The sequence below is a fragment of the Salvia splendens genome, chromosome 14, assembly GCF_004379255.2.
Source record: "Salvia splendens isolate huo1 chromosome 14, SspV2, whole genome shotgun sequence".
Taxonomy (NCBI): domain Eukaryota; kingdom Viridiplantae; phylum Streptophyta; class Magnoliopsida; order Lamiales; family Lamiaceae; genus Salvia; species Salvia splendens.
The window spans coordinates 18,538,329-18,599,276 of NC_056045.1; the positions used below are offsets into that span (position 1 = coordinate 18,538,329).

Consider the following 60,948-nt stretch of genomic DNA (forward strand, 5'->3'; position numbering starts at 1 on the left):
AGAGATGAAGGCCCTCAGAGGGAGTATAACCGACCTGGTAGGGAAGTCGTCCGTGCAGAGTGATTGCATGGCGGAAGCTGTTAAGATAATGATGATGATGACCAATTGGCTAGAGAAAAGTTGCCCTCTTGACCCAGTAGCGTGCCCATGCAGCTAGGGCAAGGAAGCTCATCTCTTCAGCAACCCCTACCAGCGTGTAAGCCCTCGTTAGCCCCATCTGCATCCAAGCCCCTGACTGTGAAGAAGCCCGTATCAAAGTAACCTAAGACTGAGGAAGAGAAGCCGGCGTCGCCGGCTAGAAAGAAAGTGAAAGTGAACCGCCCCAACGTACCACCCCAGTCTGGCTCCCGCGGGGGCCAGACTCAGAATTGATACAACCCGATGACCAAGTAAATTTTACTTTTCAGTTTTTTTCATTTTCTTTTCATCTGTTTATATGTTTGTTTTTCTGAGTCTGTGATTTTGTGTTCGTTGCTCAAGCATGCCACGTTATGTTTATATGTGTATATGTTTTCTCCCACTTAGCCCAATCTTTGGTCTGAGTATGAGAAGTTTGTGTTCTTTTGGGCATGTTTTGGTTTCTGTTTTGTTTTAGTTTCTCACACTTAGCCCAATCTTATAGTAACAAAATATCACCTGTCAAATGTTTTAATTTTTTGTTTTGCTTATACATGTTTGGTGTTTTGTGTGCTGTTTTTTATGTTTATGTTCCATTTTTTTAACTGCCCTGTTTCCCCTCTTCACTGGATGGCTTGGGGACAAGCTTGAGTGAAGTGGGAGGGGGAGGGAGTTAGTATAGTCTGTGTCTAACGTGAATAGGAGTCTTTAGGTCTAGGTTTTGTGTGTGTCGTATGAACTAGTGAATATAGTAAGGCAAGATTCCCTTAGTGAGAGCAATTGAAGATAGGATACATGTCAACTTTGAGGCCTCTTTCTTTAATAAGCTGAAATCGGTTTGGATGAAGTGAGAACGATAGAGGATGCCTTAACTGACCTAGTTGTGAAACCCCACTATATAAGTGAGTTATAAGCCTAAACACTGTGAGCTAACATGTACAAAGAGGGCTGCCACTGGATGTTTAGGGAGAAGAGTCTGAAGGAGAAAAATATTGGGAAAAGGGTTCTGAAGGTATAAGCTGGACGAAGTCCAGGGGAGAAATAAAAGAAATATAAAATATATATATATATATATATATATATATATATATATATATATATATATATATATATATATATATAGGGGAGCCTTATTCTCCTTTTCCTCTCTTACATCATTTTTCCTTCTTAATATTAACCCTTAGATCTAGGGAATCGACGGATCATATTATTTCTAGGAATCTAATTTCGTGTTGCATTATAGTAGGTCGCAGTATGCATTACAGGGGTAATATAGACATTTCAGGTGTAATTTGAACCGCCATATTTTGGAAAGAGAGACTTTTACGGGATTTGAAACAATCTACTCTGCTTATTTCATCATTCCATACGCACACCACCCAAACAATTCACCCCACTCTCTCCACCACTTAAAACCCTAGCTCTCCCTCTCCCCATCGCTGATTCAGACGATTGAGCAGCAGGGGACTGAAATTCCGGCGAAAATCAGCAACTGGCGACAACATCTACGCATAAACACCGACTCATTTCTCATAGGTATGTTTAAACAGCGATGGAGGCATCTTTTTTCGTGCTTTTGCAGACGCATAGTGTTAAAATCGCGTCTTTATAGTTTGCCTGGGCGCAGACAGGCGTGAAATAAGTTGGTTTTTGTTTTTGGATTTCTTTGAATTTTAAGTGATTTTGGGTTCAGATAAATAGGTGTCGATTGCGGCTTCATGATACGTTTTTTTGGTTGCAGGCAGATCGATAATGACTAAGAGAGGACGACCGTTTTCTCAAGTATCAGAGGCTGCAGGTAAATTTTCCGTCGGACTGATTCAAGTCAGTATCTTTTTTGTAGATTGTGTGAAAGGGTATTAGCAACCTTCTAGAATCCGAATTATCCATGTTTTGTGGTCAATTGGTTCGTAATAATCTTGTCTGTGTTTTCACCTTTTATGAATATGAATAGCATTATTTAGATGTCTAGTTTCATTACTTGCAGTAAAGCTAGCATTTTAGGGGTATTTAGATGTGCAGTGCTCAAGAGTATATACATTTATTGTTTGTTCGGATTACTGCATTATGTATATGTTTGGAGATTCATTGAGGGTTTTAAATTGTGCGTGTGCTGCATAATACAATATGTAAGAATTCCGTGTGCATTTTTTAGGCCAGACAGTGCATTATGGGTAGGTTTGTATTCATTATTTGTTCATTATGGGTAGGCCAGACAGTACCTCCACAATGTTCATTATTTCTTTATTTTCTGCATTATGGGTAGGTTTGTATTCATTATTTGTTCCTACTGCATCATGTTTGTCTTGCTGTAAGTAATTATCCCGACTTATTACTTTTGATGTTGTCTTGTTTAATATGTAGTGCATTATCTAAAAGAATAATAGCATACCTTTCAGTATATGGTGCATTTTAGAGGTGTGTGCAGTGTATTGTGTGTTATGCAATTTATTTTGAAGACATATAGTTATATGCATTATTGAACGTAGCCTGTGCATTACGTACCAAGATGTATGCATTATAGTATTAATATTAAGCATTATAGTATTAATATTAAGCATTATGTATGTGTTTGGAGATTAGTGCATTATTTATGTGCTTGGAGATTCATTGTGTGTTTTACATTGTGCATAATGTAGAGTAGATAGTGTGCTCCAGAATACAGTATGTAAGAATTCTGTGTGCATTTTTTATGCCAGACAGTGCATTATGTATCATTATGCATGCATTATGTTGCTTTTAACATTGGTCATTGGTTTTATTGGTTTGTTGCCTCAGATTTTTACAGAGGAATCTGATTGATGATTTGTTACTTTTATATATTATATGGTTTGATTAGTGCATTATGTCTATACTGAAACCGTCATTATGTGCATAAAAGTATGCAATATGTATGGTGTTGTGTGTTTTAGTGACTACAATAAGTAAATAGTACATATGTGCATTTTTTAGTTTGTACTGTGCATTATTGAACATGATTTATGCATTATGTTTATTAAATTATGCATTACTAAGCGTATTGGGTGTGTACTAGTATTTACTCAGTCAGGATGAGTGGTATTCATTATGTGCAGTAAATTATGCAATATGTAGGGTGTTGTGTGTTTTAGTGACTAAACTCAGGAAAGAGTACATATGTGCATTTTTTAGTATAGACTGTGCATTATGGAACATAATTTATGCATTATGTTTACTAAATTATGCATTACTAAGGGTATTGGGTTTGTTGTAATAGCTGCCCAGTTAGTATGAAAGTTTTTTTATTGTGTTGTGTTGGTACTGCATTGTGAATCTGTAATAGTGCATTTTTTTGTAGTATTGTGTGCATTATATGAGTGGTATTATTTATATTGTTTAATACATTTTCTGTGTAACACATGTGCATTTTTGTGTTTAGACAATGCATTATGAGTAATTTTTAATGCATTATGAGGTTGTGTTATGCATTATTTCATATGATATATGCATAAATCTGTAAAAAGCTAGCAGCATTATTTATTCTGATTTATTGATAATGTTTTGATGTTTTACTTTGTTTGATCCATATCAGAGAAGCGGCTAAGATCAGACATTGACGATGCAGTTGACGATGTTATTCCAGTTGACGAGAATTATGGTTTGGAGTGAGTTTTGGTTCGGCTATAGGGAGATCTTGGTTAATGGGTAAACTGATATTCGGATAGATGTTTCAATTTAAAACTATACTTTTTCGCAACTTAATAAGTGCGTTTGGATATTAGCTAATTATTTAGATTTGGGTAAATTATCCGTATTTAGCATTATAGATTGTGCATTGTGTTTTACAATCTGTGCATTACTCCTTTATCGACTGTCATTATTTGCAATGTAGTGTTCGTTACGATAATAATTGTGTATATGCAAAGTCTGAGCATTATGTGTAATTATATCGTCATTATTTACAGTCAATTATGCATTATAAGAAGTATGCATGATAAATTTAAAGTGGATATAAACGTTGCGACAAAATTCAGGGGTGCATGGTTTATTTCAACTGGATATAAATTCAACATTAGATAAATTAGTGCATTATTTGATTAAAACGTTGCATTATTTACCAAGAAATTATCATTATTTAAAATTTTGTATTGAATAAGACGTATCAACGGGCTGCATTATTTATTCCAATAAGTGAATTTTTTAATTTAATCGTTTTGCCAGAATTCAGGGGTCCATGGAATATTAAAATCATATATCAATTCTGCAATCTACATTTTAGTGCATTATTTTACTAAAACGTTGCATTATGACCTAGGAAAAAAATTGGGAACAAACAAAATAATTCATCAGAACACAACTGATACAAAGTTGACTTGTTTAAATAAAAACCAAACGTTGCATTATGACAGAAATAAAGTTCCAATAACAAAAACTAAAACATGACCTAGTGCAAGACACAAGATGTTGCTATATGTACGTACTATACCCTAGCCCCTAGTCTAATTAAACCCTGGGGGGAAACAAGAAACGTGTGCCAAACATCGTATCACGGTAAATCTTATTCGTATGCATTGCAGTTCATATAATTTGCATTATACAGTCAATAATATTCATTACTCGCTACAATTTGGTGCATTTTTCGAATTGTTTTACAATTTGTAATTAATGTGTACGTACTATACCCTAGCCCCTAATCTTATTAAACCCTTGGGGGAAACAAGAACCGTGTGCCAAACAACGAAACACGGTAAATCTTATTCGTATGCATTGCAGTTCAGATTTTGATCATTATATAGTCAAATATATCCATTACTCAATACCATAAGTTGTCATACATAAACTGTTATTAAACCCTGGGGGGAAACAAGAAACGTGTGCCAAACATCGTATCATGGTACATCTTATTCGTATGCATTGCAGTTCACATAATTTGCATTATACAGTCAATAATATGCATTATTCGCTACAATTTGGTGCATTATTCGAATTGTTTTACAATTTGTAATTAATGTGTACGTACTATACCCTAGCCCCTAATCTTATTAAACCCTTGGAGGAAACAAGAACCGTGTGCCAAACAACGAAACACGGTAAATCTTATTTGTATGCATTGCAGTTCACATAATTTGCATTATACAGTTAATAATATGCATTACTCGCTACAATTTGGTGCATTATTCGAATTGTTTTACAATTTGTAATTAATGTGTACGTACTATACCCTAGCCCCTAATCTTATTAAACCCTTGGGGAAACAAGAAGCGTGTGCCAAACAACGAAACACGGTAAATCTTATTCGTATGCATTGCAGTTCAGATTTTGATCATTATATAGTCAAATATATCCATTACTCAATACCAGATGTTGTCATACATAAACTGTTATTAAACCCTGGGGGGAAACAAGAAACGTGTGCCAAACATCGTATCACGGTACATCTTATTCGTATGCATTGCAGTTCACATAATTTGCATTATACGGTCAATAAAATGCATTACTCGCTACAATTTGGTGCATTATATGGATACAATCGATTCATCCCCAATTCGAAAAAAACCTAACAATGAACAATAAAGCAATTCAAAATTCTCGAGATCAATTATACAATTATTCGATTCGCAAAGCAGCATTCGAATGAATGAATGAAAAATCACGGCTATTATAAATCATCAAATCAACATCGATCGATCAGCGCCGTACCTTCTGATGAAAATTCCGATGACAGTTGCAGGCGACGCACCTCAAGGCGGCGGCGGTGCCGTCCTCACCGGTAGGCATGAACTCGCAGCAGCCGTCGACGGCGTACTTGCTGAGGAGCGGAATCGTCAATCTCCACACCAATTGAAGTTTGATCATGTCGTTGCAGCGATTGAAGGATCCTTCTAGATTTTATTCGAATTGTGGTTTTGGATTCGATTTGATCATCGGACTTGAGAGAACGAATCATTCTCTGGATTTCGAGAACAAATCACAGTAATTGAAGGATAGAATTCACTGGTGTTGACAACGATTTTGATGAATTAATTGATTGGCACAACGATTGCGTGAATATCTTCCTTCCAGATTGAAGACGATTTTGAGATATTGAAAATAAGGAAACACGTGAATTAAGGGGGGGAGAAACTGATCCAAATTTGATTTCCATTTTAGCCCTTTTTGGGTTTTTTAATCATTAAATTTAATGTTTTTATAAACAAATTTAGGCCATATGATTTGGAAAATCAAGGGCTAAGATCAAGAAGGAAATAGGAGGAAATATAGGAAAAGGAAATGAATACATCCGTATATATATATATATATGGATGTATTCATTTCCTTTTTGTATCTTTTGTTCTTTGTTCTTTTTAATCTCAGCCCCACGATTTTGTCATCCGACGGTTAGATTGGTGCCACGTGTCATTTAATAATGCAGATTTTCAGTTGAATAATGCACACCGACTAATAATGCACCATTATAGTGTAATAATGCAGATTTTCAGTTGAATAATGCACACCGACTAATAATGCACCATTATAGTGTAATAATGCAGATCATCTCGACCGTTGATGAATGAGATCTAACGGCCCATATTAAGAAGAATAAAGGATCTCAGGGATAAATAGGAGAATAACGTTCCCCTATATATATATATAAATTTTGGAGGTATAAGCTGGACGAAGTCTAGAAAAAGGAGGTATAAGTGAACGAAGTCCAGGAAAAGAAAATGAAAGAAGAGAGAAATCTAAGGGCAGGAAGCAATCGTAACCTGACCCAGGGATGAAGGGGAAAAGAAGCTGTAAGAAGGAGAAACTCTCATAACCCGAAGCATCAGCAGTGTGGCAATGATTTAAGAGTGAATCGATCCTAACATCCCTAGTGAGGAATGAGTGATCGAGTGAATCCAACAATTGGGAAGTCAATAGGCTATCTTGACGAACGGACAGACCGATTAGGTAGAAGAAGGGAAGAGGAGGATTTGGAGACTGTAGACGATCGGATAGACCTTAAGCTTGTGGGGACGGCTACCTAAAAGTTGAAACTAGTTCATGCATATGTGTTTGTTTTTCTTTAAGTGTTTGTTTTCTTTTTGGTCGAGACTGTTGAGGTGTCTAGGTCTAGGAGTTTGTGTCTTTTAGGAGTCTGTAGGATCGGTCATAGGATAACCATGCATTGAAATTCGCCTTTTTTCTTTTTCTTGTCTTTATACTTGAGGACAAGTATGGTTTAAGTGTGAGCAGTTTGATAAGGATAATTTCATGCATCGGTTATGGGGTTAAATTCAACAATTTACGGGGTCTAACACATCTTTTAAGCCAGGTGTGTAGAAGAAATCGCCAGGTCCAGGAATGAAGGTAGATAATGGCCTGGCGAAGGATTTGGCGAGAAAGTGAGCATAATGAAGGAAAAATTGCCAGACGGAGGAGATCGCTAGCCGGAGGGCAGAACAGAGATTTCAAGAGAAGGCTTCTAGAAGATCGCCTCCACATCTATAAAAGAGAGAGCATGCAACATGAATGAGGATGACTTTTGGCTCTAAGCTCACTCACACACACTTCTACACACACTTGGGGGGATCGGAAATTTGGGGGTTTATGGTTCATTTTCGTTGGTTGTTGAGTACCACCGTCCTTACGTAGGGCGAAGAAACAATTTACTGCATTCAATTTAGTTCTCTGTTCAGATTTTTCACCGAGTCTTCGTTGTTCGAAGCTCGACTTTCGTTAACTGTTGAAACCCGTTTAGCTTTCTATGCAATTTCTATTTTATGTCATGATGATGTTGATTTCGAGTTGGATGATGTTTGATTCTAAGTTGTGGTTGTTTTTGGTTGTAGTTAGGTTCGGATTGCTTGGATCCGGAGTGGATTAAGCATCCGACGTGTGGATCTGAAGCTGAGTTGGTTGATTGTGCATGAAGTTGATGACTCGTTTCTGTGTTTTTGTTTCGCTTCATCTAGTAGCCAACCCCTTTCCAGAGTCTCTTAAATGTCTTCTTACGCATCCATCTTCGTGGGATCGATCCCTACTTCCCTGTGCTAATTCATAGTAAAGAGGGTTGAGGGTTTTGAACGCGGAATTTGTGTGTCCGACGACCGAGACTTCCAATATCTTCTGAGTTCCTAGACCTTGTGATCTAGCGGATTCTCTGGATTTGAGAAGCTTGACCTAGAACAAAAGCGCACACATATTCTATAATCACAGAGCTTTCACTCGCCTACCTTTATGGTGAAAGGACACAGGGTGAAGCCGTACAGAGAAGGAATGGAGGCATTTGTGGTGGACGAAATTCCACTACTCATGCCTAACTCTCGCCAGTGAGCAAGTAAAAGGAGTGGTTGGGTACTCATGCGTAGTCTGCTTGATCAAGCAACAATTTCTTAATCTATTAAACTGATCAAGTGACGTTCTTGGGGAACCCGGTCAAGTCCGTAGTAATTAGTGTAAATAATTTTTCATATGTTAGTTTTTAAATCTGAGGTAATTAAAGGTCGGAAGTGAGGAAGAAAACTGATCAAGTGGAACTATTTGAGTTTTCATCTGGAATTAATTGTCCACTTGATCAGTGAAATTTGAATTGAATTGGTGGTACAGTGATTGAATTGATCAGGGCAGGTGATGATATGACATGCGCAGTCTTTGGAAAGAAAGAACTAACTGCTGCATTGGACAAAATAGTACTGGAGAGAAGAGGCGTATCAGAGAAGCTAAGCCAGCTGGCACTCTGAAAAGGCGCGCATGTACGTGAGGAGCCGCAGGGATCTCAACAGTCGGGGATCTCAACAATCGGGATATCAATACAAAAGGCAGTTTTCAGATCCGTATATCACTTTTATCCAAACCGCCTACAGTACATTACATTTGCTCTCATCCGATTTCTCCAAAGATTCAAACTCTTCTCCCAACTTATCATCCTCCCCACAAAATCACCCACCACCATTACCAGTAAAAATGTTGATTAAGCAACTTCCAACTTCATCCTCATCTTCCAGTGCCGGCGCCGACAGTGGTGACCGAACCCAGAACAGAAACCCCATCTGCTTTTCTTACATCACATATCCCAAATCCTACACCCCGAAATTCTCCACCATCTCTTCCAAAAACCAACTCTCCCGCCCAACCTTCACCTCCTTCCCCAATAGTTACCCCCATCCAGCCGGTGCAACACAGCGGGGGCACCTCTGACGAGGAAGGCTGGAGGGAGACCTATGAGCAGCCGTTTGCTATTCCGTCGCCAGCAAACGGTGGCGGCTCTACTTCAGTCCATGAGCCGCATTTGACTAAGGTCGTCGAAATCAATGACGAAGAGGTGGAGGACTTCCACCCGTTGTCCGTCGATAAGAAGATTGAGTGGAACGACCTCCACTCCGAGGAGGATGAACCGGAAAAGGAGGAGGAGCCGCTATGACGTCAGACGCACCGAATGACGATGAACCGGCTCCTGGAGGAAACTGAAACTCTGAAAACCAGTGAAGAGGGGGAGACGATGGAGCAAAGGCCCCGCGTGGTGCGGGGACTGGTGGATAAAGAGGAGCTAATGAATCAAGGGACCGATGAGGCCGTAGATGAGAGAAAGGTGGATGAGGACAGCTTGATTAGGGAAGAGAGAGAGAGGAAGAGAAAGGGGAAGGAGGCTATTCTTCCTCCTCCTAAGAGAAGCCGCCGCGCCAACATGGGGATCGTTATTACAGATGCTTACGAGCCCGCCTCTCCACTGCCGAGAGATACAGATGAGGGCAGTGATACGGATTAACACGAGTTGCGTTGGACCTGAACATCTAGAAGGCAACAATGAAGGCCTGCAACATCTCCTGCCGCCACCTACTCTCACCAGCATGTGGTTTTAACCTCAGCTCTTCTCCAACAGATGCTGGAATTTGATAATCCCAAGTGGCAGGAGGAGGTCCACCAAAGGGTGACACCCCAGAAGAGGTTGATGGCGGGGAAGATGCTACACCAGCCATCCCTAGAAAAGATCATGATGAAGGAGAGGTTTACCGAATATATTGCCAGCATTGGATTTGAATGGTTGCTAGAGGTTGATGAGACCCCCGTACCGGAGGTCCTGGCCAAGGAGTTTTTCACATCCTTCCAGTTCACCGGAAGCTCAGACCCGGACGCCAGGAGTGTCTCCTTTAGGGTGTTTGGCCAGGACCAACTGATGAGCCTAAATGAATTCTCCATCCGGATGGGCCGCTACACAGAAAGCCAGGTGGCTAACGGGGACTGGTTTGGGCGCGATATCGACCTCCCTCAAAGGAAACCCGATTTTGATCAGCGGGCAGTCTGGAAGGCCCTATGCAATGGATGCGCCCCTACTTTTAAAGCCTCTGAATCCAGAGGTCATCACATTGCTGATCCTGCCCTCCGCCTAGCCCATGTCTACCTAGCCTGTAATCTCCTCGGACAAGCCAATACGCTGGCAATCATTACTCTGGCCGAGCTCTACTTTATGTGGAGCATGAGAGCAGAGGAAGGTCCATCTCGGGTTCTGGTTGGCCTACTCCATAAATCAAATTGCTACCCATCTCCCCGCCATCTAAACGTCTGCCATTTTCTCGGGGCCTATTTGAGGAGAAACTGGATTGTGAAGTATGACGGACGACTCATCCTTTGCCCCAGTCCCGAATTATTTGACCTCAATTTCTTTGTTAGAATTCAGCTACTCGAGAAGATGCGAGGAGGAAGGTTTCAATTTTATGCAGACGGTCGGCAGGAGCAACAGAGAAGCCAACCCAAGAGAAGAACGAGGTCTGAGGAAACCTCAGCGACCCCTGCTGAAGGCGAAGAGGAAGGCACACATTGGGTGCCCACTCTGAGGATGGAGCGAGAGGAGGTTGCACGTACTGACGACGCATGGAAGCTCCGAGTGGAGCAAATGTTGGCGCAGCTGGTGGAAAATTCGAACTCTCAACTGGTCCTGCTGGCCAGGTTGCTGGGAACCACCCACAATCAGACCCCTACCAGGCAACCACCACCTCCCACTACAAGCTCTCCTCCGACTCGGTGCCCATCATCCTCCAGGCATCCTTCGGCATCTCCCGGTCAACGCTCAAGGCAACATTAGTATTTTCCCCCCTGAACTCATTTCAATTTCAAACAATTTATGTTTTTTTATTATTGGTCTGTATAAATTTGATTTTTGTTTGCTCTAACACTTAGACCTTTGTTGGGTCTAAGTGTGAGAAGGTTATGCATGTTTTGTTTGCTCTATCTGCCTTTGTGTTTTGATTATTGTTTTCTTTGTTTATTGGCATGTTTTGATCGTTGGCACTATCTCCCACTTAGCCCAGTGTCTGGTCTAAGTGTGAGAAGTTTTCCTTGGTTTGTTTGCCTGTGCCTAACCCTTTTTTCCATTGCATCCAGTCCCTCGAGGACGAGTTCATATGCAGTGGGAGGGGGGAGGGTTAGTTCCAGTAAAATCATACATGTCAAGTTTTGAAAATACAAAATAGCAGTTAGTATTAATTAGGGTAGCATGCATGAAATTGAATAAATAATAAACTTGATTGCTTTGGGAAGAGTAAGAAAAAAAAGACTTAGTATGTTTACATGTAGAAACTTGATTGCTAAAACTTGATCAGTTTGAACGACGCAAGTATAATGGAAATGCTCAATTTTAAAATCATCTGTGAAGTCTCTCTATATGTGAGTTATAAGCCTCCCCTCCAACCAACATCCGTATCAAAATATTTCATTAATTGATTGAATGATAAAATGATAACAATCTATCCTATTTATAATACTAGAATACCAATATCCTAACTTATTAAATAAGATAACAATATATGGAAAGATTTGATGAATCAAAAGATAACTAAATAATTTGTAGATCCAAAAATATGGGATCATATCAGTATGTAATAACTGGCTTCGTCGAATCTTTCCTTAGCATAATCTAATTTTCCAGTAAGTCGAAAGTTAGAGAATAAGCAAAAAATTAAAAGAGGTCGCGACTTGACCCAGTGAAGTATCTAGAGGCAGAATTAATAATTTCGTCTGACCCATCAAAATTTATTCAAATCTTTGGTCTCTTGACTCATGTGTTTTTCTTTTTACAGTTTATAACTTAGAACCCCTAGGACCCTACCCTAATACATTACTCCCTTAAGCCCCATTACGCCCGAAATAAAGACCTTAAGGAACTATCTTGTGCAGTCCGATTTGAGGTATTAAACTTGTGGCAATACCGAGTGAACAGTCCTAACATCTCTGGTGAGAAATGATTGACTGAGTGAATCCAACAGTTGTTTTAACTTAAGCAATCTTGACAAACTGACACCTTGATCAAGTATACGGTCTAATGGATTGACCGCGACCTCGGGTATGATTGTTGGAAGTTTATTCGGTCTAATGCATCTATGTGAATATGTGTTTTTGTTTTAAGTCTGTTTTTCCTCTTCGTCTTCCTTTACTTTCTTGAAATGAGTAAACCATGCCTGAAATTTTCCTTATCTTTTTCTTTTCTTTTTCTTTATACTTGGGGACAAGTATGTTTTAAGTGTGAGCAGTTTGATCAGGCCTATTTCATGCATCGGTTTAGGGGGTAAAATGTACTATACTTGGTCAGTTATCGCACAAAATAAGTGTTAAATGTGCAGGAATACGGCTTGACCAAGGTAACAAGGACAAGTTGATCAAGTTGGTACAAAAGGCGAAAAAGGCCAAAAATCGGGTGAACTGATCAAAGGGGGTGATGAAGCAGTTGGGCGGGGACCACTGGATTCTAGAAGGAGGACACGTGAGGCTAATGAGCTGGATGGTGGGCATCATTCTGTTAGCAAGGACGACGTTCTAGAAGAGGGACACGTGTTGATACATGAGACGCAAGGATGGAGCTGAATCATGAATCTGTTATTAAAAAGCGACGTCATTCTAGAAGGAGGGCACGTAGCAATCGATGAGTCGCTCGCTCACAACGTGAGCGAATATCCTCTACCAAGATCGTTATCCAGCTGGAGATTGTGTGAAGTGCCTATAAATAGAGGATGTGCCACCATAATCGGAGGATCTCCTTTACCTGCCCCTTTTACCAGTTCCGTTTTATCTTCTTTTTACCATCTTCTTCTGTCTTCGGCAATTTTCCTTTTTAGTTTAGTTTACTTTTTAGTTTAGTTTCCCAGTTCTAAAAATAGTTAGAGAAATTGTTAGCTAGAGAGAGGGAGCGCGACAGAGTATTCGATATTTGTTCGATGTTGTCTCGAATTTCCATCCGAGCGTTTTCTCAACTCTACTTGCTTTCTTATTTCCTGAAGTTGTTAGCCTAGTTTGATTTCGAGTTGTTCTGTAGTTAAAGAATCAATCTTTCTGTATTCCATATGCTTGCAACACTGTTCTGAGTTAGCAGAGCCTTGATCCAGTAGATAGTTACTTTCTGCCTAGCTTAAAATCAGTAGTTAAAAACTCCCAAAATTAAAGCGTGGCAGCAGCCGACCCCTGTTCACTACTCACACACTTGATACACTGGTTTCTCTGTGGGATCGACCCCGAACTTACCGCTATACTGTTAAAGTAGTGCAAAATTGGGAGTTATAAATTACAATGGTGGCTAGCTAGAGTGTGAACGCCTTGATCAAGTGGCAACGACATTTGCTAACTGATCCATCCGGTTCAGTTATCTTCCATATAACTTGATCCACTCGAACGCGAAAATGTTGCGACCATCGTCCAATAATCTGATCTCTCCAAGATATCAGCTAATCCTACTGACCCACCTTATATAGGCGGCTAAACAAGTCTACAATAATTCAAATAACAATAAAATCTCTTAAATTGAACTAACTAATCAAGCGAGATAATCTTGGGATTTCCCCACTAACTGTTTCCCTATTATTCTTGTCAAACCACTCCCCTCCAACCAACATCCGTATCAAAATATTTCATTAATTGATTGAATGATAAAATGATAACAATCTATCCTATTTATAATACTAGAATACTAATATCCTAACTTATTAAATAAGATAACAATATATGGAAAGATTTGGTGAATCAAAAGATAACTAAATAATTTATAGATCCAAAAATATGGGATCATATCAGTATGTAACAACTGGCTTCGTCGAATCTTTTCTTAGCATAATCTAATTTTCCAGATTGTATGGATCTCATCATATTGCGTATGCATATTATACGAATGATGTTTGAGCTCTTCGATTCATTTCCAAAATATTTGAAGACCGATAAAAATTTAAAAGTGAGAAGAGAGAGGGTCAGAGGTGTGTAAAATGAGAAGAAAATGTCGATATTAATATCTATCAAATTAATAATAAAAAAGGAATTATGTGCGGCCGCACTGCAATATAGCCGCAAGCACCACCAGGCGGCCGACGATCTAGACGGACTTGGGGCTATTTTCCTGGCAGCCTCGAAGAGAAATGGAGAAGCAATACAGCCTCGTCGGGCGACCACCTCAAACGGGGCGGCATTGTGAATGCTCTTTCTTTATGATATTTAGTCCGAGGCTTTTTGTTGAACATCTTTAGTTTTAATCTAAATCCTTTACTTGTTAGTACATTTGTATTTGATTTATTTATTTGTTAATCATTGTAGAAGAGAATATTTATCGAAAATATCACAAATATGTTTACTCAAATATAAAAGCACTAGTTGGCTAATTTTATTTTCGATTCATAAATTTTTTTTCATTATATTTTATTTCTTTTATTCTATTGTACTCTCTTCGTCTCACATTAGTATGCACTTTTTTCTTTTTAGTCTGTCCCACAAGAGTGTGCACTTTCTAATTTTACAAACTCTTTCTCTCTATTGAAGTGGGAACCAATCCACTAATAATACTTTAATTACTTTTTGATGTGAATCCATGTATTCACAATCATAGAATACAACGATGTCGTGGGCCATGGGTTGATTGAGGCCCGAGAAGAGGGTGGAGACATGACAAGGAGTCAAGCCGAATGTGGAGGTCTGTTCAAACATCAATATGCCTACTGAGACGGTGTCCAAATTCTGATTCAAGACCACCATCGTCTTCATCGTTGAAATACCTTTGCGAGGGTACCTCTCACGCCCCAAACGGAGTTCGGATGAGAGAGATATGGCCGTTTGACTAAAGTCGCGCAATGCAGAACGAAACGTGCGGGCGAGCGTTTTTCCTCATGCAAAACGCCCGGTCGGGCGTATTTGTCGAGAGATCAATTTTTGTCCAGAAACTTCGCTCGGGCGGGCGAAGTGAGCCTAGGGAAATGCCTGGTTGGGCGTTTTATCCGGGATGTGTCTTTGTGACCAAGAATTGTTTTATTTTGCTCCTTTTTTACTCCTAGTATAAATACACATGTCTAGGGTTTTTGTCATCAGTTTTTAAATGATATTGTAAGAACAAAGACTCCATTTGTGAGCACTCATCTTCATTTTTGAAGATTTATCAAAATTCCTTGTGGTTGCATTCCAATCTATTGTCGGGCTTAGGTTGAATGTTAAGGTATGCAATTCTAGTTCTTGTGTTGCTAGTTTTGTGGAGCCATTAGATTCTTGCTTTGGTGAAAGTTGCCATGGGTTGTCTTCATTGTTTTGTAGAAGGTCCATAGGTTCCAAGCATCTATCTAAATCATAACACCTTCACCTTCTCCCTTTTCCACCATTTTTATTGTTCTATTTCTTGTTGGGTTTGTTTGGGTTATTGAAATATTTACAAGAGCAAGTCCGGGGCAAACATATGTGTCTTGAATCCCTAAGATTCACATTATTTGGTATCAAGAGTCATTGGTTTTTGTTTTTGTAAGTTTGAACAAAAACAAAAAAAAAACAAAAAAAAAAGAAATTGACAATAAAAAAAAGATACTTCAAAATATATCCATGGGCTTTATCTATAAATTGGTATATGTATTGTTGGGTATGTCAAATTGATTGTTACAAAGTTGTAGGCCGAAATTACATCAATTGTTGGGTCTATTATTGTTGGGTGAAATTGTGCATACAAAGTGTTTGTTGATTTGTCCCATTGGCCTAGCACCTTACTTTCACTAATCTTGTGGCTTCTTGGACTAGTTTTCACTTACCTAGTTGTGTATCTTGTTTGTGCTATTCGTGCAACCCTTGGGATTACATCATCGAGAGTAAGTGAGGGAGAGTATTTAGCCACTAAATCTCTAAGCCATTTTGGGTGTGAGTTTGGGGAATTGGGGACATGCTTTGTGGGTTGGGAAGTGAGCTCCTCACTAAAATCTCCATTCTTGGGTGTGTGCGTTGTTTGTGTTACTAACAAAAGGGACGTGTCCCTAGTCCTTTTTATCTTCTTTGTAGGCACCTGAAAATGCCACCACATACGAGGAATTCTAGGCACAATTCGCTTAGAAGGGAGGATGGGGACGACATCACGTCCACATACGACGACACCCTCAAAGAGATGATGACAAAACTTATGGGAGAGGTGGCGGGGATGCGTGGTGACCTTACCACTATGCAAGGGGGCTTTACGACTTTTCATGAGGATATAGCCCTCCTCAGAGATCGAGCTAGGCATAACCATTCCATAACACCTAGTGACCGAGAGAGACATGATAGGAGTGGCTACAAGTCAAGGTACCATGATGATGGACTTGATAGAAGGAGTAGAAGGGAACGAGTTCCAAAGTTCCATGGAGAGTCACACTCTAGGAGGATGAGGGATCATGGTCATCATAAGGTGCATGAGTGGTTAATGGGGGAAGAAACCTCAAGTAAAGCAAGGAAGAGCTCAAACTCTCGACATTATGGTTGTGGAACAAGCGGAAGAAGTGTCCCACCAAAGAAGGTGGACTTATCTCATCCTAGCTATCACACGAAGGTTTCGTCGTGGATGTCATCCAACTTCCCTCCTTCAAAGAGCTTGATTCAAAGTAAGTGTGACAATGTTAACCACATTGTTAAAGAGCGTGTTAAGCATATGGTGCATATTGTTTCCGATAATGATGAAGAGCAATGTGATGATGAAAAAGAATCCACAACCTTACATGAAGAAGACTCACGCCCAACTTTTAATGATGGCGTGTCTAGCATAGTGGAAGACAAAGACGAGCGTGAGCCATTAAAATTCCTTCAAGTCTTGAGCATGGAAACGAAGCCAAATGAAATTGCAAAAGTAAATGAACACATAAGGAATGATCAAGAGAGAGAAGAAAATTTAGAGTGTGAGAAAAGGCTAAAATGTGAGATGCAAAAGCCAAGAGAGAGTGGTGGGGGTGAGTGTGAATCAAAGCTATCAAGAGAGAAAAACTACAAGCATGTGAGAAAAAAAAGTGGCTTGTTAGATTATAAGGTCAACCTTGGGTGGGCACTAGATAATCCTTTACCTTTTGCCCTTGGTGAGAAATATAAACTTTTACCCACTAACACTTCTTATATTTCTTTTTGTGTTGATGAGCCTTTTATAGTGAGTAAAATTGAAGACATGGAAGTGAGACATCATGATGCAAATGGCTTGGAAACTACCTCACCAAAAAAATTATTAAGAGGAACAAGAGCAAGTCGAAGAACTCATTGCCCGAGGTTCAAGTACACTATCCTTGCTTCCTTATTGATGTGTTGGACAATAACTTGCTTTGCAAAATTGATTTGAACCATGTTGAGCCTATCTTATACTTAAAGCATGAGTTTGTAAATTCAAGAGTGACACATGTGAATAAGATTGATTTTGCAAAGCCGACTTGTGATGATAGCTTTGTCATTGGTGATTTGTGGCATCAAGTGCTTGATTCTTTGAATGCTAAGTCTATCTTTGCATCATATGTTGACCCTTTCTTGATAAATCCATACATTGATAGGAATGTCACTTCTCTTAAGGATTTTAGCTTGAATGTTGGAATGAGCTTCTTACATACTAAGATACCTAAACTTTCTTTTATTAGAAATTTTGAGTTTCTTAAGTGTGTCAATGGAACTAGTAGACCCAAGATGAGTACATACATTGTTGATTTTATTCCTTGGTTTACTACATGTTTTTATTGGAAACTGGTAAAACCCTTCAATGGGATTAGAATATTCTATGGTCGTTTTGTGAAGGACTTTTCCACTCACATGTCTTTTGTGGGTTATGTTGTGACTAAATTCATAATAATGCCTTGTTCCCATGTGTGTGCCCATGTCTTGAAATTGTTAGAGCAATTACGATGGGTTTATTTTGATAAGTTCCTTATGTTAATTGATGTTATGTTTTACAAGATTCATGTGGTGTTTTACAAGGTTCACATGTCTTGTGTTGAACATACCCTACATGCTATGCATAATAATTTTTGGTCACATTCTTCTCATAATAATGATTACTTTTTCAAAGTGTTGGAGAAATTAAGTGAGCATCACGTTGACAACCTTGATTCTTTAATTGGTATGGTTCCTTGTAAGCTTCATGAAAATGATCTTAAGATTGAGGTCTCCTTTGTTCTCTTTGCTAAATTCAATTTTGAATGTGATGGTGGAAGTGGGTTTGTTGATTGTGATTGTGAGAACCATCTCCTTGTTAGTGAAATGTCTTTTTGGTTCCAACGTGAAATCAACCTCTTGTACAGTACTATGATATTTGATTTGGACTCGCTCGATTTTGTAGGTGTACTTGGTCGGGATTTGAGGATAAATCCTTCAAAAGAAGGAGGGGATGATGTGAATCCGGGTGTCATAATTATGAATCAAAGAACCGAATTTGAGGACAAATCCTTTCACAAAGAAGAAGAGGATGATGTGAATCCATGTATTCACAATCATAGAATACAACGATGTTGAGGGCCATGGGTTGATTGGGGCCCGAGAAGAGGGTGGAGACATGACAAGGAGTCAAGCCGAATGTGGAGGTCTGTTCAAACGTCAATATGCCTACTTACACGGTTTCCAAATGCTGATTCAAGACCACCATCGTCTTCATCGTCGAAATACCTTTGCGTGGGTACCTCACACGCCTCAAACGGAGTTCGAATGAGAGAGATATGGCCGTTTGACTAAAGTCGCGCAATGCAGAATGAAACGCGCGGGCGAGCGTTCTTCCTCATGCAAAACGCCCGGTCGGGCGTATTTGTCGAGAGATCAATTTTTGTCCAGAAACTTCGCTCGGGCGGGCGAAGTGAGCCTAGGGAAACGCCCGGTCGGGAGTTTTATCCAGGATATGTCTTTGTGACCAAGAATTGTTTTATTTTACTTCTTTTTCACTCCTTGTATAAATACACATGTCTAGGGTTTTTGTCATCAGTTTTTGAATGATATTGTAAGAACAAAGACTGCATTTGTGAGAACCCATCTTCATTTTTGAAGATTTATCAAAATCCCTTGTGGTTGCATTCCAATCTATTGTCGGGCTTAGGTTGAATGTTAAGGTATGCAATTCTAGTTCTTGTGTTGCTAGTTTTGTGGAGCCATTAGATTCTTGCTTTGGTGAAAGTTGCCTTGAGTTGTCTTCATTGTTTTGTAGAAGGTCCATAGGTTCCAAGCATCTATCTAAATCATAACACCTTCACCTTCTCCTTTTTCCACCATTTTTATTGTTTCATTTCTTGTTGAGTTTGTTTGGGTTATTGAAATATTTACAAGAGCAAGTCCGGGGCAAACATATGTGTCTTGAGTGGAACGGAGGGAGAGTACAAATATGTTTATTCAAATATAAAAGCACTAGTTGGTTTATTTTATTTTCAATTCATAAATTATTTTTCATTATATTTTATTTCTTTCATTCTATTGTACTCTCTTCGTCTCACATTAGTATGCACTCTTTCCCTTTTTGTCTGTCCCACAAGAGTGTGCACTTTCTAATTTTGGAAAATCTTTCTCTCTATTGAAGTGGGAACCAATCTACTAATAATACTTAATTACTTTTTCTTTCTAACTCTCCCTCCGTTCCACACAAGATGTCAACATTCTTTCTAACTCTACCCTCTAATTTTGGCAGGTCCGCGATTAAAAAGATCTATTCACTTTTTTTTCACTTTCGATATGTGGACCTACATTGCACTAACCTTTTCCACTTACAATCTATTATTAAATAAATACTAAAAGTGAAATCCATATTCTATTAATTTTATGACTCACTTTTCTTCACAAAGTTAAATAACTTCTTAAGAGCATCCACATCGGCGAGCAGGGACTCGTCCGTCCGTCCGTGCCAGCGGCACCGAGACGCTGTCCGCCGCTGCGCTCGCGCCGCAGGCACGGTGCTGCTCGATGCATCGAGCACGTCCGTGCCAGTGAGCAGGCGACGTGGTGCGATTCTGATTGGCCAACGACATATCCTTTGGAAAATCATTTTGTTTTAAAAAAATCGAAAATAATACCCAAAAAAATTATTTTCACAATCCCAAAAAAATGGCCATTTTTTTGCCCGTTTTTCTGTATTTTTTTATTTTTTTGATTTTTTTCCCCAAAATCATTTATAAATACACACATTCATCATCCATTTTTCACATCAAATCATCTCTCATTCATCTCTCATTCATATTTTTCATACAACTTATCTACACCTTCATCTCTAACTCAAAACCTCAAATGGATTTCACCCATCTCATTGCGGAAGCGGATCGAAACAAGGCACACAATGCGCAATAGTCGAACCCACGTTGAGCTACAAGAAGACCTAATCAAACACATTTGGGCGAAATTCGGCCACGAGTAGTGGTTTTTTTATTTTAGGAGTTGAATTATGTATTTTTTATTGATTAGGAGTTTAATTATGTAATTTTTATTTTTTTATGATTTTAATTATGTAATTTTTAATTTTTAATGTATTTTATAATATTATTCCAGGTATTTTTAATGTATTTTACTTTTGTGGAAATATTTTTATTTAAATTGAATAATGGAATGGTGGGACCCTTGTGTTCGTCCTTGCGGAAGAGCACAGATGTGGGTGTTGTGCTCTTGCCTAAGAGCAGGCAGAAAAAGTGGGTCCGGGGCCAACGAGCACGGATGTGGATGCTCTAATACTCATACTGAATAAAAATGGTTCTCTAGGGCATCCACGATAATGTCTTCATTTTCAGGCACAATCCAATTTTCCTCTACCACATCCCAGCATTTTTTATTTTTGCTGAAACACATGTTATAAGGTAGTTCCATTGTTAGTATTATTTCACCAATTTTTACTTTCTTAATGTTTTTTCTTGTAATTTTTGAGTTAGAAAAGAAATAAAATTGTAAAATATGAAGAAAATAATACTCTCTCCATCCCCCATTAATTGTTCACTTTTGCCATTTTTATCTGTCCCCCATTAATGTCCATTTTCACTTTTTTTTTACCATATATATAAAAGTAGACCCATATTCCACTAACTTTTTCAACCCAAAATTTTCTTTACATTTTTTAAAATTCGTGTCAGAATCAGAGTGGACAATTATTAGAGGACGGAGAGTATAGATTAAAAACACAACAATAAAAACTACTATATAAAATAAAAAAAAACATAAATGAATAGTACATATATTAATAAAACTACATCTATAAAATAACACGCCAAAGTCCCAAATTAGAGTGAAGCAATTGGATCAAGTTATAGTGCATTTGGCGCTCTCTATGCACTTCGCTTGGCTTGGCTCGGTCATACCGCTTGCAGAGACGCCCTTCCCATTGGCTTTTCTCTTGGCAGCTTTTTGGTCTATGGGACAACTTTCGGTTGGCATCTGTGCGCAACACTCTCCTCCACAGGGTGTTTAAGTTGAAGGAATCGCCCCCCATGCTGAAGTAGCTTCCGTCGGCGTTGATTTGAGTCCTATTCAGGCCGCCAAACTCATAACCAGACATGAACTTCAGGTGATCCTTGACGAATGTCTTGAAAGCCTTGTGAGGAATATCGTCCAAATTTTGGCCACTGCCCTATGTCTTTTTAACGTTGTAGTAGATGGTGGAAAATTTGGGCATCTCTACTTGAACCTGGCTCTAATGCTGGCAGAGGAGATCCCATTCGTGAGGCCATGCCCATTTGGCTTGATCTTGTTGAATGTCTGACAAATCCGCATCCAGAATTGTTGTCCTTCTGCTAGTTCCCTACACCATATCCTCACACACGTTAATGTAACACTTAGCCCCCTCTATCGTTTCCTCAATTATACCATGACATGTTTCCTCTTTGGCTTTACCCTTCCCCTTAACACACGAACCAGAACCGACCTTCGAAGGGGATGCTAGCGCTATATCGGTTGACAACTCCATGTCCGAAATCTCATAGTTATCTCGTTGACTGGAAAATTATCAGTTGTGTTGCTTCCGAAGCTGTGTGTTCTGGGTATTGATTTATGGGGATATCGGTTGCACTGTCGGTTGGTATCCCTCTTCTTGATCCACGAGTTGCAATCATTGGGTTTCCATCTTGCTTACTGACAAAAAATGTAGAAGGCATTTTTAGCTGCCAAAGTCATACTCTTATTTGCTTACCATCGATATATATCAGGGGATCACCATAATACATTATACTCCCTTCATCCGCCATTAACTGACACAAGTTAACTCGACTTGGCTTTTAAAAAATATAAATGAAAGTGAGTGAAAAAAGTTAGTGAAATGTGAGTCCTAATTTTATATACTCCATCCATCTCATAAAAATAAAGACACTTGGGACGACACACGAGTCTTAATGCATAATAATTTGTAAAATAGGAGAAAGATATAAAAAAAAAGTTATTGGAGTATGTTAGTGGCGAATGGGACCATCTCATTAGAGAGGAAGAAATTATAAAATAGAAGTGGACTACTTTATGAGAATGACCAAAATGGAAAGAGTTATTTTTATGGGACGATTGAAGTATTTTTTTTATACCCCCTTCGTCCCATTATAGATGTCACACGCTTCTTTTAGTTTGTCCCATAAAAGATGTCACATTTTATGTTTTTAGAAAAAGCTCTATCTCACATCAATTTAAATATATTATTTCTTTCTCCACTTAACACACAAAATAACATCTCATAAAATCTCGTACCATTACCCAAGTGTGTCATCTATTATGGGATGGAGGGAGGGGCAATAAAATGTGACACACAAAATAACATCTTATAAAATCTCGTGGCATTACTCAAGTGTGTCATCTATTATGGGACGGGGGGAGTAATAAAATGTGAGTGAAATAAGAGTCCATTATTGAAAATAGTAAAAAGTGTGACAAACATTGACCGATGGACCAAAAGGAAACTAGTGACAAGTAATGGCGAACGGAATGAAAGGATAGTGAAATGAGGCATGAAAGGGTGGTATTTATAGATGAAAAGTTAAAAATATTAATTAGCAGTATAATTTAAATAATAAAAATTACAAATCCAACGAGCGACGCAACAAGGAGGCTTGCAATAAGACCATAAAACCACCCGCAAAACCTGGCGGACCGCCGCGACTTCAACTATTTTTTCGGCGGCATGCAATAAGCCACGAGCCTGCAACGGTCACGAAACGTAATCTTAGAGCATTCACAACAGCGGAAGGACGGATGAAAAACCAACGCCCTAGAGCTAGGACGCGGACAAGAGCGGCTAGCCGATTTTTAATTTTATTTTATATATTTTTTAAAATATCATATCCCCATTTCATTTTTTTCTATGTCTTTTTTCTCCAATTCATTTCGTTGTTGTTGTTTTTGGTGTTTTTTCCTGGGGAGGGCTAGGGCGCCGGCTAGTCCTAGTGATAGCCTATTACTTGGCTGTGGGAAGTCCTAATGATGTGGCAGGCTATGGGAAGTCCTTGATGATGTGTCAGGAAGTGTTTTTGAATAGTCCTAGTGCTAGCCTATTGGTTAGTCTGTGCTATTGTGGTTGCTCTTAGAGTGTCCACTATAAGGCGGACACTCCAATAGCTCTGCCCCAGTTTTTGTCCACAGCCCCAAAATTATTGTCCACAGCCCCAAAAATTTGTTTCCGCCACTATGGTGGAAACTTCCAATAGCCCCCAAATTTTATAATCAATTTTCATTTTAAAATGTTTTTAGTTTCAATCAGGTATAATTAAAATCATCGCAATGTAAATAATTAGAAAACGAGGTAATTGGGACCGAATATTCGTTGTATTGAAAATTATACAACGGATATTTAATATAAAATACAAATAAAAACTCCGCCACCTTCTACTCGGTGTCGGAGTCGGCTTCCTCGTCTTCTTCTTCTTCTCCTCCTCCTCCCTCGCTGCTGCCGGCCGCGGTTCCCGCAGCAGCATCATCAGCCAACCCTAGACGACACTCAATCCGAGTGATGAGCTTCTGGTATATATTCCTGATGTACGGGTCATCGGTGGCTAGGTATTTGCTGCAGACGTCCTGCAGTTGTTGCATCAACTGCACATCGAGGTTCTCCCTCAAGACCTCGTGGGGACTAGGAACCATGGGCTATGGGATTGGGGCGGGCTGCGAGATGCGCGATCCAGACGCAGCCAGCTACATGCGGGAGGCACTTCTAGCCCCTCTTGCGCTACGGATAGAGGCATGTTGTCCAGGGGGCCGTCTTCGCCTAGTCTGTGTAGCGGCGGGCTCTTCGACTTGCTCGTCGTTCTGCTTGAACGAGTGCGAGCCGCTTCCGTTGCTGTAGTCCCCGGCAAGGTTGTGTCTTGTACGCTTCGGCCCGGGAGCTCCGTGTTGTATTGGCCCATCGACAGGGCCTTCACGTATGCTTCGCTTCGGCCACTCTCAGCGTGGAGAAGGTTGTTCTGGTATATGCTCGCGAACTGCTTGGTAGCCGGCAGAATCCTAGACCACATTTTGCGGATCTGTTCTGGGTCGCGGTCTCGGGTGCCGGCAGGTTTGAACTCGTTGTATGCCATCAGGACGCGCCTCCAAAAGCTCCCCTCGGTCTGATCGGTGCCCACTATGGGGTCCGATGTGATGGCATCCCACGCTCTCGCCACGGCAATGGACTCCGCTTTGGTGTAGAGCTTGCCCCGTTTGGAGCCCTTGCCACCGCCACTGCCGACGCCGCCGCCCGAGCCACCGCGGCCGCCGCCCCTACCGCCACCGCCACCGACACTGCTTCAGGTCGGAACGGGCGTATCCACCCATGCTGCAGGCGTATCCGGGATGCCGGAACTGAGCAGACCCATCATGGTATCCTGAGCGTCTTGATCTGCTTCGGTGTAAGGAGATTGGCTGGAAGAGAAGTTTTTTTTTAATTAATTTAATTTTTTTTAATTAATATACTTTTTTAATTAATGTACATTTTAGAATTTTAATATTATTATTGATTTTCCCTTATATGTGTCGTATATTTAATTCCGTATTTTGTGTGATTGTTAATTATTTGTTTTTATAATTTTGTTTATTGTGGCTAGGCTATGGCTGGGCAGTTACTTGTCCAGTTGCTTGTCCTGATGATGTGGCATAAAGAGTTTTTAGTGCTGCTGATGTGGCAGGAAGAGTTTGTGGCTATGCTATAGTTGGGCTATTTGCTCTAATTAAATTATTTAAGCAAGAAAAATGAATTGAAAAAAATACCAGCTGTGAATCCACGTGGGCCATGAAAAGTTCCAAGGCCATGTCTCCAGCCTTCTCTATCTATCTCCCCTGTATAAAAATTGTTTTCTTTGTCATCGCAATTTCACCTCTTTTCTGTATATCCATCTAGGGTTTTTCTTCCTAATTTAAATTCCCCCAAATTAATGGCCAAGAAGAGGAAATCCGAAGCCACGCGCCTCGACGAGGTCGATCGAGGGATGTACACCACTTTCTGCAGCGCGGCCAACTCGCTCTCCCACCTCTACACGCACGCGATGCACCAGCAGCGCCTCTCCTTCCAAGCCGGCGAACGCCACTCGATGGTCTCTGCCCTTTATTTTGATGCTACTCTCCGTATTCTTGTTTTCATATGTACGATTTTATGCGAATAGAGAGTTATACCGCCTCGCATAATGCACAGGCTGTGTCGTTTACAATTTTGCACTGATGAATCCGTGTGAATTGTGTAATGAAATATTGCTGGTACGACTTAGATGTATGTGAATTTGATCAAGGGGTGCTGGTTTAACTCTTTTGGGGGTTTGGGGGGATTTGCCCCAAATGTGATTCTAGCTGTGTTTGTTGGGGGATTTTAGGTTTATTGATTATTGTAGTAGTAATTGAGCACTGATAATTATAGGTTTTCTGCTTTATAAGTTTATATACTTGTTGGAATGCTCATTATTTCTTGTTCTTTACCGATGTAGGATAAGCTTTACAATTGGATATTAAGACAGCAAGAGCACGGAATTAGAGTGACGAGTGGCGACGTACTCGCATATCTGCAGGTTTATTCTTCATCTCAATAAATCTGTTCAACACTTGTTAATTAGTACTAGTGTAGTACTTTATTCATCAATTCTTGGTGCTTATGGAATCCCTATGCTGGACTTTCTTTGTGTTCTTCACATGTTAATATGCGGCTTGAGGTTGCTATCAATATTTATTTCTGTGTTACTTTTTTCTTTACTTCTATTCTTAATTAGAATTTTGTAGTTTATCTATATTCAGTTATATGAGGTGTAATTGTGTCTTTGTTGTTGAAATTGGCACAATAAAGCTGGATAAATGTTCTAAGAATGTGATTATGATAGTAGTCTCTTACTAAGCAATCAGCATTGGACCTGGATGGTTTTCATGTGGCTCTAGTACTCCAATATTTTAGTTCAAAGCCTGTATGCTTGCTGATTACTTTAAATTCAATTAGAATTTAGAAACATGTGCATATGCAAAAAAAAAGTTCACTTTGCTGATTCTTATGTTCGAAGCAATTCAATATGCTGTGAGAGAGATACATTTTCAATCATTATTATTACAATTTGATCTTCATGTGTGTTTGAGACTTTGAGTTTTGTCTGAGGACTATGGATGGTCGTTTCCGGACTATTGAAGTTTCTCATGAGTCATGATATTTGTTACTGCCGAGACGATGTCTACTGTTAAGCATTTTCTTCTGAGTTGGTGTATACTTTTAATTGTTAGTCTAAATAAAAACATTTGTTTTCAATTGTGGCAGTACTGGTCTGTTATATGGTACAGAGAGTAACTTTAACACATATAGATCTGTACTATGTTGATGGGCGTCTTTACTCGATATGCATTGTTTATTTGTCACATGTGTCTATGTTTAAGGTAAAGGTCGCAAAACGAATTCAGATGCTGTTCTTTTGGCTAACAGTCAATAGTCTTGTACATCTGTCATGGTTCATAGTTGGCTCTGGTCGATCATTTTCATTCACAGATTCGTGGTTGAAATAAATATGATTGTGGCATGAATGACCACATGAAAGAAGGCACCGACCTCACTGATCTTACCTTAAAGTCTCATTTGCTGGTAGATGGCTCAGAGTTTACTTAATTACCATTGAACCCATAGAGCTTTGGTTCCTTCTTTTCTACGTTCCCTGCAATTCCTGTATTGGCCTAAGTTCTAATATGGCAAATTAGGATGGACTAACATTGTGATGCTGTTTTATTATTTTCAACATATGCAGAACGAACTTGATTATGGAACAGAAGAACCTCCCCCATCCCCAAGGATTCCCCTGCAGCAACCACAGACTAATAATTTAATGCAGTTACCTCAAACAGGACTTCCTGTATCTTCTAATTCATTTGGTCCTGCAACGGTTGGACAAGGACTTCGTGTAGGAAATTTAGATCAAATTAAGAATTCTGTGTTTTCAAATGCTCTCTCTAGTCCAGTGCGTCGGACTCTCCAGCACTATCACTTATCACAGGGCGGTTTCTCCTCGAACAATGCCATACGGAATAATGAGAACAGCACCAATCAAAACAGAGACACCAACCCTCTAAGTTCCAACGACACATCAATGGATATGCATTCTGACAGTCCAGGTCACGACTCTCCTTACTGAAGAAGTCAAATGTATGTTTTAGAGTCTGAGAATCCCCTCTGGTGATGAGAAAGCGATGGAATTATGGTGTTGGTAGTGGTGGTTACAACGGTGGTGGTACTAAAAGAAGCAAATTGAGAAGGGGAAAGTGTAAAAGAATCCAATTGAAGTGTGAAAAAAAGGTGTTGGAAGTGCATACTGCATAGGTCCCAGTTGAAAAGGATTAAATAGTTTGAATGGAGACAGTTTCTCCTCATGTTTATGTTTGTCTAGTATTGTCCTAATGATTCTCAGTTTCTTGCGTTTTTGAAACATTGAATGTGTCGAAATATCCTATATATAGATATTGATTTAGATTTTCTCATAGACTGGGTGCAACAAGTATGGGTTTACTGATTTTGGGCTTACTGAATCTTATGTTTTAGCCTTTAGGTATGATAAATTTTCGATACCGTTACTGTACCATTATTGTGGTATAATGTATTTTTGAAATAATCAATTTTTCAACTATTTCGTCACCAACATTGTCACTGTATGTATCTTTAGTTTATATTGCTTATTTTCAAATTATTTACCTTCTTTGACTCTATATTGTTCGTGATATGATTGTTTTTACTGTTGGTCACACTAAAAACACGGAACAATTTTTAACTATAATTTTGGCCACTCCGTTATCATAATCCTGGGTCCTCCATTGGCTAGTCATGATCATTGTGTTTGGCAGTTTGATCATAAATCTTGGATATATATCCCTCATTTCCTATGTCGATTCTATCTTGATCATAACTAATTATTTTGGTATAAAGCTCTTAATCTAGCTATCTTTTAAGCACGAGATTTAAAAATATACTCCCTCCGTTTTTTAAAAATAGGGAGGTTTGAAACGGCATGAGTTTTAATGTACAATTTGGTAAAGTAAGAGAAAGGGATAAAAATTGGTACAAGTAAGAGAAAGGGAGAGAAAAAAAGTAACGGAATTAATGTCAGTGGATCATGGGGTCCACTTTAAGTTGTTAATTGTAGTGGTACAAGTGGTAAATAAATTGATGTATATGGGTGTAAAGATTTCCTAAAATAGAAAGTTTGAAAGTTGTTATTTTTAAAGAACGGACTAAAATGGAAAGAGTTGCTATTTTTAAAAAATGGAGGGAGTATATACTTATTAAGTTAAGTGGAGAGAGTAAAATAGGAGCCAAGAAAATAGACAATTATTTTATTTTATTTTATTTTATTTTATTTTATTTTATTTTATTTTATTTTATTTTATTTTATTTTATCTTAAAGCATCTATATTAATTTGCTCTGTTGGATGAGATTAAAAAGTTATATGGCTCTGCCTTGCCTTTTGGAATACCTCACAAAAAATTTGTATATCTTGGATCTCTATCTATGTCACGTAACTCCAATCAAATCTCATATTGGACAATTCTTTGACTCTTATTGTGCTTTGATCTATGATTCTATTTCATCATATCTTAGTTGTAGCAATATTACGTCACATGATATACATAAGTCAAGAACACATTCTTTCATATGGGTGTAAAAGGCCAAGAGGAGAATAGGATATGTACACAAAAACAACCCCAAGTAGCAAGATTCTTTACCATTTTTAACAATGAAGGAAAGCAAATTAAGAAGACCTTGTCACAATAACTTGAGATATATCATCTTAAAACGTACAACTCTAGCTATGTAGAAAGTAAATTAATCAAGAATCTCCTTGTGTTCATTACTCATAGTAATTTTCTATGAATTTGCTCTTGATCCACTTAAAGCTACTTCTGAGAGATGATTTGAGCTTGCCTTGGACTGCATACATATTGTATCCAGCCACCCTCTTCCTCCTCTTAACCTCCGGGTTGTCGGGCGGCCCGTTGAAGCTGTACGGTTTGGCCACATCTTCAAAGCCAAATCTTGAAGAAGAGTAATAAGGGAATGATTTACTGTTCTCCATGAAATTTGAGTAAAGCTTTAAAATAGCCAAAGGAATTTACTAGTATTCGGGAGAGGAATTGAAGCAAGTGCATATCATATATGGAGAGACACCATAGCGTACGTTAGTGCATTGGCCCTTGAAATATTATTTAATTTGACATAGTATATTATACTAAGTGATAGAAGAAGATCTTTCGAATAATAAATTAATCACATTCACACCATAAATATGTGGGTATGCAAGCACTACGAGATGTGATATTATTAACATCATACTTTGAGGGAAAGCATTTATGTTATCATACAATACATATGTAGTAAGTTATACACGCATGTCGGTGTGCAACTAAATTATGATCAAGTTGTTAGTTAAGTAGTAATTAGTTGTAATAGAAAAAAAATTAATAAGTTTGGTTAAATTATGGTACGTCTTATGAATTTTGAAATTGGAATAGTAAATCACAAAATTTTAGTTTTTCTCAAATGTCCCAGCCATGCACAAAAGGTCATCTTATAACCATAACCAAAATGACTTGCTTCATTAAAATAACTAATTTTTTCTTTTATATTTGATATTTTCTCATTTATCTTCTTATTTTATTGAAATATGTCGTCTTTAACATATAAAAAGAGATTGATTTATGCACGAATGGAACATTTGAGAAAAAATGAAATTTAATGATTTAATATTTCAATTTTAAAGTTCATGAGACATACCAGAATTTGACCAAGTTTCATGATTTATATGACTATTATCTATAGAAAAAATATACACACCACCACATAGTAGTTCGATTGTATTAATAGGGATCTACGTTTGAATTAAACTCGTAGATGAAAGTTTCTATCAGATACCAATTACCAAGTCCAAGCATGTTACATATATGTGTCATTCGGTTACCATGACTAAATATCATATGATAATTCATCTAGATTAAGTTGTGGAATTATTTTAGTTGGATAGAGATGACTATGATTTATTATCATATAATTATCCACCTAGTGAACCAAACATAATACTATATATTTAATCATGACATATAATCTTACAAACTAAACGACCTCATAAAAAATTCATTTGGCTTCTAAATCTTGCAAACTAAACTTTTGCTACTCAATCAGAATCTTCCACATATCATTATTTTTGTTGTTGAAATAATTCTGAAAGAATTAAACATTTTTAATTTTTATTCATTTTTTAGATAATTCGGAGTATAATTATTTTCCAAAATCATTTTTTTAAAATTATGATTTTTTTAATCATATGATTTTTTTAATCATGTAAAATTTTGTATTTAATGAATTTTAAATTTTTATCTACTTGTACACTAATTTATATAAAAAAAATAAGAGAGCTGTTGAACAGTCTGAACTTCATAGTGCTGAATTAAATATAGGTATGTGAGTAGTGTGTAAGGGTTATGAATGATCAATTCTATCCTTAATGATGAAAGGGACGACCTACATTTTACATAATTGAGTTGTACATTAAATTCCTCCCAAACTTGAAGTATTTAATGAATAATATATAGACACTCGATTGCTTATGTAACTGGGGATAGTGGGCCTCGGAAAAGTGAGGTTCAACATGCTTTTAATATTTGAGACAACAATAGACCTCCATTTTAAAGCAGCCAAATGGGGCTGTTTTCTGCCTTGTAATCAAAATTATTTACGACAATAATCACATTAATAAAATGCAAACTCTAAATATTTTACAAATTCCAAATCATAATCTGGATGGTTAGAAAATGTCAATAGATGACAAAAAAATAACAAAAAATATCAACACAGTATCAAATATTGACATTTTCTGTTGCTACTATTTTGTCATATGTTAATATTTTACGATCCAGATTATAATTTGGAGTTTGCATTTTATCACTATCCATGCTAAATATGCATAACTAATGGCTATCAATTATTTATTTAGAAAGGGACTCCTTAAGTTCTCAATAATGCGCGTCGGGCATTATTTCTTTGACATTAGCACAAGAACTAAATATTTTAGTAATTTCATTCTTAATTACTATAACTCCTTGGCTACCTAATCGAGCAGTACTCTTAATTATTTAATTAATTTTGCAATGGACAAAAAATTGAACTTGAGACCTAGTTGTGGTCCTATTATTACAGTTGGGTTGGGAAGAATTTGTATGATATACTATAACCTTATTAAATACTCCTACAATAAATGTCAAAATAAATAAATAATTACAACGAATTCCAGCCTGTACCTTCTAAAATTTTAAATATTTCGTAAATCTTCATAGAAAATGTTTACTATCACTCTCAAGTTTTGAGTACAGAAAATGTAACAAAAAGAATAGAGTATACAAACAGCTCTTCACAATCTAAACTCAAGATTTAGCTAAATGAATTAGTTAGGATTAAAAAGTTACATCCTAAAAAAAATTACAACCAAAATGCCCTAAACCAAATATAACCCAAAATCGAATTAACCCGAGCCCCATTAGGTTGACCCAAAATTAGTTACTCTTGTCAAATTTTAAACATGTACTAAATTTTTTTTATTTTAAATGTATGTAAAAATAATATATTTTGATCCATTATTTAAATGTCGTACTCATTGTTTTTACATTAGGAAGAAATGATTGTAATTATTTAGAAAAAAATATATATATTCGTCCCCCTCTGAGTTGCAACTTCGTTTTGAGCTAAAATAACTCTCATTTATGTACATAATTATTTATTATAGATATACAATTATTATTAGAAATATATTAATTAATAATATAAAAAAATTAAGCTTGATTGGCATGATGATTAGTCTAAAATCCAAAAATTTAGGGTTAGGAATAATTTATAACCCAAATTTTTTTTAACTGAAATGACTTGGAATTGAATAGTCACACAACCCAATATGATTGATCCAAACCTAATCATATTAACCTAATTGATATCCATATGTGTGTATTATGTGTGCAGTTTGTGTATATATATTGTGTGTATGTGTCTTATGTGTGTTCGGTGTGCGGAGTTTGTGCACGTGCATGTGCATGGAGTGTGTGTGTATATTTATATTGTGTGTAAGAGGAGTGCTCAATTGCTAACTCATCCCTTAATTTCTAACTACAACTAATTTAAGAGTGAAAAGATCTAATGGTCTATAATTTGTGATGTGTAACTTCATTTTTAATATTTTAATATTGAAAAGATAAGAATAACTACTATATTTAGGATTTTGAATCATAATGTCAATATAGTGTATCAAAGATATCAACACAATTTAATATTGATATTGTCCAAGTATTAAAATACGTTGACATATTGTGTTATTTATGTTGATATTAAGCTATTTGCCGAGAAATATGAAAATTTACAAAAAAAATTTTAAAATTTTGACATCGAAACAGATGCGTGAAGAGTCTCGTTGGAACCCTTATAAAATTATCTTTAATTTGATATATGTTTTGTGGAAGAATAATTTAAATTGAGATAGTTATATGCATTTAAAGTTTTGAGATAATTTTTTGAAAGGTAGTTATAACTACTTTGTTGTTAATTGACATAAATATCTTAATTGACATTTTTTGTTCACTATATTGATACTCAGAACAGAATGATCTTGGGTTTTGATTTGAAGATCTAATGCCTATCATTTAATTGTAGTTAGCAATTTAAGGGTAAGTTAACAGTATAACATATCCCTTATGTACAATTTGTATATTGTATGCAATGTTGTGTGTGTGTCTTTTGTGTGGTCGGTGTGCACGTGCGCGCGCATGCAGCATGTGTATTGTGTGTATGCAATTTGTTTGGGATATGTCCAATTTAATTATTTGAGATTTTAAAATATAATATACATACTCTCTGTCCCAAAGTAAATGACAAACTTTCATTTTTAGTTTGTCATACAAAAGATGTGTTCTCAATCACATTAATATATAAAAATATATTTTTTCTCTCCACTTAACACACAACAATACTCTCTCCGTCCGCCATTAGGAGTTGCTCCATAGCGGCACATATTTTAAGAAATATTAAGAAAACTGGGTAGAAAAAAGTTGGTGGAACAAGAGTCTCACTTGTATATATTAGTTTTAAATGAAATGTGAGTGAAATGAGTTAGTGCAAGATGTTACTCTATTAACATTTATGGTAAAAGTGAACTAGGACTCCTATTTGCGGACGAACTAAAATGGAAAAATGGGACTTCTATTCGCGGACGGAGGGAGTATCTTCTAAAATCTCATGTCATCACCCAAGTGTGACATCTACCTTGAGACGAAGGTAGTATTGCTTCCGTTCCGCCTTAATATAGATCTTTCATTTTCTACACTTGTTTTGAAAAAATAATATTAAATATTTGATGAGTTAAATTTATTCGATGAGTTGAATGCAGTGAGAATGAAGTAGGATATAAAATATAATATGAAAGTTGTGAGAGAATAAAGTGAAAAAGAGATAAAGTTGAAAAGAGTAAAGTAAGAGAGAAAATAAAATAAGAGAGAAAATGTGAGGTAGTTTGCTAGAAAAGGAAATGACCTAACTGTAAATTGAAATAGAACAACTTAAGAGCATCCACAATAGCGGATGTCCCGGCGGACGTCCGCTATTGCGACGATTGAGGCGGACGCGGACGTCGGGGGCGGACGAGTGGTCTTCCGCGGGTGAGCGCGGACGTCCGCTATTGCGGTGACACGACGGACGTCCCAATTTCTGATTTAAAAAAAAAACTCTATATAACGTGGCAGTGGGATATCAGCTATTGTGCAGTGGGATCCGGTATTGTGCAGTTGGATGTTCTTATGACGGGGCAATGCAGTGGGATGTCCTTATGACGAGGCAGGAGGTGTTTTTGGGATGTCTGCCGGGATGTCCGTCGGGACATCCGTCCCTATTGTGGATGCTCTAAAAAGGAATAATGAAGCAAAAGAAGTATAATTTTATCAAAATATTATCCAAGTTTGACTCGGCACGTGCTTTAAGAAAAGTGAATTGAAAAAGTTAGTGGAATGAGAGTCTCATATTTATATACTCTCTCCGTCCCCAAAGAATATCCACTTTGGGTATGTCACGAGTTTTAATTCAAAATTGGTAAAGTAAGAGAGAGGTAGAGAAAAAAGTAATTAAAGTATTGTTACTGGAGAATGAGTCCCACCACATTAGAGAGAAAAGAGTTTCCAAAATTGAAAAATGTATATTCTTATGGGACGGACTAAATAGGAAAGAGTGCATATTCTTGTGGGACGGAAGGAGTATTAGTTTTATAATAGAATGTGAATTTAAAAAGTTAGTGGAAAGTGGGGACCATTTACCAAAAATAGAAAAAAAAAAGCAAAGTGGACTACTTTTCACGGATGGTCGAAAATGACAAAACTGGACAACATTTCACGGACGACGGGAGTATAAAATAAGAAAAAATAAAAATAGAATGAAATGATCATTCACATAATAGAGAATGAAATGGTGATACTAAATGGATGGTTTCCTAATAAAAAAATGTTAGTATAAGCAAAGAAATGAAATGTACAAGGAATAATTACCATTTATTTCTATCCAGCGATATAACTACTATGGGCCAAGCTGTCGTTCCCCTTCATTCTATCCAATGACATAACTATTGTGGGCCTGAAGTGTGAGTGGAGATCTAAAATGAAAAAGATGAATATCTATTGGGCTTTAGTTGTTGGGCTAGGATATTAAGTTTTGGTTTTATATCGAATAGTATGAGTCCATGTTCTCAACCCAATTACATATCTTTCTCAATTTAGTAGTAATAGGCAGAATGGAAGCATTAACAATTACATTACTTGTTTTGGGAACTGAAGAGCGTTCAGTATATAGATTGTAATTGGTGAATCAATTTTTGTACATATGGAGTAAAGTTTTATTATGAATATGTGATTATACACTATCTAAAAATTTGTGATTATTTGATACTATGCAGTTCGTTCGAGTGAATTAGAGATTATAAGATATATAAATCAATTTGTTCCGCTGTTCAAGTGGAACGAGAAACCACCACATCCATGAGATAAATTTTACAAAAATTGATAATGAGACTATTCTGTGACAATTTTAAGATATGACCGATCAGTCAAAAACAGATATCATCTAGCTGCTCATAAAAATTATAAGGAAATTATATATTAAAATAATAATAATAATAACCTATTATTATTATGTTTCAAATGTGAGTGGAATGAGTTAGTGGAATGTGGAATACATTACCAAAAGTAGTAAATAGTACATCAGCCGTGGTGGGGTGAAGTGAGTGTTGTTAGTCCATCAAGAATTAACTCTCTATGGTTCGTGTATTTATACATGGAGCCGAGTTCTTTTGCTTCCCTTATGCCTTTAAGAAGGCAACGCTTATTTCGTTTGAAGACTCTGATAAATTTTATTCCGTTTAAGACTCAAATAAATTAAATATGTATGAACAACCACTCGAGTCTGCATGATCGGGTGTATCTTATTTTAAGTATTGTTTCCTCTAATGTATTTTGAATATCTTTTGGTTGCTTAAGCTTTTATCTCCCTTTTTTCTCCACTTCTATTCCCCTCTTCTTATACCCCCCTAGTCACAGTTCACCGGGGCTAGGTTATCCTTAATCAGCCACGGTCATGACATATTTTGTATGTAGTGTATTTTAAATGTGTTTCGTGGGTATGTCTCAGTAGTCCCCGCAGAGCGAGGTGGGCCAGAGTATGAGCATTCAAGGCTACTTTACTTTCGTACTCTACCGACGACAGGAGATAATTACTATGAAAGTAACTATGGTGATTTTGAATCTAGCGGTCGATTTTGGGATTAGAAAAATCTTGCATGGATTGGGTTAGCAAGCTAGAGTTGAAGACTGCTTTTACTTTGTGACATTTGAAATCGTCCACAAAACAATACAAAGTGGTGGAAAGCATACCAACAAAGTGGAATGTGGAATACAACTATCCAAAAGGGAGTATGACAACCTACGGGAAATCAGGCAATGGACTAATAGACACACCTGTGCATGTAATCCTAACTCCAAGGACCATGCCTACATTTCATCAACAATGTTATGTCCCACAACTTTCAAAATCAGCTAGAAAAACCATGAATTTTGAATTTGTACATAACCATCCCATGATAAATTTTTCATGAAATTGTATCTGAACAATAAAAAAAATCATACGTACACATTCTTACCGAATAATTTGTGGCAATAAAGAAAACAAAAGCGGTTGGTTATAAAATATAAACTATATTACCCCCGAGCAACTAGAATTCTCATAATGAGATAATTGAGAACAAATTCAAACTTCATTATTTTTTAAGGTAATTTACAAAATTGCGGAACAACTCTATATTTGACAAAACTTCATACTCCCTCATTCCATAAAAATATGTTCACCGTTACAACTCATTAACACTAATAATAAGGTGAGTCCCACTATCCACTAACATTACTTTCAACCATTCTCTTCATCTCTTTTACTTTACCAGTAGTGCATTAATTCTCATGTCATTTCAAATGCATTTATTTTTTGAGTGAACTACAAATATGGTCCATGGACTATGTGTCACGACCGCCCTTCTAGGGTATAATAAATGCGGCGATCGCGACTTAAACGGACTTAAATACAATCAAAGAAAAAAAAACTAGGGTTTTATAAAAGAGGTTTGACCAAGGTATTTAACGACAAATATTCAAAAGCAAAGGGCAGAGCGACGCCTTGACAGATAGACTAAATAGAGGAAACAATTATCACCATTTATTTCGAAATAACGAGGGTTCAACGTATTCCAAAACATATCATGTCTTTAGATTCTAAACGAAATCAAAATAGTTTAGAGAATTCAACAATAAGTAAAACGGTTTTCAGCGGAAGCATCCAAGAGAAAAGTGACGTCATGTATGAAGACACAACGACACTCGTAGTCAAAATATATCAATATTTAATTCTTCATTTAATTTGCTCAACACCGCCAACCGCTCGTCGCCGCTCAACCTGCACATAAGGAAAACACATGCAGGGCTGAGTACTAAAAAAAATACTCAATGGGCTCATGCCGAAAACATTTTCAATAAAGAGTTTTATTTATCATGCCATACGAGAGTAACCATCGGGTTTTAGCTTTTAGAAAGGCCCGAGGCACTAAAATCATTTCTCATTGTAAAAGTCGACTGCAGTCATTTTCCCATAGACGTTAGCCATATCTGCCAATACATGACAAGGAATGCGGCCGCAAACCAGGTCACTAGACCGGCCAGCCCGTACGCTAGCACACGATCTACCATAGGTGTACACTAATCCAAGTAGGGTTTGCGGCCCTACGAGGACCCGAATTCGATTTATATAATAATGGCTTCAAGCCATATCAGATAGGCACGTTAAAATCAAACAAGGCATGATAAACACGATTTCATTTTCATCGATAAAAACATTTAGGACATCGTCCTTATTTAAAAGAAAGCCCACCTCAAAGTGCTTAAGTCTCAACTATATCCTTTCCCTTGGAATCAAGTTTCGCGCGCAATATCACCTTTAAATATTGGAAATAGCACATATATCAACATGAGAGGTCAAGCAAAAGCTAAGATGCATGCATCCTAAAGCTTCAATTATTCTACCGGTATGATTATGAATTCTTTCCAATTAAATCTTGATCTTTTCAATTAATTTCGCCCGCTCGCGTCTCAACAAATTATATTAAAACAAGTCTAAACCAACTAAATTAAGTGGCCAAGAGGAAGAGGAAGAGGAAGTAAGAAAGAAATTTTAAATACTCCAGCCCATACGCACACACCCATTCCCACTTTTAGCTTAATCACCAAAAATTAAAGAGGTAAAACATATAAAAGTCAAAATACTCCTTTCTTTTCAAAATACACGTATGCTTCCCCAAATTCCATTTTAAAACATATATCAAAACTATATTAAAATAAAAAGGGCAGAACTCCCTTTCCAGAACTCGTCGTTCTTTCTTTCTCCCTCAAATCTCTTTCCTCCCCAAAACAGAACTCACCCGAAAAAATTCACTAAATTTGATACACCATTTTCTCCAATTCGTCGTGGTACCAGAATCGGTGCCGCCGCAGACCCAACACCGCGACATCGTCGTCGCAGGGCTCAGCCGGATGACACCCGATTCGCGATGGTTGTCGTCAGCTCTCCGTGGTGCCGCCGCTGAAGTTGGTCGCACCGTCCAGATCGGAAGATCCGTTTTCATCCCCCGATGAATCCCGATTTACCCCGCAGATAAGTTCTTAAATTGAGTTCGTGAGTTACAGCTTGAATCTTTGGTTTAGATTGTTCGGATTTATCAATTTGATTGAGCGAGAAACATGCTATGCAGTTCATAGATTGATGAATTGAATTGGGGAAGAAGATTATACCTTCAAAAGAACAACTTGGCTTGAAACAAAAGCTTGCAGTTTCTGGCTTCCCCCTTTCTACTGCTCCCTCCGCCGTTTTTGTGAAGAGGTGAGTGGCTGCGAATTTGTGTGAGGGATAGTGATTAGGGTAGGAGGATTTATATATCCGTGTACTGAGAGCAAATTTTGGTGATTGATTTCACCTTGATTGCCATCTAAAATTAGGAAGATATGCCAGAATGGGTGAAGAGATGGAGACGTAATTGCTGCGACGTGGGAGGGGAGCAAATTTTGGTATTTGATTGCTCAATCAATTTGGGATTAATTGCTTTGACTGAATTTTACAATTTAAACGGATGTTTCCTTGCAGAATGGAGGATTCAACGTGAGGAGAAGGGTTCTGATGTCGGAAGGAAGATTTTAGAGAATTGGGCTCAAAAGGAAATGAGATTGGGCCAGAGATATTATTTGAATGAGTATTAATTTGGGCTCAAGACCCCATTTAAAATTTTATTTAAATAGTATAGCCCACCATTTATTCTTTATTAGATTGGACTTGTATCAATTATTTACAAACAAATAATTTCATCCCACATCAATTATTCAAAAATAACCACGTCACATATTCAACGGAGTTGACTCGGTCAACCCACAATCATAACTCCGAACCAAAATTAGGTCACCAAAGAAATCACATAATAAATCCACTCGTCATTTAATTTGTGGCATTAAATGAAATAAAAGAGAGCGTTTTAGGGTTCGAAAATTAGGGATCAAAAAGTGGGGCGTTACATCCTACCAATCTTAAAAGAAATTTCGTCCCGAAATTTGGCATCCTCAAGGAAAGAGTTCAGGGTACCGTTCTATCATCTTTTCCTCATTCTCCCACGTGGCTTCTTCTTGCCCATGATTTCTCCAGAGTATTTTCACGTAAGCAACCGGTTTATTTCTCACTTTCTGGACCTTCCGGTCCAAAATCATTTGGGGTCTCTCTTCGTAGCTCAAGTCCGGGTTCAAAGCGACTTCTTTATAGTGAATCACGTGCTTTGGGTCGAACACGTATTTCCGTAACTGCGACACATGAAAGACGTTGTGCACGTTTCCAAGGCTTGGGGGTAGCGCCAAACGGTATGCAACAGGACCCACTCCTTCAAGGATTTCATAAGGCCCGATAAATCGCGGTTTTAATTTTCCCTTGACACCAAAACGCGTTATTCCTTTCGACGGGGATACCTTGAGGAAAACTTTGTCGCCAGCTTGAAATTGTAAGTCGGTTCGCCGTGCATCCGCGTATGACTTCTGTCTGTCTTGAGCTTCTTTTATCCTTTCACGAATTTGTCGGACAATTCCAACCATCTCTTCAACTGCATCGGGTCCAAGTATTCTTCTCTCACCAACTTCGTCCCAGTAAAGCGGGGATCTACATTTTCTCCCATACAAGGCTTCATATGGCGCCATGTTTATGGTTGCCTGGAAACTGTTGTTGTAGGCGAACTCAATCAGTGGTAGTGCAGACTCCCAACTTCCTCCTCGGTCTAGCACCACAGCTCTCAACATATCCTCGAGGGTTTGGATCGTTCTTTCGGACTGCCCATCTGTCTGCGGGTGAAACGCCGTGCTAAAATTCAAACGAGTCCCTAGCTCCCGTTGTAGGCTGATCCAAAATCTTGAAGTGAACTTCGGGTCACGATCAGACGTGATCGTCACTGGGACTCCATGCAGTCGCACTATTTCCCTTATATAAATTTGAGCTAGCTTATTTGATCCATAGGTTATGGGAATCGGTATGAAGTGTGCACTCTTGGTGAGTCGGTCTATAATTACCCAGATAGCAGTATTCCCCTTTTGCGTCTTTGGCAATGCTGTCACAAAATCCATGGCGATGTGCTCCCATTTCCACTCGGGAATTTCTAGTGGTTGCAACTTTCCATACGGTCGTTGATGTAGAGCCTTCACCTGCTGGCAGGCTAAGCATCGCTCCACAAATGCCGCTATATCCCTCTTCATACCATTCCACCAAAAGGACTTCTTCAAGTCTTGATACATCTTCGTACTTCCCGGGTGAGCGGTGTAAGGAGTCTCATGTGCTTCACTCATGATTTCGTTTTTGAGTCCTTCGTCACTCGGTATGCAGAGTCTCCCTTCGAAGGTGAGAGCGTTGTCACCTTCTTCACTAAAGTTTCCGGATTCACCGGTTCGCACTTCTACACGAATTTCCTCTAGTTTCGCATCCATCCGTTGTGCTTTGATAATTCTCGTCCTTAGATCAGGTTCAACAACTAAAGTGGCGATCCGTGCTTCCACGGTTTCAGGTGCTCTCACCACTTCCAAGCGCATCTTACTAAACTCGCGTATCAAGCTTCTTCTTTGGTGAGGAAAGTGGCCAGTTGGGAATGGCCCTTCCGGCTCAAGGCATCTGCCACTACATTTGCCTTGCCGGGGTGGTAACTGATGCCGCAATCATAGTCCTTCACCAATTCGAGCCATCTTCGTTGTCGCATGTTTAAATCCTTTTGCTCGAAAAAGTATTTCAGACTTTTGTGGTCCGTAAAAATTTCACATCGTACCCCGTAGAGATGATGCCTCCAAATCTTTAGGGCGTGTACAACCGCTGCTAGCTCCAAGTCGTGGGTTGGATAGTTCAACTCGTGTGGCCTCAATTGTCGTGATGCGTAGGCAATCACTTTGTTATTTTGCATCAAAACACACCCAAGTCCCACTTTCGAGGCGTCAGTGTAGACCACGTAGCTCATTCCAGGCTCTGGCACAGCTAAGATTGGTGCAGTGGTCAGTTTCTCCTTCAAAAGTTGGAAACTTGCCTCACACTCCGGGGTCCAATTTACTTTTACCCCCTTCTTGAGTTGTTGGGTCATTGGTCTCGCGATCTTGGAGAATCCCTCTATGAACCTTCGGTAATATCCTGCCAAACCCAGGAAACTTCGAATCTCGTTTGGTGTCGAAGGTGCCTTCCATTGTTGTACCGCCTCAACCTTGGCGGGATCCACTCGGATTCCTTCTGCCGACACGATGTGACCAAGAAAGTTGACTTCTTTCAGCCAAAACTCACACTTGCTGAATTTGGCGTATAGCTTCTCGGTTCTCAACGTCTCCAAGGTGATTCGCAGATGCTCCTCGTGCTCTTTCTCATTCTTCGAATAGACAAGTACGTCATCTATGAAGACCAAGACGAATTTATCCAAGTATGGGTGGAATACTCGGTTCATCAAGTCCATGAATACTGCGGGTGCATTTGTCAATCCGAACGGCATTACAACGAACTCGTAGTGACCATATCTTGTGCGAAAAGCGGTCTTTGGTATGTCTTCCCTTCGGACTCTCAACTGATGGTATCCGGACCTTAAGTCCATCTTTGAGAACACACCGGCTCCTCGGAGTTGATCAAATAGGTCATCTATCCTCGGAAGTGGGTACTTGTTTTTGAGGGTCATTTTGTTCAACTCTCTATAGTCGATACACATCCTCATCGACCCATCCTTCTTCTTGACAAAAAGCACAGGAGCGCCCCACGGTGAGACACTGGGTCTAATGAAACCCAGGTCCATAAGCTCTTGAAGTTGTATCTTGAGTTCCTCTAACTCTTTAGGCGCCATTCGGTATGGTGCCTTGGACACGGGCGCCGACCCTGGCTCTAGGTCGATTGTGAACTCCAATTGTCGATCTGGCGGTGGTCCAGGCAAAGCTTCGGGGAAGACGTCTGGAAATTCTCGTACAACGGCAACATCTTCCACTTTCCTTTCTCCTTTCTCCTCTCCTTGTAGATAGACAAGATAAGCAGGACGCCCTTTTCTCACCATCGTACTAGCTTGAAGAGCGGAGATGATAGACGTTCGCCGGTTCATCGAGATTCCATAGTATATGGTGGGTTCCTCCCCCGGGGCTTGCAGAGATATTTGTCTCTCCTTGCAACGAATAGTAGCAAAATTCGTAGCTAACCAATCCATTCCCAAAATTATGTCAATATCCCCCATTGCCATGACTTGTAGGTTGTGAGCGATTAACTTAAGTTCTCCCATAAAAATTTCTACGTTCGAGCATGTTCGAGAAACCTCTATTACCCCACCTACTGGTGAAGACACTACCATCTTATGTTCAGATTTGTTAACAGGCAAGCTCAAAGTATCCACACACAAGTCAGATATGAATGAATGCGATGCGCCCGTATCAAACAACACAACGATAGGAGTGCCAAGGATTTTGCCCATACCTGCCAGGTTTCCCTTCTCGTGACTCCCATGTTCAGTCTTGGGTTGTTTCTGACTCAAGGCATATGCTCTAGCCTGGGAAGGGAGTCTTGGGCGATAAGGTTGCTGTTGTCGCGGAGGTTGATCGCGATTTCCCCTTGATTCAATTTGCAGTGCCCTTGGCTGCTGGCGGGATCCTTGAGTGTTCTGTCTCGACCCCATTCCCACATTCTTGCTCGGACACTCTCTAGAGAAGTGGCCGTTTCCCCCACAGTTAAAGCACTTGGTGGTGTTCTGAATTCTACACTCTCCAAAATGGTACTTGGAGCACACATTGCATTGGGGTGGCTTGGGTCGGAAGTCCCCTCTCTGATTGGATGAGTTTTGCCCTCCACTATACTGTGGTCGGTTCTGGGTGGGCTGGTACCTCTTGTTGTCATACGGGGTCCCATTCCCCTCCCACTTCCTCTTCTCTCGAGAGTGGTGTGGTGGAGGTAGTGCCAAAGTAGTGTTTTCCTTCATCCTCTCCTTGGGCATAGCTGCCTCAATATCTAGCGCAAGGGCTAACGCTTCCGCGTAGGGAAGTCTTCCACGACTAGCCAACGACATCCTTATCTCATGCCTTAGTCCCTCACGGAACTTTTCAGCCAGCTTCTCGTCAGTATCGACTTGGTCAGGTGCGTACCGGGTCATGTTGTTGAGCGCACGGTCATATTCGGTCACAGTCATGCGCCCTTGGGTCAAATTGTAGAATTCAGATGCCTTTGCCTTCCGGTAGCTCTTGGGCACGTACTTATTATATATTTCTGTCTTGAAGCCTTCCCAAGTCATCCCCGCTGCTTGATCTCGGGGCATTGTCTTCATCCTGGTATCCCACCAGAAGTCAGCAGACTCGGTTAGTTGGTAGGTCACACAACTCAACCGTTCCATATCATTGCACCCTAGGATTGCGAAAATGCGCTCCAATGCGCGTATCCATGATTCAGCCTGGGCCGGTTCTCCCATTCCATCAAAGACGGGAGGTTTTTGCTCTAGAAAAAGCTTCACAGTTTCACGATCGACCGGAGGTGGAGGAGGTGGTGGCGGAGGGATGGGTTGAGTCACACTCTCTTCCATCGTCTGAGGGGTAGGTTCACGGTTGTTACGTCTTATGTTGCGTCTTGGCGGCATTCTGATTCATTATCACACGAGTTATTATCGCATTTATTCAAAATCCAAGAATAGTCATGTGGCATAGTTGAAAAGTGGGGATCAAGGGACAATTGCATCATAAAGAGCTTTTGCAAAGGTATCAAATACAATTGCACAGAATGATAATAAGAGAGCAATTGCAAAATAGCATAGCAGAAGGTGATTGTAGCAAAAGGCGATTGCTCAACAGGGTATTAAAAGGTAATTGTTTAATAGTGTAACAAAAGACAATTGTACAATGGAATAGCAAAACATAAGGGCACAAATGGGATAGAAAAAGGCAGTTGCACAACATAATAATATAATTGCATAATAAGACGGCAAAAGGCAATTGTACAATGGAGTAGTCAAAAGATAATTGCACAATAAGGTAGTAAAGGATATTTGCACAATAGTATAACAAAATACAATTGCATAATGGAATAGCAAGGATAATTTCAAATTATGGCAAAAAGCAATTGTACAATCGAGTAGCAAAAGATAGTTGCGCAATAGTACATCAAAGGTAATTGTGCAATATGATAGAAAATGACAATTATAATATAGTATAGCAAGAGGTCATTGCGTCATAGGCTAGCAAAAGATAATCGCACAAAAGATAATAAAGGATGGTACCAAATATTTACACAATAGGATAGCAAAAGACAAGAATTTCCCATAGAAATATCAAAATGTTGCCTCGAAGAGGTCTTAGTTCCATCATAACGAAAACAGAAGGTAAAACAACGGGAAAGAGAAATGTCAAGGCCAAGCAAAACAATAGAGTATCAAAACATGGGAAATCGTAATAAAATATTCTAGAATTATTATGTTTAATCATTTCCATCCTCATCCTCCTTCTCCTCGGTCTCTCCAACGCTCTCTCTAATTGGGTCCTCCTCCTCTTCGGGGTCCTCTTCCTCGGGATCCTCTTCCTCACTTTCCTCCTCGACACCCGCGGGTGGAGGGGTCATCCCAAACCTCCCATTGACCTCTCTGTCGATTCTTAGAGGGGCTGCGACACGCATCCCGAGTCTCCTTCTCTTAGGAACACGGGAGACGTGTGGCTCCTTGTCGCATCGATACTTCCGCATGCGGGCTGTACCCGGCGGATAGATATGTGGAGGTGGATCACGTGGCGGTCCATCAAATGCCGCTGTCATGGCCGGAAGCAGCACCTTTATAAGGCCAACCAAATCTCCTCGCGCGGTGTAATCGGGCGGGCTATACCATATGAAAAACCGAGATGCCTGAGCGGTCCACTCATCCCAAGGAGACGGTAAAGTGTGGATGAGCTTTTGGATCCCCTCGTGATGGGTAGCTCCCCCATATGCATAGGCGTTCATCCATTTACTGTAAAACTCGGTGACGTAGGACATGAGGAAGAGCTTCCCGTCCCACTCGTAATCTCGGTAGCGCTCAACCGGGTGGTCCCTTTCGCTGGAGTAGCGATTACGCATCGGAGCATAATACCGTTGGGCCATCTAAAAAAAAAGAAAAACTCAGCATCAGCACAAGGATCGAAAGAAATAACAGTGTATGAGGTTTCAAATGATGCTGAGAATGGGTGCGTATATATAAATCTCCAACGGTGGAGGTGTGAGGGTAGTATCATATCAAGAATGAATGGAATTTCATTTCCGAGGCAAAAAGGTTTGTGCATTTTTGCATTTCGTTAAATCACGATATATTCCCACGCGTCGCTTGCCTTGCGTTAGGCTTTTCGTGCCTCCACGTTCGACATTATCTCAAAATTTTCATTCATACATGATTTACATCTATGTATAGCAGCATGCTTAAGTTCTTTCACATAGATATTGTCTCATAAAGCAATTGAATAATCACAACCGTAAAATACAAGTTCATCGCATAACAACATTCATCATCTTGGGCATAAGCGCAAATATCAATTTCATATCCATGCATTTTCATCAATTCATATTCCAAGCAAAAATTTCAAAAAATCATATCAACTTTGTTTCCCATCGAAAATTTCAACTTCGGTTAATCAAATCCAAAACTCACAAAATATTTTTACCTTTTTTTTTTGTGGTTGGGCGGAGACGAGTTGTGGTATTGAGCTATCGATATTTATCAATTTATCAAATTACACATGCATAGATTTTGACTCAAACAAGACTCTTGGGTCCAGAGCGGAAAGAACTGAGGCTCTGATACCAAACTGTCACGACCGCCCTTCTAGGGTATAATAAATGCGGCGATCGCGACTTAAACGGACTTAAATACAATCAAAGAAAAAAAAACTAGGGTTTTATAAAAGAGGTTTGACCAAGGTATTTAACGACAAATATTCAAAAGCAAAGGGCAGAGCGACGCCTTGACAGATAGACTAAATAGAGGAAACAATTATCACCATTTATTTCGAAATAACGAGGGTTCAACGTATTCCAAAACATATCATGTCTTTAGATTCTAAACGAAATCAAAATAGTTTAGAGAATTCAACAATAAGTAAAACGGTTTTCAGCGGAAGCATCCAAGAGAAAAGTGACGTCATGTATGAAGACACAACGACACTCGTAGTCAAAATATATCAATATTTAATTCTTCATTTAATTTGCTCAACACCGCCAACCGCTCGTCGCCGCTCAACCTGCACATAAGGAAAACACATGCAGGGCTGAGTACTAAAAAAAATACTCAATGGGCTCATGCCGAAAACATTTTCAATAAAGAGTTTTATTTATCATGCCATACGAGAGTAACCATTGGGTTTTAGCTTTTAGAAAGGCCCGAGGCACTAAAATCATTTCTCATTGTAAAAGTCGACTGCAGTCATTTTCCCATAGACGTTAGCCATATCTGCCAATACATGACAAGGAATGCGGCCGCAAACCAGGTCACTAGACCGGCCAGCCCGTACGCTAGCACACGATCTACCATAGGTGTACACTAATCCAAGTAGGGTTTGCGGCCCTACGAGGACCCGAATTCGATTTATATAATAATGGCTTCAAGCCATATCAGATAGGCACGTTAAAATCAAACAAGGCATGATAAACACGATTTCATTTTCATCGATAAAAACATTTAGGACATCGTCCTTATTTAAAAGAAAGCCCACCTCAAAGTGCTTAAGTCTCAACTATATCCTTTCCCTTGGAATCAAGTTTCGCGCGCAATATCACCTTTAAATATTGGAAATAGCACATATATCAACATGAGAGGTCAAGCAAAAGCTAAGATGCATGCATCCTAAAGCTTCAATTATTCTACCGGTATGATTATGAATTCTTTCCAATTAAATCTTGATCTTTTCAATTAATTTCGCCCGCTCGCGTCTCAACAAATTATATTAAAACAAGTCTAAACCAACTAAATTAAGTGGCCAAGAGGAAGAGGAAGAGGAAGTAAGAAAGAAATTTTAAATACTCCAGCCCATACGCACACACCCATTCCCACTTTTAGCTTAATCACCAAAAATTAAAGAGGTAAAACATATAAAAGTCAAAATACTCCTTTCTTTTCAAAATACACGTATGCTTCCCCAAATTCCATTTTAAAACATATATCAAAACTATATTAAAATAAAAAGGGCAGAACTCCCTTTCCAGAACTCGTCGTTCTTTCTTTCTCCCTCAAATCTCTTTCCTCCCCAAAACAGAACTCACCCGAAAAAATTCACTAAATTTGATACACCATTTTCTCCAATTCGTCGTGGTACCAGAATCGGTGCCGCCGCAGACCCAACACCGCGACATCGTCGTCGCAGGGCTCAGCCGGATGACACCCGATTCGCGATGGTTGTCGTCAGCTCTCCGTGGTGCCGCCGCTGAAGTTGGTCGCACCGTCCAGATCGGAAGATCCGTTTTCATCCCCCGATGAATCCCGATTTACCCCGCAGATAAGTTCTTAAATTGAGTTCGTGAGTTACAGCTTGAATCTTTGGTTTAGATTGTTCGGATTTATCAATTTGATTGAGCGAGAAACATGCTATGCAGTTCATAGATTGATGAATTGAATTGGGGAAGAAGATTATACCTTCAAAAGAACAACTTGGCTTGAAACAAAAGCTTGCAGTTTCTGGCTTCCCCCTTTCTACTGCTCCCTCCGCCGTTTTTGTGAAGAGGTGAGTGGCTGCGAATTTGTGTGAGGGATAGTGATTAGGGTAGGAGGATTTATATATCCGTGTACTGAGAGCAAATTTTGGTGATTGATTTCACCTTGATTGCCATCTAAAATTAGGAAGATATGCCAGAATGGGTGAAGAGATGGAGACGTAATTGCTGCGACGTGGGAGGGGAGCAAATTTTGGTATTTGATTGCTCAATCAATTTGGGATTAATTGCTTTGACTGAATTTTACAATTTAAACGGATGTTTCCTTGCAGAATGGAGGATTCAACGTGAGGAGAAGGGTTCTGATGTCGGAAGGAAGATTTTAGAGAATTGGGCTCAAAAGGAAATGAGATTGGGCCAGAGATATTATTTGAATGAGTATTAATTTGGGCTCAAGACCCCATTTAAAATTTTATTTAAATAGTATAGCCCACCATTTATTCTTTATTAGATTGGACTTGTATCAATTATTTACAAACAAATAATTTCATCCCACATCAATTATTCAAAAATAACCACGTCACATATTCAACGGAGTTGACTCGGTCAACCCACAATCATAACTCCGAACCAAAATTAGGTCACCAAAGAAATCACATAATAAATCCACTCGTCATTTAATTTGTGGCATTAAATGAAATAAAAGAGAGCGTTTTAGGGTTCGAAAATTAGGGATCAAAAAGTGGGGCGTTACACTATGGGTTTATCTCGCCCATAGTCCCCGGACTTCAAAAATATCGCCAATAGTTCTTGAATTAAGGTTTTATTTCGAAATTGGTCCTTTTGGCTATTTTCCACCTGAAAATTCCCTTTTGGGTTGCTGAGCAATTTTGTCTTTTCATATTTTTAACTTTTTCAATCTGATATTATTTCAATGATGTTCTAAATCTGATATTATTTCAAATTATCTTCTTCTTTGCTTTTTTCATCCTTCATTTTGTTTCATTTTTTAAATAGAGTGAACTACAAAAATGGTTCTTGGACTATGAGTTTATCTCGCTCATAGTCCCTGGACTTTAAAAATATCGACAGACAACCCTGGACTAAGGGTTTATCTCAAAATTGGTCCTTTTGGCCTTTTTTCATCCGAAAATGCCCTTTTGGGGTACTGGACAATTTGGTCTTTTTTACACTTTTAACTATTTAAATCTGATATTATTTCAGTGATTTACTAAATCTGATATTATTTAAAAATTATCATTCTTGTTTCCTTTTACCATCCTTCATTTTGTTACTTTATTTCAATATTAGTTTTAATTTTATAAAATTAAATTTAAAATTTAAAATTTAAAATTTTTAAATATCAATATTTTTTTTAGTTAAAACTATTAATTCATGGACATTATAAATATTGATTAACACTATTAATTTTTGTTATTTAATATAATATTCAGCTAAATTGAAGATGTACTGAAAAATAATATTAATCATGATGGAAATATAAGAGCTATTCTACTTAGCCTTCATTCGGTTGTTATAATTGCTTGTGATAAAATATTGTGAAGTTGACTAAAAATTTGAGACAACTATTATTCTACTATACACCATCCATTCCAAAAATATAGTCTTTTTTTGTCATTTTTGTCCATCCCACAAAATTACTTCATCTTTATATTTTTTTGAAAACCTTTTTATCAAAACATTATACTTCATACTATAATAAGTCTGTTTCTCGCTATCCATTATCTCCTGCTACTTAGCCAATTAAAGTATTTATATATGAGTATTTTTGTTTAAATTTTCTAGTTGATTTTGATTGTTTTCAAATAAATAAATGAAAATTATAGTCTTGCATTACATGCAGATTTATTTTAAAATAAATCGTGTTATATGATCTATTTATTATTTAAACTATTAAATATTGATTAATACTAAGTTGGCGTCGGCATACCTTATTGATTAAATATTAGACACTATCAAATATTGATTAAAACTATTAATTTTTGTTATTTAATAATTAACAAAAATTTATCGATATTTAAAAATCTAAATTTAAAATTTAATTTTATAAAATTAAATCTATTATTAAAATAAATAAACAAAGTGGAGGATTGTAGGGATCAGATCTCTTAGGATTCACTAATTACCGGGACCTCTTTTTAGTTATGTAACAACTGAAATGGCTAATCTCAGTAAGAACAAGCCAATTATAGAACCAGATATCACAACAAGATAAGCAGAGTACAATTGCAAGAATTACAGAAACCCTAATCTATTGCTAAGACTTGACCGCTTGCAATAGTACCGGATACTACACTGCAACTCACCTGCACACTCACACACAAGTTAGTAATAACAGGAAATAGATCCTCTCGGATCTAAACAACAAGAAACTGTAATAGAAAGAAACTTGGAACACAAAGATCAGAGAATGGCCCAGGTCGCACACACACTTCACAAGGGCCAAAGACCTCCTCCGTCTTATCCAACAAGTCACAAGGGAGCACAGTGGAAACAATCGAACCCCGAGCTAGGGTTTCCCGATTACTACCGCACGAAAGCCACCCCACGCGTTCACTGACTCGCAATCACAACCTAAACACCTCAAGAACACTCTAAACCCACGGATCTATGAAATCAACCGAAGATCTCCCCCAAAAAAACCAAGAGAACGAACTCAACCGTTCGAATCTCACACAAATCTCCAGATCAACACAGATGTTGAGAGATATCACTCGATCCTCACTAAAACAGAGAAAGGAGTCATCGGAGAAGAAGATCGGACGAGATTTCAGAGAGAGAGAGTGAAGAATCTAGAGAGAAGCTGGAGAATGAACACGAAGAGAGAGAGAGAGAGAGAGAGTATAGTGAACAGAATGAGGAGTCAAGGAGTCAAGGGAGAGAATAAAGACTCCAAAGAAACACACCTTGAATCCTACGACTCAGCGCCGTGATCCGCGTGGAGGTAACACGTGGCAGCCATCGGGGTAACTCGCATAGGTAATGGGCCAAGTCCATAATGGATCAAGACACCAATGTAAACAGGTCATCAGAAAATCAGCCCAGCTGATTTAATCAGTGAGCCCAAATGATCAGTCCATTATTCCACAAGGATAAAAAAAGGGAAGAAAATTGGTAATTTTGAAATAATATCATATTTAGTACATCACTGTATATCAGATTTAAAAAGTTAAAAGTGTTAAAAGACCAAATTGTCCAGCACCCCAAAAGGGCATTTTCGGGTGGAAAAAGGCAAAAGGACCAATTTTGAGATAAATCCTTAGTCCAGGGTTATCTGACGATATTTTTAAAGTCCAGGGACTATGGGCGAGATAAACCCATAGTCCAGGGACCATTTTTGTAGTTCACTCTTTTAAATATTAGATTTAATTTTATAAAATTAAAATTAAATTTAAAATTTTTAAATATTAATAAATTATTTTAATTAAAATGAATAATGTATAAATTTGATTTTCAACTTTTTTTACAATTGAATGTATGACTTTGATTTTCAACCTTTCAATTATTTGATGGTATTTTCGAAAAGTACCACTTGATTTTTTCTAGCCCTTAAAATATTTTACACAGCTTAGTAATGAAAGTTGATTGTTATTTAACTTATTCGTATTTCTTTACTACTGATCCTATTTATTTATGGTTAGAAAAAAGACCAAATCAAAAATCAACTATTTACGTCATTTTTACCTTTAGTGCTAAAAATATTAACAGTTACTTAAATCACAATATTTAATCAAATTTTAGTTCGTTACATAAAATCTAAGACAAAATAATAAATTATAAAATATCAAATATTTTCAATTATCTATACAAAACTAACGTCTTTAATTAGTGATGTTTTTATTAAAATATAAGAAAGAAAAACAAAAGGAAAAAGATACTTATTATATAATTATACAATATCGATTTGAACATCATCGAAAGATGTTTTTTACAGAGATGAGACACTTATGACAAATTAAAACTCCATAATTTCATATATTATTTTCAAAAATCTTATAATATTATAGAAATAAAACTATGGAGCCGGCTCACACAAAACTCTTTTATTATAAAATACATAAATTAATAATTTTAATTAAAAATAATTTATTGGTATTTAAAAATCTAAATTTTAAATTTAATTATATAAAATTAAATCTAATATTGAAATAAGAAACAAAGTGAAGGATGAAAAAAGGAAAGAAGAAGATAATTTTGAAATAATATTAGATTTAGAACATTATTGAAATAATGTCAGATTGAAAAAGTTAAAAATGTGAAAAAACAAAATTGTCCAGCAGACCAAAAGGGCATTTCCGGGTCGAAAATAGCCAAGGACCAATTTCGAAATAAACCCTTAGTCCATGGACTATTGGCCATATTTTTAAAGTCTAGAGTCTATGAACGAGATAAACTCATAGTACAAAGATCATTTTTGTAATTCATTCTTATTTTTGAAGGTCGGAAGGAGTAAATTTCTTGACAATTTACCTAAAAAATATTAGGCCGTCTATTTCCGGAGTTTGCCTATGCCACTATTGGACATGGGGTTGTAGAGATTATGAGTTGCAATATAATTTGATATGATGGTCGACGAGAGGTTTTTTTCACCGGCCAAGAATTGGAGATTGGCGACACATGCATGTGATGACCATGTATAAGTATATGTGTGTGTGTCCCCTATCATTTAATCTTCCTTTTATGAGGAAATATATGTCCCATCATTAATTTCAATGCATACGTTTTTGAAAAAAATTCTCGTCGTCACTCTTACAAGTAAATACTCCCTACGTCCCACGAGAATATACAATCTTTTCTTTTTAGTCTATCCCGCAAGAATATGCACTCCTTCCTTTTTAGTCCGTCCCACAAGAATATGCAATTTTCAATTTTGGAAAGTCTTTTCACTCTAATAAGGTGGAGCTCATTCTCCACTAACAATATTTTAATTACTTTTTTTCTCTATATCTTTCTTACTTTCCCATTTTTTCATTAAAATCCGTGTCAAACCCAAAGTGTATATTCTTTGCGGACGGAGGGAGTACTACTAATAATAAGTTAAGAAGTCAATAATCGGAAATTATTGACATTTTCAATATTAGCCTCATTTGTTTGGATTATACAAATAAACAATTTGAAGTACTCCATTTAATCAAGGCTAAAATATTTCTCTCAACTAAAAGAGTAGGCTATATTTGTACTCCCTCCGTCTCGGGCTATTCGCCCATTTCCTTTTCGGCACGGAGATTAAGGAATGAGTGTATAGGAAAGTCAAAAATGACGGCTGTAGATGAAATTTTTTACTAAAAATGGAAAGAGTGCAAGTAACTTGGGACGCCCAAAAAGGAAATAAGTGCGAGTAGCTTGGGACGGAGGGAGTATATTTTTAAGTTCAATCTAAGATATTTGTTATGTAGTCAAAGTTTGGTACTCCCTTCGTCCCGCTTAAGATGACACGTTTTCCTTTTTAGTTTGTCCCAACTAAGATGACACATTTCCTTTTTTTAAAACTTTCTCTCTCCAATTAATACAATCAACCACTTTTTTCGCGCTCATATTAAAATATTCATCTTCATTTCTCTCTATTTTAATACTTACACACACCTTTTCTCTCTTCAATTAAACACTTTAACCAATAACTCATAAAATCCCGTGCCGGCTAAGAAATGTGTCATCTTAGCCGGGACGGATGGAGTACTATTCTTTATTAATAATGCATTTAAGAAGAATCTTATATATATATTATAGGGATGTATTCATTTTCTTTTTGCATATTTTCTCATTTTTCCTTCTTGATCTCAGCCCCACGATTTTGTCATCCGACGGTTAGATTAGTGCCACGTGTCATTTAATAATGCAGAATTTCCGTTGAATAATGCACACCGACTAATAATGCACCATTATAGTGTAATAATGCAGATTTTCAGTTGAATAATGCACACCGACTAATAATGCACAATTATAGTGTAATAATGCAGATCATCTGGACCGTTGATGAATGAGATCTAATGGCTCATATTAAGAAGAATAAAGGATCTAAGGGATGAATAGGAGAATAACGCTCCCATATATATATATATATATATATATAGGGTCTTGTTAGGTTGAGATTATTTAGCTAAATTGAGAAATGAGATGCAATATCAGCCACTAATCCACAAGATTAACTAAATGTCAACAGCTATCACATTATGTCAACACGGGGGTATAAGTGTCATTTCGTGTTTTAATTGGGGGAAGAAGAACTGAAGCCCCAAAATCAGTTTCCAAAACCACGACTGATCCTTGAAACTTGTGGAGTGGGTCGTCGGGGAAGAATATCTCGGAGAGGCGGAGGCGGAGCTTCTGAGAGGTGGTTCTGGGTGGCGGCGGGCAGACTCTGTGAACCTCCAGCGGCGGAAATGGCGGCATTGTTTCCCCTCCTAGCCGGCTGAGTCTCCGGCTGCCCGCTCCCCGCCGCTTCGCTTCTTTCACTCTTCTCTTCCTCGAGAATGCCACGTCGGAGCCCTCCGCCGCCTCGCAACTCACTGCCGCCGTCGGATCTCCGCCTCAGTTGACCCTCTCTCACCGTCACATTCAATTTCTCAGCCTCACCGTCTGCGCCGTACTCTCTATTTCTCTCTCTCTACCTTAATTTGATATAATTGGGGAAGATCTACTCAGCTTATGATTAATTCATTTCATATTGATTGGAGATTGCTCGCTGCATTGTTCAGCTAAACTAATTGAACTGAGTGATGAATATCTCCACATTTTGAAAAATTAGGTTTCTTAGCTTCAGTTGTTTAATGTATATTTCGTCGGTTTTACAAATTTAGGGATCTTAGCACTAATTTGGTGTTGATTTGCTTACAGTAGTTTCTGCAACCAATCAAGCTAATTTATGCAGGTTTCCTCTGATGATTGGTTATGGAAATCTGGATTTGTTTTCTTATGAATTTGATTTCTGCTGAATTTTTTTGTTGATTAGCCATGGTAGAATCGCAGTTGGAAGCATCACCTTCCAGTTAAGGATTTGTTTAAAATTTTAAGATTATTGACATTTCATACAATAGCTATTGACATAGCTATAATAACAGTATATATTTGAAGCATACTTCATAGAGAAGAAAACGTTAGATATTTTAGAAAAGATAAACAAGTCTTTAATCAACTTTCTGCCTTTAGAGTGGGCCACAAGCACGGACAAGAAGGACTGTGGTGTCTATTTGATGATGCACATGGAGACCTATGTTGGCAAAAAAGGGCAGTGAATGGGATATTGGCTTTTCTGCGCGTAGTATAAAGATTCCCCAGATACTCAGGGGAAGGTATTGCTACACGATGATTTCATCAATTTACAGTAACCAGAGGTCGCCGATGTTACAACTGGCTCATGATTGGATAGAAGCAAACATGGACAAATTGCTTGAGCTAAACAAGTACAAGGAGTTGTTTAGTCGTACAAAGAAGAAGTAAACAAAAAGTGATATTAATGTTTGATGTTAACTTATTTTTTGGATGGGTTTTAAAACTGCTATTGTGAATTCTGACTTTTGAACTTAGCAGTTATATCAAATGTTAATCAGTTCAACAACTTGATTGAAATGTCAACAACTTATACACAAATGTCAACAACTTGAATAAAGTGTGTACAACTCAGAAAACAAATTTTAAAATTAAAAAACAAAATCATACAGTAGAATGTCAATAGAGAGCAAAATCAAATATCGACAACTAATAAGAAAATGTCAATAACTTGTAGTATATGTTAACAACTAAAAAACAACTCTGATAGTTGTTGACATGGTTTGTATGTCTAGTTGACATGACTTATAATTGTTGTTGATATGTTTCTATATGCAGTTGACATGGTTGTACGTGTAGTTGACATGACTCGTAACACAGTTGACATGGCTTGTATGTGTAGTTGACACGATATGTACCGTAGTTGACATGTCATGCATGTGCCGTTGACACGATATGCACCATAGTTGACATATTTCTTTTAGTTGTTGACATGGCTAGCATATATAGTTGACATAATTTTTAATTGTAATTAACCTTAAAAACATGAATTATAATTGTAATTACCCCTCCAGGTAGGACTGGTAGATTTTTTTAAATTGTAATTAACATTAAAATTAGTTACTACTTCTGATTTTTTTTTTGTTGATTAGCCATGACAGAATCGAAATTGGAAGCATCACCTTCCAGTTAAGGATTTGTTTAAATTTTTAAGATTATTGACATTTCACAACTTGTATAAAGTGTCAACACTCAATTAATTCTTGCAATTAAAAACTAATAATTATCTTATCTTAATTTTTTTAGTTGACACAATTTCTGGCATCATGATCATACAACACATGTCTCATGTCAATAGCATACATATCAAATGTCAATAACTTATAGCAAAATGTCAACCGCTTCTCTTCACGACAACTTCCATTGGCGTGCAATCAACGATTTCTCGGTCAACAAATCGAATGAAATTGAGCTGAATCAGCAGATGATGACGATTACTATGGCAGGAAACAGAATTTCTAGAGAGATAAACAATAAACTAATGATTTCTCCTACGAATTGAACCTTCACTCATAGGCAAGCATAGCGAGATTTCTCGAAATCCGAACTGCATAAAAAATTCAATTCAACCAAACATAAATTAATAAACAAAAAAGAAGAAATTTGCAAAGATCAAAGCAACAACTGGTACATCCAAACGAATAAAGAAGCCTCAGATTTAGGAAATTTATGCAGAAACAAAACCTCTCTTTACTGTAGAAGTATTCAATTGAAAACATAGGATACCTTCAAAAATCAAAATCAGTGAGACAGATCTGAAATTGAGAACAAATGTTGCTGGTGAAATTGAGATATAGTTTGATGGATTTAGTTGCTTCTAATCATGAAGATCATCAACTCCACATTATCATCATGGTAATTGATCGAATTAAGCGATTAATTACCGCAGGAGGTGTTCCTCCCCAGATCGGAGACGACGAGCAGCACGATCGAGTGAGCGATGGTGGAGCTCCTCCGATCGAGTGGGCGATGGTGGAGCTCCTCCGCCACCCGGCGGGGAAGGAAGAGCTCCGCCGCGTCATCAAAGAAGGCAACATATTCGAGGAAGCGCAGATCGACGATCTGCCTTACCTGCAGGCTTGGTGAAGAAGACGCTGCGATGGAGAAGGAGCCAGCGTCGTCAAAAGATTCTGGATTGGAAGATTAGGGATTTGAATTATGTAATTACCATTCTGCCCTTTCATAACTAATTAATCTAAAAATATTTTTTGTGTGGCAAAATCTGGACCACTCATTTAATAAAAATGAGTGGCTGAGATTGCATCTCATTTCTCAATTAGTCTAAAAAATCTCAATTGATCATGGACCTATATATATATATATGGATAATTATAATTAAGTATGAGTACATTAGTTTTGGATTGTTACACAGTCTTTTAAATCATGTCAAGAGATACATAAATTAAATTTCTATGCAATTAATTAGTATAATCTAATAAAATTTCAACTAAATTAGCTCGTATCCGATTAGCCAACAATCCGAGTAGGGTTAACCGAAATCTGCTAGATTGACCCAATTGACATCACTAAATAGTGAATATGCTAGTCATCTTTTGTAAACATTAGTTTTAGTTTCTTTCACATTAGCATTGTTATTTTTCATTTTATATACCTCCTTTGTTTCCTGAAAATAATTTTTTTTTAAAATAACAGGGCTTTTAATATAAAATTGGTAAAATAAAATAATTATAGAAAGAAAAAATGTGTTAGTGAAACTTTGGGCTCCACTTCATAAAGAGAAAGAAGTAAAATAGAAAGTTTCTATTTTTAGGGAAATGAAAAAAATGGAAAAAGTTTCCATTTTTATGAATTGGGGGGGAGTACTATGTAGTATTTGGATATTTAAGAAATTGTATTTTATAATTTTAAACAAGAAAAATGTTAAACCTATCATAAGACATTTGATGACATGACATGCGACTTCAATGGGAATATTGTAAAAGCGTATGCAATGCACGTGATAAACCATGTATTGATGCTCTGGGTTGTTCTCCTCTCTTTGGACAACAATTCCTCTTCGTCTCACCATCTTGCATCCCTTCACATTAAGTCTTGTACTGCAAACTTTATTGTTTGATTTGATTTTAATTGTTGTCGGAACTCACCTTTGTTTTGTGCATGTATCTAAGAGCATCTCCAATGCACGGATGTCCCACTCGGACATCCACTAGAACTTCCCAAAAACACATCTTGCCACGTCACTAGGACTTTCCATCCCACTGACACGTCACTAGGACTTCCCCTTCACAATCCGCTCTTCCCATCGCCCTTCCCACTAGGACTTCCAGCAATAAAAAAAATCACAAATTCACAAATAAAGCAATTTACGTTTACGGAAATAAAATTTCAACACGAATACGAACGGGAAAAATTATCAACTTCATTAAAAAAACATACATGATTTGAAAAAAAAAACTACATAGTAATAAAACAAAAAAAAGTAATAACATCAACGTCAACCCCTCCGCGTCCAAACCTCTTCGATAATATCGTGCTGAAGTCGAACATGGGCATTTGTTTGCCGCATGTCGGCAAATGCACGCATCCGCTCGACCACTCCATGAGGTACCCCCATATTCACATTCGTGGTGGCCACGCCGTGACTTGGACCTGCACCCGTATCATCTTCATTGGTCCACTGAGTCAGTTCCGCAGCTTCATTTTCGACAATCATGATGTGCATTATGATACATGCGTACATGACATCGCCGATGTTGGGAATATACCACTGCCGTGCAGGACCCTTTACTACCGCCCATCGACTCTGGAGCACACCAAATGCCCGCTCCACATCCTTGCGCGCTGCTTCCTGACGGCTCGCAAAGTATGACTTCTTTTGTCCGAGCGCATGCTTGATTGTCTTCACAAAGACGGGCCAGTTTAGGTATATCCCATCCGCCAAATAGTATCCCATATTGTACTGGTTGCCGTTGGCGACGAAACTGATGGCGGAACCAACGCCATTGCACTGAGCGTTGAACAGGGGCGACGACTGGAGAACGTTGATGTCGTTGTTAGACCCGGCGACTCCAAAATAAGCATGCCATATCCACAGCTGGTAGTCAGCTACAGCTTCAAGGATCATCGTGGGATGCTTGGATTTGAAGCCGGTAGTGTACATCCCCTTCCAGGCGGCGGGGCAGTTCTTCCACTCCCAATGCATACAATCTATGTTGCCCAACATCCCAGGGAACCCGTGCACTGACCCATGCATATCTATCAGCATCTTGCAGTCTTCGGGGCTCGGACTCCGAAGATACCGCTCCCCGAATATCGCTCTCACGCCCGCGCAAAAATTCTGCAGACATTCGACGGTTGTCGACTCGCCAATGTGGAGGTACTCGTCGAACATGTCGGCCGCGCCTCCGTATGCCAGTTGTCTGATTGCGACATTGCACTTCTGTAAGGGCGTGAGTCCGGGTTTGCCAACTGCATCCTCCCTGATCCTAAAATACATGTATCTTCTCTCTAAAGCACCCACGATATGCATAAACAGCGGACGATGCATCCTAAAAGGTCGCCGGAATAAGGCATACCCAAAACGCGGCTGCGGAGCGAAGTAGTCCTGATACAACCGAATATGTGCAGCAATGTGGTCACGAGGTATTGTAGTTCGACGACGGATCGGCCGATGTACCGCCGCCTGCTGCCGCCGCTGCTCCCTCTGGTGTAGCAGCCTATCTATCGCACCTTCCACAGCGACCTTCAATTCATCCTCGCTATCACTGTCACTAGCCATTCTAGATATACTTGAAAATAGAGATGTAGAGAGAGAAACTTGTTAACACAAGTGGTGCGAATGAAATGAAATTCAACGAGCCGTATATATAGAGTTTTAAAAAAAAATTAAATACCGGACGTCCGACCCGGACGTCCAACCCACGCCACAATGGCCGACGTCCGCCCGCCCGTCGCCCGCACGTCCGAGGACATCCGACGTCCTTACGGGACGTCCGTATCTGAGTTGAAACGCCACAATGGCGGACGTCCCGGTCGCCCGTCGCGAATGTCCGACCGGACGTCCGCCATTGGAGATGCTCTAATTAAGCCCTAAACAGTGGCATACATTAATTTCTTACCTCCGTTTATTATTTTGATATAAATTTATGGACATGCATATAAGAATTACGAATCACATATGAGATGAAAATGAATGAAAATTACTAGTATATATTTTTGTGTCTCTTCCTATTTCTATGATTGATAATATGTTTTTTTTTACCGGGAGCCACATTCTTGGTACTGAAGTTCTTATTCACAATTGATTAAAACAGTCATTTCATCTACAATTTCTGGATTTACCATTCTTATCATAAAAAATAGTCTTAATAATGGATTTTACACGAGTTTTAAATTAGAATTGATAAAGTAAAAGCAAAAAAAAATGGCTAAAGTATACACATTGTGCAAAATGAGTTTTATCTCATTAATTAATGAGAGACACTTACAAGAT

At 38.2% G+C, this 60,948-nt stretch overlaps 1 protein-coding gene and 2 long non-coding RNA genes across 3 annotated transcripts; all 3 read left to right on the plus strand.

Moving 5' to 3' along the window:
- Positions 1-25,481: 25,481 nt before the first annotated feature.
- LOC121765573 lies at positions 25,482-28,143 on the plus strand. The gene is made up of 3 exons (XM_042161771.1): positions 25,482-25,745; positions 26,130-26,210; positions 27,417-28,143. Exons 1-3 carry the CDS (start codon positions 25,587-25,589, stop codon positions 27,798-27,800), a joined length of 624 nt encoding a protein of 207 aa, XP_042017705.1. The 5' UTR covers positions 25,482-25,586; the 3' UTR covers positions 27,801-28,143.
- Positions 28,144-39,021: 10,878 nt separating this feature from the next.
- LOC121765126 lies at positions 39,022-39,426 on the plus strand. The gene is made up of 3 exons (XR_006042734.1): positions 39,022-39,146; positions 39,263-39,331; positions 39,408-39,426. It is a non-coding gene; the product is annotated as an uncharacterized LOC121765126 (long non-coding RNA).
- An 8,948-nt stretch (positions 39,427-48,374) lies between these two features.
- LOC121765119 lies at positions 48,375-48,779 on the plus strand. The gene is made up of 3 exons (XR_006042732.1): positions 48,375-48,499; positions 48,616-48,684; positions 48,761-48,779. It is a non-coding gene; the product is annotated as an uncharacterized LOC121765119 (long non-coding RNA).
- The last annotated feature ends 12,169 nt before the right edge of the window (positions 48,780-60,948 follow it).

Coding starts and splice junctions, on each gene's coding strand:
- LOC121765573 (XM_042161771.1), top strand. CDS start 25,587: ATGGCCAAGAAGAGGAAATCCGAAGCCACGCGCCTCGACGAGGTCGAT. Junction 25,746..26,129: donor CCGGCGAACGCCACTCGATG/GTCTCTGCCCTT, acceptor TTACCGATGTAG/GATAAGCTTTACAATTGGAT. Junction 26,211..27,416: donor ACGTACTCGCATATCTGCAG/GTTTATTCTTCA, acceptor CAACATATGCAG/AACGAACTTGATTATGGAAC.